The sequence below is a fragment of the Papaver somniferum genome, chromosome 5, assembly GCF_003573695.1.
Source record: "Papaver somniferum cultivar HN1 chromosome 5, ASM357369v1, whole genome shotgun sequence".
In the NCBI taxonomy this organism is placed as follows: Eukaryota; Viridiplantae; Streptophyta; class Magnoliopsida; order Ranunculales; family Papaveraceae; genus Papaver; species Papaver somniferum.
The window spans coordinates 62,035,791-62,107,879 of record NC_039362.1 but is presented as its reverse complement, the minus strand read 5'-3'; the positions used below and the strand labels follow the sequence as shown (position 1 = coordinate 62,107,879).

General features: G+C 37.9%; 2 protein-coding genes and 2 pseudogenes across 2 annotated transcripts; 3 read left to right on the top strand and 1 right to left on the bottom strand.

Annotated features, from left to right (window-relative positions):
- The first annotated feature begins 38,991 nt into the window (after positions 1–38,991).
- On the top strand, positions 38,992–43,767 carry LOC113281707 (LON peptidase N-terminal domain and RING finger protein 1). Its single transcript, XM_026530512.1, has 18 exons — positions 38,992–39,236; positions 39,325–39,420; positions 40,069–40,151; positions 40,288–40,372; positions 40,459–40,545; positions 40,706–40,767; positions 40,895–41,088; positions 41,200–41,260; positions 41,382–41,559; positions 41,716–41,754; positions 41,873–41,934; positions 42,024–42,060; positions 42,404–42,453; positions 42,564–42,633; positions 42,905–42,980; positions 43,164–43,243; positions 43,334–43,402; positions 43,513–43,767. Exons 1-18 carry the CDS (start codon positions 39,168–39,170, stop codon positions 43,570–43,572), a joined length of 1,458 nt encoding a protein of 485 aa, XP_026386297.1. The 5' UTR covers positions 38,992–39,167; the 3' UTR covers positions 43,573–43,767.
- Positions 43,768–43,935: 168 nt separating this feature from the next.
- On the top strand, positions 43,936–51,365 carry LOC113279112 (annotated as a pseudogene).
- A 1,422-nt stretch (positions 51,366–52,787) lies between these two features.
- On the top strand, positions 52,788–55,869 carry LOC113281705 (probable receptor-like protein kinase At5g61350). The gene has a single exon (XM_026530511.1). It carries the CDS (start codon positions 52,962–52,964, stop codon positions 55,566–55,568), a length of 2,607 nt encoding a protein of 868 aa, XP_026386296.1. The 5' UTR covers positions 52,788–52,961; the 3' UTR covers positions 55,569–55,869.
- A 218-nt stretch (positions 55,870–56,087) lies between these two features.
- On the bottom strand, positions 56,088–59,000 carry LOC113281706 (annotated as a pseudogene).
- Between the last annotated feature and the right edge of the window lie 13,089 nt (positions 59,001–72,089).

The window sequence follows — 72,089 nt, the reverse complement described above, 5'->3', positions numbered from 1 at the left end:
TCTCAAGGAGTTAATATCTCTCTCTTGTTTTGATTTAATCAAGCTAATAGAAATCAGCGAGTCCTAATCAAACACAAGGAATAACTTGGACGGTACCAAAGACCAATGTCCAAGGATCAATGAATGATAATTAACAACCAAAGGTTGGATTAATCTAATTGATGATCTAAACGCACAACCTGTATTATTTCAATTATAAAGATAAACAATATAATGCGGAAACTAAAATAACATAGACACCATAAATTTTGTTAACGTGGAAACCGCAAATGCAGAAAAAACCCGGGACCAGTCCAGATTGAATACACACAGTATTAAGCCGCTACAGACACTAGCCTACTCCAAGCAAACTTCAGACTGGACTATAGTTGAACCCCAATCAGTCTCCCACTGATCCAAAATACAGTTGTACTCCTACGCCTCTGATCCCAGCAGGATACTGCGCACTTGATTCCCTTAGCTGATCTCACCCACAACTAAGAGTTGCTACGACCCAGAATCGCAGGCTTTAATAATAAACAAATCTGTCTCACACAGAAAAGTCTATTAAAGGATCAATCTGTCTCCCACAAAAAAATACTAAAGTTTTTGTTTCGTCTTTTGATAATAATCGAACAAGAACCAATTGATAATCCGGTCTTATATTCCCGAAGAACAGCCTAGATTAATCAATCACCTCACAATAATCTTAATCGTATGGTAGCGAAATAAGATGTTGCGGAATCACAAACAATGGGACGAAGATGTTTGTGATTACTTTTTATATCTTGCCTATCAGAGAAATCAAACAATCTCAAGCCAATCAATATGATTGTACTGTTATGATAGAAGATGCAAGATCAGATCACACAACTACGATAAAAGTAGTATCGGTCTGGCTTCATAATCCCAATGAAGTCTTTAAGTCGTTAACCTGGTTTTAGAAGAAGAAAACCAAAGGTTAAAGAAGAATCGACTCTAGCACGCAAACTAGTATCATACATAAGGTGTGGGGTAGTTTTGCAGAGTTGCTAGACGTCCCCTTATATAGCCTTTCAAATCAGGGTTGTTCCTTAGTTACAAAGCAATCAATATTCACTGTTAGATGAAAACCTAATTTAGATTCAAGCTAATATTTCTCAACCGTTAGATCGAAAACTTAGCTTGTTATACACAAATGAACTGCACGCTTCTAGGTTTGTTAACCGTACCCAAACGTGTGCATTGTTGGTTCAACAATAGTTTAATAGAAAGGTTAACCATATGAGCATTGCATACCAACCATGTTCTTATTCACCATAACTAGATCAAATGACACAAATGAACTAGTTAAGAGAGTTGTTCAATTGCAAGTAAATCTTATATAACTACACAAGACACAATTGAAGCAAAGATGATTTGATTCACTCGAATCGGTTCATAAACTTTAATAGCCACGGTTTGTGAAAGCATTCCATAGTATTTTAAGATTAAGTTCAGAAATCATCTTTATATATATAACCTTCTCAAGTTCGCAAACTAGGTTCGCGTACTTAAGACACCGGACAAAGTTTACAAACTCCAGCAGAAAATCTCGGGATGAGAACTTTGCCGGTTCGCGGATTTGGCTCACGCAAGTAGTTTGTCAACTCCAGCAGAAATTCTCGGGTTTGAGAACTTCAGCAGTTCGCGGACTGAGTTCGCGGACGTGGCACTTGCCATACTTCCGGTTCTCTTGATCAACAAAGTTCGAGAACTTCGGATCAAGGAATCCAATGGTTATGTAATCTAAACTCTCATTCCAATCATTGAAACATTCTTATAGGACGTTACATAGTTGTTAAACCATTTCTCGTCAAAGCAATTTCCATGGTGATTGAAACATTCATGACTTTCGTCACTAGGTAAAGATAAACTTGGTCGAAGCGAAAAGCTTACCAACACATATTTCGAGATATAGATAGGCGAGGTATACTCGGCTCGAAATACCAAATGTGTATAATCTAGTATATTTATATATATAACATACGACTTTTGTCTCAAAAAGTAAGAGATAGAATAGATATACTTTTGAGTGACAGATAAGTTCAAGTCTTCACATACCTTTTTGTCGAGAAGTTCCACCGGTTCCTTGAGTAGTTCTTCTTCTTGTATGATGAATCGCCATGAAGTCCTTGAGCTCAACTACACTTTCTATCCTAGTCCGAGACTTAGCTATAGTAGACTAGAAATCAAGACTTATAGTTTTGATCACTAACATTGGCAAACATGCTCGAGATAGCAACGCATGCGAGTTCGACCGAGTAATGCTCTAACAATCTCCCCCTTTGTCAATTTTAGTGACAAAATTATCAATACATATGGAATAGAAAAAAGATAATGAAAACTTTAGTAGCTCCTATTCCACATGTCCATTCTTCAACGTTCCTCGAAATCTTCGTCATTTCCAAGTACTCCAATGATCCCAAAGGTTGTAAGTTTAGCATCACCGTTGTTGAAGATCCGTAGCTATAACAATGAGAAAACATAATTCTCGATCATTTTTATACAGTGTCATAGTATTATTTCACAGTGTCAAAGTTCAATTGTATCACAACTTCAACAATAATATTATGGTGATATGTATCACTCCCCCTTAGTCAATACTCCATCTCACATGAAAACCACTCCCCCTTACACAATGATCCGAAAACCATATGTATTTGTAGTCTGAACTACATATTAATTCTCCCCCTTTTTGTCAATAAAATTGGCAAAGGTACAAGAACGGGATCATAATGAAATTTCCGTAAGAAACATTTCATGACTGAGAGAAAGAAACACACATCATCTTATTTAGATGCAATAATATAGCCGAAGCTAACAACATTCATCAAGGAGTTTAAAGATACAAGATATGACCATTAAGCACAAGTTCAAAAGAACTCTCCCCCATTTGATGTCATTCCCGAAAGAACAACAACGAGCGACCTTAATTTCAAGAGAAAAGAAGGATTTTTATTGGACGCCAAAACCATGAGAATGATTTTTATATCCAAAACTCAATCGAATTATTCATAAGAAAACCCATGAATAATTTAATCGGAATACATAATCAAATTAAGCACAAAAGTGATCAATTTAATTCATTGTGCTCAACATAAGTAAACTTACGGAGTGACGACTAAGATAACCATACAAGAGAGTGATTGGATTAATCGTTCATATACTCAACACAAGAGAACTTGTGGAGTAATAACTAAATAATCAAGAGAATGATTAATTTAGTTTTAAATGCTCAACATAAAGTAACTCACGGAACAACCAACAAAGCTAATAAAAAATAATCAACTTGGTTGTATCGTGATCAACATAAGATACATTACGGAGCCTCACGGTAATACAAAAAAGATGGATCAATGAAGATCAATACCGTGGAGTACACAAGGATTCATTCTTTTGCACAAGCATATACAATAGCAATAATCCTTGGATACAAAAGATTTTAACCTATCTTCCGTGAAAGATTGAAAATATAGGCTTAACTTTTGTATATGTCAAAAGTCTATTCATCCTTAAATCAATAAACAAATACCAATCATGAACGACTTTACTTTTGACAAAATATGGGACAACATATTTCACGGACGTAAACACCAATATCTCATAACAAGTTGCAATATAACAAATCATAAAGATTAAATACTGCAAAACACATCATCCTCCAAATAGATTTAGAATTTAAACCAAAAACCTAAAAACAAGAAGATGAAAATAATAGCTATGTGTAGTCACAATCATCGCTATTCAAAGCACTAGTTATTATTCCTACTACGACAAGAGACAAGATTCTCATTTGAAGACTTACTAGGCATTGTAGATCTTCCTCAAAGCATCTACAGAAAACTCCTTCTCATTATTGAAAAACCCATTGATTATGGGATCGTTCAATTCCTCTAGATCTTCAGAAATATCAGTCAACTTACTAAGTTCTCTTTTTAGATTACGCAGAGTATTCTTGGTTAGAGTCAACCTTCGTTCATAGTGAGTTATCTCTTCCAAAGAGGAAATGATTCGAGATTTTAAATCATTTCGCTTGTTGATGAAAGCTTCCACCATATCTCTAAAAAGATTATTATGATATACAGAAAAGAGATAGTTAGAGGAAGAACCTTCTTCAATGGTTGTTGATAGACACATTTTTGTGTCTAACTTGTCCTCAATGTCTGTATTGTTGGAACTCTATTTTTGTACTAATATTGTGTTTTTATGTATTTTTAGGAAATAAACATTTTTGGAAAATTCGGCTCGAAAAGATGATTTTGTCACCTGGAGGACAAGTGTTATTCGGACTCCCAAGTTTGGATAAGGGGTAACCTAATTACTAAGGGGCACCCCTAGGTCACCCAAGGCATCTGCTATTCGGACACATATACAGGATAGGGGGAGGTCATCTTCTCAAAATTCAAAATCAATTTTTGGCGGGAAAAGAAAGTTATTCTCTGGCAGATTTTTGGTTCGTGATTTGGAAGTGTTTTAGCGAGATTAAATCGCTGTAATTCTTCGGAAAGGTTTATTTGGGCTTAACAGGCGTCATATGGGTGTTGGTTTCGATCCAAATTGGCTAGTTAATCCAAGAGAAGAAAAACAGGGAAAGCACGTCACATGGAAGATATTCTCGGGATTTTTAGATATCTTTGGAATGATTTCGTGTGTATACAGCGTGCGTTACTTCATCAGAGACGCGTAATAAACATAGTGGTAGAATGTCAACACCATGCAGATGCGTGAACAAGGTAAAGAAGGAAATAATTACGTAACTCTGGTAGAAAATATTTTCCGAGAATAAAACTCATTAGTGGAAGATTATTCGAATTGATGGCGGAGATTTGTAGGTGCTGTGACTATATAAATGCTTCTGGGATGTCATAGAACGGGTGGTCGAGAGTTTGGGGGCTTGAGGAGAGCTGAGGAGCGAGAAATCAAGAGTTGATGAAACTCTGTTTCTGCTGCTGATGAAGAACACCAAGAACACGAAGAACAGACATACAAGAACCGTCGTTTATTAGCAGTCGTAGTTACTACGGTTGTGGGTCTTAAAACGCGACAACAACACTTTACATATATCGTTCTTCTTGTAACATCTGAACAGCACCTTTGCAACAATTATTTCTGTTGCAATTTTTCTGTTCAATTGTTTTACTCCCTTTTAATCAACTTTTGAGATTTATACATGTATTTTGAGATCATGATTAATATGAGGAGCTAAACCCCAACACTGGGGCGATGGAGGAAGCCTTATTTCACACTTGGGTAATTTAGTTTATTCTTTTTATTACTTTTGCATTGATTTAAAATTGATTTATGATTCGAATTAATTTGTTGTGATTCAATTAGATAGGTTATGCTTTGGTTAGATAATCTATGCTTATGGGATACAATTAGTGTTTTGAGGATCTACTTTGGCAAAACAAGAGTCGGTGTTTTATTTATCTATTGAGCGATAATTGTTGAGAATAAACAATTGAACCTAGTGTTGTGAAAAACGGCTAAATCCCTTAGTCCCAGTACTCTTGCCCATATTGTTAATATTTTTTGTATATATTTTTATTTTTTGAATCTTTACAAGTCCGAGCAACGAACTTTTACTACCACTTTCAAAACTACAACAAAATGGCGCCGCCGACGCGGACTTGTATATAGATTTATTTTTATTTATTTTTAGGTTTATTTTTTTTAATTATTTGTTCCTTTTTACTTTGTATTTTTTTCTTTGATTTACAGGTTCGAAGTGGAGCACTAAGGACTTGGAGAGGAAAAAGCTTAAAGCGAAAAGCGAAAAGAGAAGAAAAAAGGACAACTTTAGGATTTAATTTTTAATTTTTAATTTTTTTAGAGTGTGTGAGGAAGACTGTAATTTTTTTTTTTTTAAATTTATTGTGGACTTTGGACTTTAAACAATTGGACTTTATTTTTTTAACCCTACGGAAGGGTATTATTAAACAAAAAAAAATATTATATAAACTGTGTGCAGGGAAGGACGACGATTACTATATCGTCTCGGCCCCTCGGGTTCGTACATGACATAGGAGTCGTGGCCCGAGTCGACTTCAACGGTTCATCCCCCGTCTGGTACGGGAGGTAAGTCCATCGAAACACTCGCGAATCTCCTGTAAGCGAGTTACTGTATTCCTTAAGGTGATTCATTGATTGAGGACGAATTTGGACTGTTTTTAAATTCCTAGTAAAGGGCAAGGCCTGGCCAATACAAGATAAGGGTTTGGATTTCATCACCGCTCCCTTCTTGCCCGCCTTAGGAAAACGAAACCTAACGCGAACCCAAGCTTAAAATTTGGAATAGAACGAGACCGATAGGGTAACGAGCTTAATAGGAAAATCGTTCGAAAAATATTGGTTGCTCTTTAAGCACACTCCAAAGTTCATGATGGTTTCTGTGAGTTGAATGCGTGACCGCGCCGCATTGTGATAGCGGTGAGGCCTTGGGTATCAAAGCTCCACTGAGCTTCCCTCGCCTCAGTTCAACTTACTTTGACTCGGATTGATTCCAGAGGGGTTTGCTCAAATTGCAACGAATTCCCTTTCGAAAGATAGAAGTTGGTCTAGAAACAATCTAAGTGGAGCCATCATGCTTTTTGTTTGCTAGAAATCTTTAGGTTTGTTTTGGTGGAGTCGAGTCGGCCTTGTTTGTGGTTGTGTAGAATTCCCTTGCAATTAAGAATGTCGAACTGGTATGATAGAAGCCAATACAATGAGTATCGATCTGAATTTGAATATGGACATCATCATTTTTATGACCATGGTGGGAATAGTAGTTGGGAACGCCAACCTTTTCAAGGTTATGGTTCATACCATGGTGAGCCCAATTACTATCCACACATGCATCAGTCTTACGAGCAAGAAGATTATAGTACTAGTTCTTCGTCTCTAGAGGATACAATCAAACTATTGAAAAGTAGTCCTTTTTATGATCCTTCTGATAATTCCTCTTTACTAGAGTCAACACGTAAGTTAGCTGAGTCGACGCGTAAGTTAGCTGATATGAATAGTATAATTATAGACGAAAGAACTACAATAATGAGTGAACCTTCTTTGGAAGACCACCTCAAGTGGATAGCTGAGACGAACGAAAGAATTGCTCGAAATTACTTGAATTGCCAATATAGTGTATCCAATAATACCCTTGAGAATGAAGATAGTTATTTACACAATCAAGAGAACGAGGTTATAATTGGTAACACTACTTATTTAGATAAGGTTCAATCATCTTCGTACTATTATGATGATGAGGATAGTAGTGATGAAGAATCTGAAATATGTAGGCATAGTGATCAGGAATCTAGTAATCCAATTGAGCTTTATAGTGATTATATTATTTCTACTTCAAATCCAAATAATTTTTATGATTATTCACCTATTCAAGAGGACGAGGATTTGATTAGGAATACCACCGTTTTAGACGATGTAGTATTTCCTTTTGATTACGAAGCCGATAGTGGTTTAGAGGAACGGGTTTATTCTGAAAATGTTGTTTTAGAGTCTAGCGACTCAGAAACAATAATATTGAATGAAGAACATAGACTCGTAGAGATGAATAAAGATGCACTACCTGATAAAAACTTAGAAGAATCAATTGACCACTTCCAAGAATCTGATGATCTAGAAATTAGGGAGATTGTGACTAGTCTATCTAGAGACACTGAAAACTCTAAGTTTGGGGGTGATTATCACTTTCCTAGTGCTTTACCTTTAACTCTCAGAAAGTCCCCTCACATAGGACTTAATATCCATGCCTCAACCATCTTACAAGATTATCTTCATACTAGGTTTCCCGAACCTAATGATGTCCTGAAAAAAGTTCAGTCGTTAGAAACCCATCCTCTGGTTGATGTGGTTTGCCCAGGCTATGATACCCAGATTGACTTTGTTTTCCCAACAAATAGTTTTCTTCCAATTGTGGGAACGTATAGATTTCAAATGTGTCACTTATTAAGTTCTGAGACTAAGCCTAAGTACTTTAGGAAATTAGAATCGACACATTTGCTTCAGAATGACCACTACTCTGACTGTGGTCAACTTTGTAAGTCATACCTAATTGACTTAGAGGATCCTAAATTATTTAGGTTATTTTGTGACTCCAGGTTCTTATCTGAGTTTTTCCAGACTCTAGGACCTAATAATTTGGATCCTACCTATGAGGAAATGCATCCGAGGAAAATAGTCTATTTAGACCCCTTCATAGAACCTGAACCTGAACCGCAATTAGCGATAGTTATCCAGAAACTAGATAAGGGCATGCTAGTCTTGTACATTTTCTTGGTTCACTGCAGTTTCCTTTTGTCAGCTCTTTTTGGTTTTAAAGACCCACAATTATTCCGGCTACTGTTATACGGTTCGAGTTGACTAATCCTTGCTTAGTCTGGCTGAAGACTTTAAACTTAGCACTTCTTGGGAGGTAACCCAATATTCATGCGACACGGTAATATCTTTCCTTAACTCTTTTGCTTCAAATGGTAATAGTTTCTCCTTCTTCATATGGTTTTAATTTTATCTTTAGAACATTGAGGACAATGTTAGATTTAAGTTTGGGGGTATGGGAGAAACATTTTAGTCGCATTTTTGAAAATTCTAGTGTCACATAGTACCCGATTAGCTAAGTTTACATACTGTTTCTCACCGAAAATATAGAAATTGGAATGCTAGAGATAACAACCTATTGAGACATTAGAGAAAAAGACATTGAGATCCTTGAAATTCAGGAGAGAACTTGTTCCTTTTAGAGGGTAACCGTGATGGACCTAACCATCCATGATGGAAAGGCAAGTAGGTCAGAAGGAAATGCCAGAAAGACAGAGCAACCTCACAATGTAGTCTTAGTTACTGGATTACGACTCTCTCTCAGTAGAAACTTATCATCATCAACAAGCGGAGTGACATCAAAATTTATGAAAAAGTTGAAGACGTTTAAGGTTTAGAAGCAACAATAGAAAAGAATAATTCAAAAATCAAAGTTGAAGACTTAGTTACAAGAAGTCACAAGAGCAAATGATATAAGTTGTTGAAGTTCATGATACCAAGACATCACAAGTTGTGAAGATCCAAGTTCTAAAGTCCTTCTCTCATGGCCATGTAAATTTTTGTCTTGTAAAAAAACAAAAAAAATGAAAAATGAAATGAAAAATGAAAAAAAAAAAAAAACATCATTACGTTCTTTTGTTCAATAAGGCCATAGGGAAGAAGAAATTTATAAGTCAAGCAAGAAATCGAAGAGAAGAGTTAATTGTCAAGGTTCTATGAGGTTCGAGAGTTTATCATCAACAGTTGAAGACCGAAGAAGACGTTATTTCTACTGAGCACTGTGAGAGAGTCGAAGAAAGATGCATTTTGGTTGCTTTGTTAGTCTGCTTTCAATCTGGCACAAGATCTTTCTAGCACTGGTTTAACTCATCACACGTAATTAGTCCAGCTGTGTAGCAGATGTCCCTCTCATCTTTATCTCTCTCCTAATCTTATCCAGCTGTAAAGCAGCGGACGCATCTTACAATGTTTATCTAGCTGTGTAGCGGATATCTCTTTATCTAGCAGTCGTGCGGATGTGTCTCCCCTTTTCTTCAGTCAGCTTTAGAGCTGACACCTTTAATTTCTCTGGCATTCTAGTTACTTGGAGATAGGTTGAGAATATGTATGTCCTCATAGCTCTTTGGATACTTGTGACCAATTAGAAGTCATGGTTTTTGTGGGTACACCTCTGTTAAACCCACCCGAGATTAACTCGGTTTTATTTTTCAGTTTTGCTCGAGGACTAGCAAATAATAAGTTTGGGGGTATTTGATAGACACATTTTTGTGTCTAATTTGTCCTCAATGTCTGTATTGTTGGAACTCTATTTTTGTACTAATATTGTGTTTTTATGTATTTTTAGGAAATAAACATTTTTGGAAAATTCGGCTCGAAAAGATGATTTTGTCACCCGGAGGACAAGTGTTATTCGGACTCCCAAGTTTGGATAAGGGGTAACCTAATTACTAAGGGGCACCCCCAGGTCACCCAAGGCATCTGCTATTCGGACACATATACAGGATAGGGGGAGGTCATCTTTTCAAAATTCAAAATCAATTTTTGGCGGGAAAAGAAAGTTATTCTCTGGCAGATTTTTGGTTCGTGATTTGGAAGTGTTTTAGCGAGATTAAATCGCTGTAATTCTTCGGAAAGGTTTATTTGGGCTTAACAGGCGTCATATGGGTGTTGGTTTCGATCCAAATTTGCTAGTTAATCCAAGAGAAGAAAAACAGGGAAAGCACGTCACATGGAAGATATTCTCGGGATTTTTAGCTATCTTTGGAATGATTTCGTGTGTATACAGCGTGCGTTACTTCATCAGAGACGCGTAATAAACATGGTGGTAGAACGTCAACACCATGCAGACGCGTGAACAAGGTAAAGAAGGAAATAATTACGTAACTCTGGTAGAAAATATTTTCCGAGAATAAAACTCATTAGTGGAAGATTATTCGAATTGATGGCGGAGATTTGGAGGTGATGTGACTATATAAATGCTTCTGGGATGTCATAGAACGGGTGGTCGAGAGTTTGGGGGCTTGAGGAGAGCTGAGGAGCGAGAAATCAAGAGTTGATGAAACTCTGTTTCTGCTGCTGATGAAGAACACCAAGAACACGAAGAACAGACATGCAAGAACCGTCGTTTATTAGCAGTCGTAGTTACTACGGCTGTGGGTCTTAAAACGCGACATCACTTTACATATATCGTTCTTCTTGTAACATCTGAACAGCACCTTTGCAACAGTTATTTCTGTTGCAATTTTTCTGTTCAATTGTTTTACTCCCTTTTAATCAACTTTTGAGATTTATACATGTATTTTGAGATCATGATTAATATGAGGAGCTAAACCCCAACACTGGGGCGATGGAGGAAGCCTTATTTCACACTTGGGTAATTTAGTTTATTCTTTTTATGACTTTTGCATTGATTTAAAATTGATTTATGATTCGAATTAATTTGTTGTGATTCAATTAGATAGGTTATGCTTTGGTTAGATAATCTATGTTTAGGGGATACAATTAATGTTTTGAGGATCTACTTTGGAAAAACAAGAGTCGGTGTTTTATTTATCTATTGAGCGATAATTTTTGAGAATAAACAATTGAACCTAGTGTTGTGAAAAACGGCTAAATCCTTAGTCCCAGTACTCTTTCCCATATTGTTAATATTTTTTGTATATATTTTTATTTTTTAAATCTTTACAAGTCCGAGCAACGAACTTTTACTACCACTTTCAAAACTACAACAGTTGTTGACTTCTTTTTTATCATCTGGGAGGAAGTGATTCCTTTGCACAGATGTACATTGACTGTTTCTACATCATATCTTTTGGACGTACCTCTAGTTACAGGAGCCATGAGAATCGTGAAACAAGAAGGGAGAAGGAAAGCAGTACCATGATATTTATAAGTGACAAACCCTAGATATTCTTGACATGGTCTTCCAAACAGAAAGGACTACACAAATAAAGATGAAAACATATGAACATTGACTTGAGACACTTCTAGACGCTTCTCATCTTTCCCAAGTTAAGGATGAGAAGGTAAACGTTACCATTCAGTTGGTGAACGGACGGGCCAAATGCCCACTTCCCTTGTTTTTTCGTGGCTTGTCACCAGTGGTTGAGCTAACAAATTTCTTTCTTCTTCTAGAGAATTTACTCTGTTTGTTTTCATCCAGACTCACTCTTTGCATGTTCTTTTAAAATTTGGTGACTCTCTTGTTGTTTTTCTTGAATCTCCAATAGGTATCTTTAACATGTCTTGAGTGTCCACAGAAGGAGCAGATCAATGTGGATTTTTCGTCTTCATGTACTTCCTCCTTTTTATCACAATACTCAACCATTGTTTCCTGATTTGCAAAACCCGTCACTTTTGCTATTTTGCTACTGAATCCTAAACCATGATAGTTTCCAAAGGATCTCTGACCAAACAACATTGCTGGAACCTTGTCAGAGCTTCCAAACAGCCTTTTCAGGTCATCTCTGAGACAATTAATCTTTTTTTTCCTTTAGAGACATGGTTTTGACGAACTTAGTATTAAGATGCTCTATCTCAATATTTTTCTTCTGGAGTGATGATTCAACATACCTCAATGAGGTTTTGAGATGAAGGTTCTCTTGAAGAATATCTTTATTCAGGAGATCAACCAACTCAGTGTCAAATTCAAGTTCTGAATCAGATTTTGAAGTTGAAAGAGAATCTGAAGTACGGGCAGTAAACCCATTGCACCAGTTAGTCTCATCTAAGTTATATTGAGAAGTATTATCTTCTGTTGAATTATCTTCAGCAGGCAGAGTAGATGGAGAGCAAGCAAATCTATTCTTCCTTTTTATTAAATTCTTGACCTCATTGACTATTAGTGAATGATCACATTCATCAGCCCAGGATAGGTGAGAGAAAGACATTTTAGTTTTGTTCACATAGTTGAGTGCGAACGTTCTCCCTATCTCTTGATCAAGAATTCTTAACTTTCCAATAAGTGTCGTCCTGGAAAGTGTATCGGGGTTATTTACCTCAATGATGACATGCTTCTTAGACTCATATCTAGATGGCAGCGATCTGAGAATTTTCATCACAATGTCCTTTTCAGGAACAGTCTTACCCAATGCAAAAAATGCATTAACAATTTCAGACACTCTGTGATTAAACTCATCAAATGTATCTTCATCTGCCATACAAAGGTTCTCCCAATCGGAATCAAGGTTTTGAATCCTAGCTTCCTTTTCACTGGAGTTTCCTTCGAATATGGTTTCTAAGATATCCCAAGCATCTTTAGACCGAGTGCAATTAGACACATGGTGCTGAAGATTTGGGGTAATGGCATGTATGATTGCATTCAAACCATCGGAATTTTGCTTTGCAGCATTTATCTCAGCAGGGGTGTATTCACCAATAGGTTTATGAACGTTTACAACTCCAACTGCCACAACGGGAGCATCATAGCCATTAACAACATATACCCATGATTGAAAATCACGTGCTTGAAGAAAATATCGCATAACAATATTCCACCATATGTAATTGGAGCCATCGAAGATTGGTGGTACGTTAATAGAGATGACACCTCTGTCCATAGAGTCAGATCGCTACAAACACAGACTTGTAAGGTCTTAAACGTGTTTGCCTGCTCTGATACCAATTGAAAAAGCGGGGGTCTAACGACACCACCCAATATTTCGCTTAACAATATGTATGGACTAACTCCGAAACACTTTCTAGAGAATCAACTATACAGTCAGACTCAATCTAGGTAAAAGTACCTCAAGGAGTTAATATCTCTCTCTTTTTTTGATTTACTCAAGCTAATAGAAATCAACGAGTCCTAATCAAACACAAGGAATAACTTGGACGGTACCAAAGACCAATGTCCAAGGATCAATCAATGATAATCAACAACCAAAGGTTGGATTAATGTAATTGATGATCTAAACACACAACCTGTATTATTTCAATTATAAAGATAAACAATATAATGCAGAAACTGAAATAACACAGACACCAGAAATTTTGTTAACGAGGAAACCGCAAATGCAGAAAAACCCCGGGACCTAGTCCAGATTGAATACACACAGTATTAAGCCGCTACAGACACTAGCCAACTCCAAGCTAACTTCAGACTGGACTATAGTTGAACCCCAATCAGTCTCCCACTGATCCAAGGTACAGTTGTACTCCTACGCCTCTGATCCCAGCAGGATACTGCGCACTTGATTCCCTTAGCTGATCTCACCCACAACTAAGAGTTGCTACGACCAAAAATCGCAGGCTTTAACAATAAACAAATATGTCTCACACAGACAAGTCTATCAAAGGATCAATCTGTCTCCCACAGAAAAACCCTAGAGCTTTTGTTCCGTCTTTTGATAATAATCAAGGCGAACAGGAACCAATTGATAATCCAGTCTTATATTCCCGAAGAACAACCTAGATTAATCAATCACCTCACAACAATCTTAATCATATGGTAGTGAAACAAGATGTTGTGGAATCACAAACAATGAGACGAAGATGTTTGTGATTACTTTTTATATCTTGCCTATCGGAGAAATCAAACAATCTCAAGCCAATCAATATGATTATACTGTTACGATAGAAGATGCAAGATCAGATCATACAACTACAATAAAAGTGATATCGGTCTGGCTTCACAATCCCAATAAAGTCTTTAAGTCGTTAACCTGGTTTTAGAAGAAGAAAACCAAAGGTTAAAGGAGAATCGAATCTAGCACGCAAACTAGTATCACACGTAAGGTGTGGGGATTAGTTTTGCATAGTTGCTAGATGTACCCTTATATAACCTTTCAAATCAGGGTTTTTCCTTAGTTACAAAGCAATCAATATTCACCGTTAGATGAAAACCTGATTTAGATTCAAGCTAATATTTCTCAACCTTTAGATCGAAAACTTAGCTTGTTATACACAAATGAACTGTACACTTCTAGGTTTGTTAATCGTACCCAAACGTGTGCATTGTTGGTTCAACAATAGTTTAACCGAAAGGTTAACCATATGAGCATTTCATACCAACCATGTTCTTCTTCACCATAACTAGCTCAAATGACCAAATGAACTAGTTAAGAGAGTTGTTCAATTGCAAGAAAATCTTATGTAACTACACAAGACACAATTGAAGCAAAGATGATTTGATTCACTCGAATCGGTTCATGAACTTTAATAGCCACGGTTTTCAAAAGCATTCCTTAGTCTTTTAATATTAAGTTCAGAAATCATCTTTAGATATATAACCTCTCAAGTTCGCAGACTAGGTTCGCGGACTTAAGACACCGGACAGAGTTTACAAACTCCAGCAGAAATTCTCGGGATGAGAACTTCGCCGGTTCGCGGAATGGGTTCGTGGACTTGGCTCACGCAAGTAATTTGTCAACTCCAGCAGAAATTCTCGGGTTTGAGAACTTCGGCAGTTCGCGGACTGAGTTCGCGGACTTGGCTCACGCCATTCTTCCGGTTCTCTTGATCAACAAAGTTCGCAAACTTTGGTTCAAGTAATAGGACTTATACATAAATGTGTTTCCACAACAATGCTTATGTCCACCATTGGTTATGTAATCTAAACTCTCATTCCAATCATTGAACATTCTTCGTCAAAGCAATTTTCAAAGTGATTGAAACATATCATGACTTTCGTCACTAGGTAAAGATAAACTTGGTCGAAGCGAAATGCTTACCAACACATATTTCGAGATATAAATAGGCGAGGTATACTCGGCTCGAAATACCAACTGTGTATAATCAAAGTCAATATATAGCATACGACTTTCTGTCTCAAGAAGTAGGAGATAGAATAGATAGACTTTTGAGTGATAGATAAGTTCAAGTCTTCACATACCTTTTTGTCGAGAAGTTCCACCGGTTCCTTGAGTAGTTCTTTTTCTTGTATGATGAGTCGCCATGAAGTCCTTGAGCTCAACTACACTTTCTATCCTAGTCCGAGACTTAGCTATAGTATACTAGAAATCAAGACTTATAGTTTTGATCAGTAACATTGATAAACATGCTTGAGATAGCAACGCATGCGAGTTCGACCGATCAATGCTCTAACAAGAATGGTAAATGTCGTGAGTAAATAGGATAGGTCAGTCTTCACATACCTTTTATTGATGAAGTTCTCGCAAATGTCTTCATTCGTTCTTCAGTCTTCAATCTTCAAGGGTTATTCAATGATGTCTGATAATCAACTACCATACTTTAATCCTAGTCCGAGACTTTACCTTAGTAGACTAGAAATCAAAATATATTTTTGTACATTTTGCATTTCCAACAAGCTTGAGATATCAAAACTTGCGAGTTCGACCAGGCGATGCTCTAATACTTTCTGTGTCCATCATTGAAGATAAGTCACTACCTTCTTCATTATTAATGCAGGGGTCATTATTTATCGGTGATCCGTTATGATTTTAACTCAGCATTAGAGTAGCTAAATTCGCTCCCCAGTACCTATTTTTTGGAGAGTACTCGTTGCTTGGTAGTTTGGCGATTCCTCATAGATTCCAAGTTTTGGCGAGTTACAAGTCTGATTTTCCGAGTTTTGAGTAAAATATTCGATTTTACTAGTTTTGATGTTTCTGAGCTATATATGGTCAGCCAACTCTAAGTTTCTAGTAAGTATATCCGAATATTAAGCCGAGTTTTGGCGAGTTTCAAGTCCAAACTTATTGCTCCTCGCTCACCAACCGAGTAGGATCTTAGTAGCGAACTAAACTACTTCGCTCCGCATATGATCACCAAAATCGTTTGGTTATGAATGAAGGATTTTCTTAAATATATACCACACTTTTATTAACCATAGACCATTTTAACCATAACCCACAATATTTTTCAATTTGTTAACCATAACCCAAATCATATCCCAAACCGAGTTAGCATAAATCAGTTTCTAGTTAGAGGTGAGTTGAGTTCAGTTGTCATATAACCGATCCAACTGAGTTGATTCAGTTATTAAAACTAAATTCTAAATACGATATTCACAAACATTCTTCTTCTAAACCGGCCAACCATAACCTCTTATAACCGATCCATCTCTTTTGGTGTCAACCTCCCTGGGTAAGGATGACCAGTAAGGTTTTCATACGCCGGAGGATTATGTGTTCCATTTTTTACACGCACAATCCATTTAACTCCATCCGCACAAGTACCTCTCAATTCAAAAGGACATCGACATTTTTTTTGATCCCGCAACTCTTGTTTTTCTTTTCCCATGTTGATCGGTCCCTTTGGAATTGTTTTGTTTTTTCTCCACGTGCTCCCTGAACCTTTCGCATGCGAAAATGGTGAAAGACTCTTTGCCATTCGGGTTTTGTTGTGATTTTCTAATAAGCACAATTGTATGTTTCTTCTTTCCAACTGATTGACACAAATAAATCATGTCTTGACGACTTTCAAATAACTACAATGAATAGCCAATAAATATTTAAAGTTAAATATACTAACTATCAAATAAATACGTTTTCAAGATAAATGAGTATGCAAAATTTCATACCTGATCGGTTGTAAAAAAACATTTGTTACATCAAGAAAACCAGTGTCAAGAGGTTGGATTGATGCTGGCTCTAACCTTATTAGTTGTTGTTCATGATTTGATATATCATTTTCATTTGGTATATGCATGACTTTAATTACGTAGATCAAGATATAATCGTAATAAAATAGTACAATCAATTTTTATAAATACAACATGTAGTTAAATAATAAGATAAAAGATTTGTAGTATTACCTCATTATAAAAATTAAAAGTATTAGTAGAATTGTTAGTACCAACATGATCTTCCAGTAAGTTTCCAATTGATTTTTCTATGGTTTCAGATGGTGTAGATAGAGAACTTGATGAATTTTCTTCCAGTTTAGTAACAAATATTAAATAATAATAATTATATAAACTTTGTATCTAGTAACAACTAGGGTTATAAAATTAAAAGTTTTCTCATGTATATAAACTCTCGTATGAAAAAAAAAACCAAGAAAAAGGAAAAAAACAAACAAACCTAAAACGTTATTGATAATCTAGTAACCAAAATGAACACTGCACTCACTATCCCTGAGGATCCATTTCTTAAAGTCTTCATTAACCCTGAAAAGGTCAGAACAAAACAACCTCTAGACTGGAAATGGTGCTTCATTGGAAAGCTCTGCAGTAATATTTTCTTCCAAACCTCTAGAGTGAGCAGTTTCATAAATGCTTACTGGGAACTTCAAAGTAGAGTTGAAGTGGAGATCTGGAACAGGAGAAAAAATTACTACGTACTTAGACTCACTCATGAAGAAGACTATTCCACTTTGAGAAATGGAGGAACAAGAGGAATCTTTGACAAACTCATGATTTTGGTAGGTGATAGGTGTCTAAAACACCATAATATTTATCTATTGTTTATGCTTTCTTTACTAAGTTTCTTGTAAAATATGTATCTTATGTTTGCTTTTGAGTTTATTAGGTATTTTGGAGTCATTTGGAACAAAAGAAGGAGAAAACGTCAATTTGGAGCGTAAAAGGCAAAAAGGTCAATGCGCATGCGAGTAATACTTGGAGCCAGTTGAGGTTATGGTGGAGCAAAAGAGATGAAGAATGAACTGTCAGTTCCGCGCAACTGACAGTTGAGCTAGAAAACAGAATGGCAGTCAGTTCCCTGAAACCGGCTGGGCAAATATCACTTTGGTGTCCCTTATCCTTTTAGTGGGTGCCTATATAAATATTCATTCCTACACTTACCCCAAATCGTACCTACTCTCGATCATTATTTTCCCTGAACCAGAAATTGAGAAAGAGAACAGAAAAATGGTTGCGGCTGCTGAAATTGAGAGAATCAGTGGGATGAGTTGATGACAAAGATCGATTGAGAGAAGAAATGAGATGAATCCATTGCTACTGGTAAATTAGGTTAAGGAAATGGAGGAAGTAACGAAGAGGAAAGGGTTAATTCTGATGCAAGACGGAGAGGTTAAGAATGGGTTTGATTATGCTGCTGATGGAGGAATTTATGTTGTTCTGCGTATGAAATTGAGTCCGAGAAGAATGGGTTGATTTCATATTTCAGTTTGAGTTCGAATTAATGAAGATAATCAAGGGAAATTGGAGTTGTTTCTGTGAAGAAATTAGAAGTTAGGGTTAGCAGAACTGAAATGGGGATCTAGTGAAATTATATTTGCTGTTGAAGAAATTGGATGAATGGGTTTGTGTTGGAATCATGTCTGGATCGATTAATAGGGAATATTGTAAGATGGAATTGCAGGTTAAGGGTGTTTGCCGAGACGATGATATTGTGCTTAAAGGGTTTTGACAGGATTATATTGCTGTGAGATCAAGAGAGGAGCAGAAGGGTTTGAACTGAGAATTACATCGCAGCTGCTGACTAGAATGGCTTGAAGCAAAGCTGGAGAGAATCTGTTGCTGCTCCAAGGAGATTTGGGTGATGTTGTTTTGAGCTGAGGAGTTCGCTGAGAAGAGTTAAATATAGAAGATGGTGACTGATTTTGAGCTCGAGTATGAGATGTAAACAGGAATGAAGAAGTTGTTGCCTTGAGGAGGTTAAGCAAGAAGAAGATGGATTGTAGTGGTGGATGAAGCGCAGGTACTGGAGACATTAGAGCTACAGTTAGAGAAACTGATGAGAGCTGGGTACTGAGACTGAAATGGAGTGAATGAGACTGATTGTTCATGCTGTTAACTAGAATGAGTTACAGTTGGAGCTGTTGCTGTTGCTAACAAGGGTTGGAGTCTGTAATGGTTTTGAATGGTGTTTGATGCTGCAGTTGGTCGTATGCCAGAGAAGTGGTGGTTGTTGCAGGTTATGCTAGGAGTGTACAAGTTGCATTCAATGATGGGATTGATCAGATTGAACTGAAACTGCAATGGATTGATGGTCCCAGGGAACTGGTGCTTGTGGTGTATGGAGCATCTGGAGCCGATGATGAATAGGTTGGAGGTATGTTGTACCTGCAATGAAGTTGACATGAGACTGGTGGATCTGATGCCGCAGAATTAATGGGATTGTTGAGCTGGTGAAAGAAGAAGATGGTGGTTATGTTGGTCTCATGCAGGAGAGGGATATGGCGCAACTGGAAGGACTCGATTGAGTATCATGTTGAACTGAGCTGGGAAGAGTACCGTGAGTGGTTGCAGGCAGCTGTGATAAAGGTTGTGCAGGCATGAAATGGAGAGATGGTTGGTGCCGAGATGCAGTACAAGGAAATGATGGAGATTGTTGCTGCTGAATTGAATGGAGCAGAGAAGTAGCAGGGAATGATAGAATGGATTATGTGAATAAATAGATGTATGTTAGGCTCTGCAGGGATGAATTATTGAAAGGCCTGAATGCAGCCTGGATTGATTAGAAAACAGTCAAAACTCGGCCGGAATCAGTTATGGCCGAGTTGACTCAGTGAATTAGCCCGAACCTGATTAATAGAGAAGAATTTGGATCTGTTTTTAGTGGGCTTCACTCATGGGCTGGCTCAACGACAGAGTTGGAACGTGAAGGCACATAAAGTATATAAAAGAAGGGTTCTATTTCCATATGATCTTCTCTTCTTATTTTTTTTTTGCCTAGGGTTTAGAAACATGATAGGTTTTCTTTTCCTTCTTGTTATGAACTCCACTCACATGTTTAGATAATTCTCTTTTGGTTAAGGAATAAGTTGGAGTTCCAACCATGATATTTATGCAATGAATTAGTTTTGTCTCCATATTTTGTTGCTTATGATTCACTTTAAATATTGTTATATGATTTGAATGCATGTTTAGTCGAGTCGCGAATCGATTGAATTAGTTTTCATCTCTATTGCTAGATTAGGGTTATTATACGCAAAAGTGATAATTCCTGATTGCAAGTAGCATAATTGTGAGCATTGCTTGTAGTGATACATCCTAATAGTCACAAGTGGATCATAACTTTTGTTAAAACGGATTAGTGATTTTACACGTTCGTTTGCATTGATTAGTCTTATTTCATAGAACTTAGTGCTCTTAGGGAGTTAAACTTAATTGTGCTTTTACACTTTAGGTTGCTTTCTAGGTAGAATTCACATTCGCATCTTTTAATGTGTTTGTTGATGATAAGAGGAAATTAGCGGGATATTCTTGCGATCAAGGTATCCTAGGACTTTTAACAAATTGAGATTAAATATCAATTCTAGTTATTGTTACAAATTCATGTTTGTGAATGAAAACTAATCCTTAACCAATATCTTCATCTTATTGATTTGCTTGTTTATTTCATTATTTGCTTTTAGTTTATTTTCCTTTACATAAAAATCAGAAATCCCCCTTGTTTATTTAAGAAACCGAAACATATCGACAACCTAGACCTCTCTGTGGGAACGATCCTTTCTTACCCTTGCTATATTATATATTTTGAGTAGTGAGAAAGTGTAATTTATTTTTGACGCATACGACAGCGATCAAATTTTGGCGCCGCTGCCGGAGAGGCAGCGGTTGTCACTTTTTTTTGGTTTCTTATCTTTGGTTGTGTTTTTAGTTTTATCTTCTGGTTGTTAACCTTGTTTTGAAGATCGTGTTTCAGGTACCAATTTCTATGGACGGAGCATATTGGAACAATGGATACGGTTTTCAACAACCTCAACAATATGGAAACTACCAATCATCCCAGGGTTATAGTCAACACCAATTCATTGGTTATGATCAATATCCTACGGAATATTATGGTCCTTTTACATATCAACAACCTTATGGCGGGTATGTGTGTGAACAACCACAAGGATTGGAGGATTCTTATGCTCGTGAACAACAAGTCTCTAACTTGTTAGACAACTTTTCCAACTTTTTGCGACAAGAGTTTCAAAAAGATAAAGAGGCTACAAACGAGCAACTCCAAGAACTTCGTAAAGGTATGACTATCTTACGAAGAAGCATTGATGAATACAAGGAAGAAAGGTATGAAGAAGAATTTTGTTTTCAAAGCAATAATTATTCTAATGTGCCTGTGGTGTGTGATGAATATTTGATTGATGCTAATGTTGAAAAAGGCCAACCTTTGGGGACTTTCGTTGATAATTGTGTAGCTAACTCAACTCTTGATCTTAATAATGATCATTCGCCTATTCAAAAGGATGAGTTTGAGGTTAGCAACACTAAATTCAGCGACAACCAATCTTATGTTAGCTATGAAATTGACGATGATTATGAAGATACGTCGTTTGAAACAACTCATGGTGACATTACCCAAAGGTGTACAATGGAATTCTGGGATCAAGATGAAGATGAAAAGGACTATGATGACACTTGTGTAGATTACTCAAGCATTGATCTTAATAATGATCAAGAGCCTATTCAAAGGGTGGAGCTTGAGGATATTTTTAAGTGTTCTAAAAAAGTTTCTTATAATAAAATTTGGATCCGCAAAAGAGTATGTGCCTTACAACGAAGAGGAGTGTGTTGAGAATGAAACTGATATGACCAATATTGTGGAAGACCCAATTGAGCTTGCAAAGGATTGTAATGAAGATGTTGATGTCGAGATTTTGGTTAAGGCAGAAACGGACGAAGAATAGTTGCAAGGTTTGATAGAGGACCATGATATGCAAGAGGTGAATAGTTCACTTGAATTTTTCAAGGATGAAGAGGATTTCGTGCTACAAGAGATTGTGCAAGGTTTGTCTAACCCTTTGCCTATTGTTTCTTCTCCTTTACCTCTTATTGGTTTGAATGTATGTGCTTCGAGAATATTGTTGAATGACTTTGTTTCTCGATTTTCGCCATTAGAGATACTTGATTCTCATACTATGCAGGTCTTGGAACAAGAAACCGTGGAAGTACCCGATTTCTATATTCATTATACACTCCCAAGTGTGGACAAGAATAAGTGTGGGGGAAACTTTTATCGGTTAATAGCTTCGTTTCTGTTTTATATTACTAATATTTGTGCGAAGCTAGTGTTTGCAAAACAGGTTCTATGGGTGGATCCCCAACTTTTCAGATTGTTGGTGTATGAGGAATTTATCTTGCAAGTCGGGCTGACGACTTTAAACCAAGCGCTAAACGGGAGGCAACCCACTGGTTTTATGTATCTATCTCTATCATTTTATTTTTCAAGTCTTTTATCTTTATTTTCTTATTTTGGATATTTGCATATCAAAACTCCAATTTTTAGAGATTTTTGAACAATTTAGAATAAACACTAACCTTTCTAAGTAGATGGAATTTTTTCTTGACGATGAGGTATATATATTGGCTGAGTTGAGATTAGATGCCAACTAAATAGCTTGTTTAGTGTTTATCCTCTATTGTTCAGAAATAGCTATGAGTTGGAGTATCATTTTTTTTATGCATTTTATTTTCTTATTGTGTATATATATCATGTTATAAGATTTCCCACCTTGACTTTCTTTGGACGATTCAATTTACATTGAGGACAATGTAAAGTTTAAGTGTGGGGGAGTGTTCTCATATAGAGTTTTTTTTAGCCTTGTTAGTTTTACCTTGTGTTGATAAAAAAAAAAAAAAATGATAAACTCCTAAGTCTAGCAACTTGTACCTTACACTAATGGAAACATCGTGGTTGTAGGAGTTGAGGAACCCATTAGTAGAGTCTATTCATATGAAAACGAACAAAATATAAGAATAAATAACATGTTAGTTGTCACCATATCTCGGAGTCGTCACCATATCACGTTCTATTTTTATTTTTTCATATTTATCTATTGTTTCTCTAAGTGAATTGGTGGGGAACGAACATCGAATTGTTGTCACTGCTAGGATGAAATAGAGTGATTGAGTTACTACAAAAAAAAAAAAAAGAGACCGACCAATTGACCAAAAGGAATAAATGTGACACTTGGATAAAGCAATATGTGTGTGTTCTTCCTGTCTCCGTCGCTTAAGCAAGCGTGGAGTGTAGGATCCAAGGGAACTTTCATGTAATCTGCTGACAAGAAACATGCGCTTGGATCCACAAGATCCAATCATGATATCAAAAAAAAGAAAAAAATATTATTGAATAATATCGATTACTAGTTCCCTTGTATATGCCAATGAATTGATCTAGAATTAAGTTTGTCGACCGCTGGTTCCCTTGTATATGCCACCTGTGTTGATATTAGAATTCAGACTAGTAGCTCAATCCAATAGGATTTTTAGGTTTGTTTTGGCAGTGACCTTAAGACAGATATGGGAAACATCGTTCACCTTCGTCAACAGTTCGCCGCCATCTATTTTCTATATCCATCTTCTTAATCTTTTCATGTGATTGTGGTTGATTAGATTCCGAGTATTGTGGTTGTGTTCAACTTTCCGAATAAAGCTATATTACTAATTTATTTATGAATTGGATTTGAAAGTGGGTACTTCCTCTTGTAATCATTGATAGTATGCCAATTAATAAAAATATTTAGTGCTATTCTTAAATTTTCACAGGTGGCTGGAGTTAGAAATATAGGTTTTGTAGGTATACCTCTTATAAACCTTCACGAGACTAATACTCGTCCACTAGAGACACCTAGGGGTTTAAAGGTCTGTTATTCATGCTAAGAGTAACCGTAGCCTCGACGACACGAAGTTGTATGTATGTTTTATAATTATTTTGTTTGATTTGCTCGAGGACTAGCAAAGTCTAAGTGTGGGGGAATTTGATAGGTGTCTAAAACACCATAATATCTATCTATTGTTTATGCTTTCTTTACTAAGTTTCTTGTAAAATATGTATCTTATGTTTACTTTTGAGTTTATTAGGTATTTTGGAGTCATTTGGAACAAAAGAAGGAGAAAACGTCAATTTGGAGCGTAAAAGGCAAAAAGGTCAATGCGCATGCGAGTAATACTTGGAGCCAGTTGAGGTTATGGTGGAGCAAAAGAGATGAAGAATGAACTGTCAGTTCCGCGCAACTGACAGTTGAGCTAGAAAACAGAATGGCAGTCAGTTCCCTGAAACCGGCTGGGCAAATATCACTTTGGTGTCCCTTATCCTTTTAGTGGGTGCCTATATCAATATTCATTCCTACACTTACCCCAAATCGTACCTACTCTCGATCATTATTTTCCCTGAACCAGAAATTGAGAAAGAGAACAGAAAAATGGTTGCGGCTGCTGAAATTGAGAGAATCAGTGGGATGAGTTGATGACAAAGATCGATTGAGAGAAGAAATGAGATGAATCCATTGCTACTGGTAAATTAGGTTAAGGAAATGGAGGAAGTAACGAAGAGGAAAGGGTTAATTCTGATGCAAGAGGGTTAATTCTGATGGAGGAATTTATGTTGTTCTGCGTATGAAATTGAGGCCGAGAAGAATGGGTTGATTTCATATTTCAGTTTGAGTTCGAATTAATGAAGAGATTCAAGGGAAATTGGAGTTGTTTCTGTGAAGAAATTAGAAGTTAGGGTTAGCAGAACTGAAATGGGGATCTAGTGAAATTATATTTGCTGTTGAAGAAATTGGATGAATGGGTTTGTGTTGGAATCATGTCTGGATCGATTAACAGGGAATATTGTAAGATGGAATTGCAGGTTAATGGTGTTTGCCGAGAAGATGATATTGTGCTTAAAGGGTTTTGACAGGATTATATTGCTGTGAGATCAAGAGAGGAGCAGAAGGGTTTGATCTGAGAATTACATCGCAGCTGCTGACTAGAATGGCTTGAAGCAAAGCTGGAGAGAATCTGTTGCTGCTCCAAGGAGATTTGGGTGATGTTGTTTTGAGCTGAGGAGTTCGCTGAGAAGAGTTAAATATAGAAGATGGTGACTGATTTTGAGCTCGAGTATGAGATGTAAACAGGAATGAAGAAGCTGCTGGCTTGAGGAGGTTAAGCAAGAAGAAGATGGATTTTAGTGGTGGATGAAGCGCAGGTACTGGAGACAGTAGAGCTACAGTTAGAGAAACTGATGAGAGCTGGGTACTGAGACTGAAATGGAGTGAATGAGACTGATTGTTCATGTTGTTAACTAGAATGAGTTACAGTTGGAGTTGTTGCTGTTGCTAACAAGGGTTGGAGTCTGTAATGGTTTTGAATGGTGTTTGATGTTGCAGTTTGTCGTATGCCAGAGAAGTGGTGGTTGTTGCAGGTTATGCTAGGAGTGTACAAGTTGCATTCACTGATGGAATTGATCAGATTGAACTGAAACTGCAATGGATTGATGGTCCCAGGGAACTGGTGCTTGTGGTGTATGGAGCATCTGGAGCCGATGATGAATATGTTGGAGGTATGCTGTACCTGCAATGAAGTTGACATGAGACTAGTGGATCTGATGCCGCAGAATTAATGGGGTTGTTGAGCTGGTGAAAGAAGAAGATGGTGGTTATGTTGGTCTCAGGCAGGAGAGGGATATGGCGCAGCTGGAAGGGCTCGATTGAGTATCATGTTGAACTGAGCTGGGAAGAGTATGGTGAGTGGTTGCAGGAAGCTATGATAAAGGTTGTGCATGCATGAAATGGAGAGATGGCTGGTGCCGAGATGCAGTACAAGGAAATGATGGAGATTGTTGCTGCTGAATTGAATGGAGCAGAGAAGCAACATGGAATGATTGAATGGATTATGTGAATAAATAGATGTATGTTAGGCTCTGCAGGGATGAATTATTGAAAGGCCTGAATGCAGCCTGGATTGATTAGAAAACAGTCAAAACTCGGCCGGAATCAGTTATGGCCGAGTTGACTCAGTGAGTTAGCCCGAACCTGATTAATAGAGAAGAATTTGGACCTGTTTTTAGTGGGCTTCACTCATGGGCTGGCTCAACGACAGAGTTGGAACGTGAAGGCACATAAAGTATATAAAAAAAGGGTTCTATTTCCATATGATCTTCTCTTCTTATTTTATTTTTTTTCCTAGGGTTTAGAAATATGATAGGTTTTCTTTTCCTTCTTGTTATGAACTCCACTCACATGTTTAGATAATTCTCTTTTGGTTAAGGAATAAGTTGGAGTTCCAACCATGATATTTATGCAATGAATTAGTTTTGTTTCCATATTTTGTTGTTTATGATTCACTTTTAATATTGTTATATGATTTGAATGCATGTTTAGTCGAGTCGCGAATCGCTTGAATTAGTTTTCATCTTTATTGCTAGATTAGAGTTATTATACGCAAAAGTGATAATTCCTGATTGCAAGTAGCATAATTGTGAGTATTGCTTGTAGTGATACATCCTAGTAGTCACAAGTGGATCATAACCTTTGTTAAAACGGATTAGTGCTTTTACACGTTCGTTTGCATTGATTAGTCTTATTTCATAGAACTTAGTGCTCTTAGGGAGTTAAACTTAATTGTGCTTTTACACTTTAGGTTGCTTTCTTGGTAGAATTCACATTCGCATCTTTTAATGTGTTTGTTGATGATAAGAGGAAATTAGCGGGATATTCTTGCGATCAAGGTATCCTAGGACTTTTAATAAATTGAGATTAAATATCAATTCTAGTTATTGTTACAAATTCATGTTTGTGAATGAAAACTAATCCTTGACCAATATCTTCATCTTATTGATTTGCTTGTTTATTTCATTATTTGCTTTTAGTTTATTTTCCTTTACATAGAAATCAGAAATCCCCCTTGTTTATTTAAGAAACGGAAACACATCGACAACCTAGACCTCTCTGTGGGAACGATCCTTTCTTACCCTTGCTATATTATATATTTTGAGTAGTGAGAAAGTGTAATTTATTTTTGACGCATACGACAGCGATCGGTAGGTGTTCCTGCTGGAGGCCCTGACTTGATAGATGAAGAACAATTCAAAAAGGTGATGATTTGGTTGCTCATCAAAAGAATACCAACACACATTATCCCTGACATTCAAGGCATTGTCAGAGCAATTGGGGTATACCAAACTGCTAAAAAGGCTTATGGGAGAGACAGATTTGAAAAAAATATGGAGGTAAATCTTACCATTGATGTTACTAGACCTCTTAAATTTGGTAGTGAAGCTTTTGAAACTACAACTACTTCCCACTGGCTTGAGTTTGCCTATGCTTTGAATGGCATAAAGTTTTGCAAAGTCTGTAGGATTCTGGATCATCCAAACCCCCATTGTCCCATCCCACCAAATCACTCTCAATCTCATTACAACAACCTCCCAACCCCTCAACCATCTCCCCCACTAATAACACAACAACAAAAAACTGTTCAAGCTGGGAATTATTTACAGGCCTTACTCTGATACTGATGCTGCAGCTGAATTTGAAATCAAAATGAAAATTGCAAGGAAATTGGAACTAGAAAAAGCAATTGCAAACCATGCCCCTTCTTCAAAAGCTCCGTCACCTTTGGAGCACAACCTTCAACTATTGTAGAAACCGATACCCCTCATACATATGTCTTAGCATGCTAAATCAGAAACAAGAAATTGGAGCTTTCTGATAAATGCATAATTCATATGATTTTAGTGTCCATTCCATACTTGTTTTAGCTATTATTCTTGCATATTTTCGTAATACTACTCTTGTTTTCTCTTGTTTGCCTCTAATAGGTGAATCATCCACAAAGGAGCCATAAAGTGATGAAAACATCTAGGAAGAGAAGTATTTCAAGTATCCAAGCGCCCAAATCCAAGAGAAGTGGAAGAAAAGCGACGAAAAGGAGCAAAACGCTCAAAATCAAGAGAAGGGCCAGAGACAGATATTAACTCATTCAAATTAATGATTTCTCATAATCATCTTGAAGATAATTGAAAGATAAAAATAATGCAAAAAGAATGAGGTCATTCCGAGTTCGGATGAAGAAGATGTGGCCAAAACAGTTTTTATTGAATACTGAAGACAGTGAAGTCCGCGAACTGGGTTCGCATGCCGGGTTCGCAGACTTAATTCCGAAAATTTATGTTGGATTTTGAAGTTTGCGGACTGGGTTCGCGAACTTAGGTAGTAGGAAACGTGTATTTACACTTTGGAAGGCCTAAAGGCACGTTTGGAGTCGTTAGGTCATATTTTTGGGTCGGGTTCCTAAACCAAACTAAATACGTGAAGGCCAAGCAATGTAAACCTATAAAAAGGTATTAGGTTATGTAAAATTATATCACATCATTAGGTCACGAAATTGTAAGTCTTGGAGAGGATAAATATCAAAGCTAGGGTTTCAGAGCGATTCTCAATCGTAACGTTATCTCTTAACTTTTCTATCATGTATATCATGGATGTTTCTACATCCATGAGTAGCTAAACACCTATTGATTGAGGATGAATTCTAAGTTGTAAAGATTTGAGTTATTATATTAATCTACTTTGAAGTTCTTCATATGATTATCGTTTGTTTATACTAATTAATATTTATGATTGATTGATAGATTGTTTAGGTGGCCAACTAAATTGATTTGTTGATTCAATCTATTGCTAGTATTGAGTTAGGAGATAAGTAATCGTCGAATAACTTGTACACAAGTAGAGCACACAAAACCTTGCAGAGGGATTCTGTGGAGCGATTGTGTGTATAAACAACACTAAAAAGTGGACCTTGATCTAAGAGTCTAACTATTAGGATCAACCTATAAATTCACAAAAGATAAAGCATTCGATTGGATTACACCTTGAGTGATCTACTACTTGGTGGTTCGTTAAATATAATCTGGTAGGCGAGAACTTCCGTATCCAGTGATATAAGGAGTTTAGGGGATAGCACTGATCTAGCAGTTATTCTATGGTTGGTGATAGTCTGTGATTAACGACGAGTAGGCAATTATAATAACTCATTGACGGTTTATGTACGAAGAAGGATTCCTCGATCATATCTCTCTACTGATTACAATACAACATTTATTTGCTTTGATTATTTATTTTGTTTACAATCTAAAACAAAACCCCCCTTTGTGAAACTTTGACAACTAAAACTCATTGCTCTTCGTGGGAACGATCCGTACTTCCATTATATTACCAGTTAATTGTGTAGAAATAAGATAATTAATTTGATCGCACTTACGACAGCCATCAAATTTTGGCGCCACTGCCGGGGAGCAGTCGGTAGCTTTAGTTGCTATTTTTCTTAGTTTTATTCTTGTTTTTAGACTTTCTTTTTAGTTTTTAATTTCGTTTTTCTAGATTTTATTTTCAGGTACTTAATCTCTGGCACCTAAAGACTGGGAATACCAGAGGTGTGGAATCCAAACTCGTAAAGGAACGGTACTTCAAGAACGTCCACAGTTGCAAGAAGAACCTTCTACATCAACAATGGTAGGCGGTACAAATAATCCACCACCTCCACCTGCGGAGAGGAAGTTAGGAGAGTTGACATTTCCATACTTAGATTCGCAACCACTATGCATTACAATCACTAACCCAGTGGAGCTGAAGTTGATCTTACTTCATCATCTGCCAAAGTTCAAGGGACTTCCAGGTGAAGATCTGAATCGTCATCTTCGAAAATTTCAACAGAAGATGACAAGTCTTAGGCAAAGTACCGAAGACAGTGATACAACATTGCTGCAAGCCTTCCAATTCTCTTTAATAGATTCAGTGGAAGAATGGTTGTATTACCTTCCTCCAGGGAGTATTACAACATGGAGTGAGATGAAAAAGCTATTTTTAGAGAAGTATTTTCCTGCTTCTAAGGCAGCATCCGTTCGTAAAGAGATTAGCGGTGTTCTCCAGATTACTGGGGAGTCTCTCTATGAATACTGAGATAGGTACAAAAAGTTAGTGGCAAGCTGTCCTCACCACAACATATCTCCAACACTCATCATTCAATATTTCTACGAAGGATTACTTCCAGAGCAAAGAAATTTGAATGATGCAGCTGGTGGTGGTTCACTTACTGAGAAGACAATTTCGCAAGAAACTAGTCTGATTGAGAGTATGGCCTCAAATGCACAACAATTTTATACAAGGCACGACTCAAATGTTAGAAGAGTTTGCGAGATGGGAGAATCTCCAAATACAGAGCACCGGTTAAGCACCATTGAAAAGGCGATTCATCGTATAGCTTCGGTAGTTGCTCCATCATACGAAGAGGGGGCCGAGGTTAATGCTTTATTCCCTAATCAAAGGCAAAGGTATGATCCATATTCTAATACTTATAACCCTGGTTGGAAAGATCATCCTAATTTCAGTTATGTCAACAAGCAAGCGGCGGCTCCTATGCCAGCTTTTGGGCGACAAAATGCTTTTCAACCTCAGCAACAGAACCAGAGCTCCGGTCTAGAAGAGATGATGAAAGCTATGATGCAAAAGCAAGATCAAGCTTCCCAAGAACAAAAGGCGATATACCAACAAAATCTGCAATATCAACAAAAGAATGACAATGCTATTGAAGACTTGCAGACTCAGATGGGGCAATTGGCTACAACAGTGAGTAAGTTAGAAGCACAAGCATCAACAAAGTTGCCATCACAACATTTTGTGAACCCAATAGAGCACGTTAATGCAGTGACTCTAAGAAGTGGGAGAAAAACTGAAGAGCCACATCAACAAAAAGAGGTTAGTAACGACATCGAAAAGGAAGTAGAAGAGGAAACCATCCCAAAGGAAAAGCCAACCTAAAACGACCAACCTAAGGACACGGTTCCCACTTTAATCATACCACCTCCTTTCCCTAGTCGTTTTGCCAAGTCAAAGAAGCAAGCTCAAGACAAGGAGATCATGGATATTTTCAGCAAGATACACATCAACATTCCATTTATTGAGGCCATCAAAACCGTACCCAGGTATGCCAAGGTTTTGAAGGATTTGTGTACAAGGAAGGATAGGTTGATTGCTAATGAGATTACTCAAGTGGGCGAAAGTGCTACAACTATGTTACTGAAGAATATGCCTACAAAATGTGAAGATCCTGGTGGATTCATAGTTCTCGTTACCATTGGTAACCGATGATTCGAGCGTGCTTTGCTTGATTTGGGAGCTTCCATAAGTCTTATCTCAGTCGATGTTTATGATTCTTTGAATCTCGGACCTTTAAAAGAAGCAAAGATCACTATTCAATTGGCTAACAAGTCCAATATATATCCTAAGGGAGTCGTGGAGGACGTGTTAGTTCAAGTGAATCAGTTAATCTTTCCGGTTGATTTCTACATTTTGGATATGCACAATGGAGATAATTGTTCATCTACTTCGTTACTTCTTAGGAGACCGTTCATGAAGACTGCAAAAACGAAGATTGATGTCGATAGTGGTGCACTCACCATGGAATTTGATAAAGAGATCATACGGTTCAATATTTTTGAAACCATGCGTTATCCTAGTGATGTTCACTCTGCTTTCTCTATTGATGTTATTGGTTCGTTAGCGCAACAAATGTTTGATTTGAATGCTGAAGATGAGCTTGGAGTTGTGCTACGGAACAACATTGATTTGGACGTTCATGGGAAACCGACCTTGGACGTTAAATTAGCCAAAGAGCTAGTGGAGTTGTGTGGTGCTTTAACAACACTACAAGAAGCTAAACCGGGTAATATTTCTTATATTTATTTACCCGTAACTAATGAGGTTCCTTTACCCTCTATTGTGCAGGCACCGAAACTAGAACTGAAGCCGCTTCCAGACCACCTAAAGTACGCGTACTTGGGTGATAAAGAAGAACTTCCGGTGATTATTGCAAAGAACCTCAACCCAATACAAGAAGAACGTCTACTTAGGATTCTGAAAGATCACAAAACGGCTATTGGTTGGACAATTGCTGATAGCAAAGGCATTATTCCATCCATGTGCATGCATAGAATCCTAATGGAAGATGATTTTAAGCTTGTACGTGATGCTCAGCGTAGGCTTAACCCCCCAATGATGGAGGTCGTGAAGAAAGAGATCCTCAAATTGCTAAGTGTGGGGGTGATTTACCCAATTTCTGACAGCAAATGGGTTAGTCCGGTTCAAGTGGTGCCTAAGAAATCAGGTGTCACTGTTGTTAGAAATCAAGACGATGAACTCGTTCCTACAAGAGTTCAAACTGGTTGGAGAGTGTGCATAGACTACAGAAAGCTTAATGCCGCAACCTGAAAGGATCACTTTCCTTTGCCTTTCATTGATCATATGTTAGAGAGGTTAGCGGGACACTCATATTATTGCTTTTTGGACGGTTATTCGGGGTACAATCAGATTGTTATTGCATCATAAGATCAAGATAAGACTGCATTCACTTGTCCTTTTGGTACGTTTGCTTATAGACGAATGCCGTTTGGTCTTTGCAATGCGCCTACTACGTTTCAGAGGTGTATGGTTAGTATGTTTTCTGACTATGTGGAACACATAATTGAGGTATTTATGGATGATTTTAGTGTTTATGGTGATTCATTTGATATTTGTTTACAAAATGTTTAACTTGTGCTTAAAAGATGCATAGACACTAACCTTGTTCTAAATTGGGAGAAATTCCACTTTATGGTAAACCATGGCATAGTGCTCGGTCACATTGTGTCCTCTCGAGGGCTCGAAGTTGACAAAGAAAAGATAGACTTGATAAGAAACTCACAATACCCCACTTCGGTGAGGGAAATTCGTTCTTTTCTTGGTCATGCAGGTTTTTACAGGCGGTTTATCAAGGATTTCTCCAAAATCTCAATGTCGATGTGCAAATTATTGCAAAAAGAGGTTATTTTTGACTTCACAAGGAGTGCAAGGATGCCTTTGATAAATTGAAAGAATTGTTGACAACTGCACCAATTATAAAGTCACCGGACTGGAGTTTGCCATTTGAATTAATGTGTGATGCAAGTGACTATGCAATTGGAGCTGTTTTGGGTCTAAGAGTAGATAACCTGTCTCATGTGATTTACTATGCATCTAGGACCCTAAACGATGCACAAATCAACTATTCTACCATCGAGAAAGAATTTTTGGCTATAGTGTTTGCACTAGAAAAATTTAGATCCTATTTGGTGGGTTCAAAAGTGGTTGTGTATTCTGATCATGCAGCACTTAGGTACCTACTAAAGAAGAAAGAAGCTAAGCCAAGACTTATACTGCGGATTCTACTATTGTAAGAATTTGATTATGAAATCAAGGATAAAAGAGGTGTTGAAAATACTGTTGTTGATCACCTTAGTCGACTTGTTTTTTCCGAAGAAGGACTTCCTTTACAAGATCGTTTTTCAGATGAACAACTTTTCTCAATTGAAGATTCAACACCTTGGTACGCGGATATAGTGAACTACTTGGTTATAAGACAAGTACCTAGTACAATGTCTAATTTTCAAAAGCTTAAGCTTAAGAAAATAGCCAAGCAGTATGTGTGGGATGAGCCTTACTTGTGGAAATACGGTTCTGATCAAATCATCTGCAGGTGCGTACCTAATTCTGAATTTCAGTATATTCTTACTTTTTGTCATACGTATGCATGTCGTGGTCACTTTGGTTCTAAACGTACCGCTTTCAAAGTACCTGAAAGTGGATTTTATTGGCCTACCCTATTTGAGGATGCATACATTTTTTGCAAATCTTGTGATAGATGTCAAAGAACGGGCAATCTAGGTGCTCGAAATCAAATGCCACTCACACCAATTCTTGCTGTTGAAGTATTTGATGTGTGGGGAGTTGATTTTATGGGTCCTTTTGTCAATTCTAATGGAAAATTTTATAAACTTCTTGTTGTGGATTATGTTTCTAAATGGGTGGAAGCTAAAGCCACCCCTACTAATGATTCTCAAGTTGTTCGTGAGTTTGTGAAGGAATATATTTTCTCTAAGCATGGTACACCAAGAGTGGTTATAAGTGATGGAGGCTCGCATTTTCAGAAATCCTTCCATGCTCTACTCAAGAAGTACAACATAACACACAAGGTTGGTACACCGTATCACCCACAAACTAGTAGGCAAGCTGAAATCTCAAACCGTGAGATAAAATCATTTCTTGAGAAAACTGTAAACACTACACGGAAATATTGGAGTTATAAGCTTAATGATGCATTATGGGCATATAGAACGGCGTACAAAACACCGATTGGTATGTCTCCATATCGATTGGTTTATGGAAAAACTTGTCATCTTCCGGTTGAACTTGAACACAAGGCATATTGGGCGATAAAGATGTGCAACATGGATTATGACAATGCGGGGAAACAAAGGAAGTTACAACTCAATGAGCTAGAGGAGATACACAATGATGCTTACGAGAGTTCTCGTATTTACAAGGAAAAGACGAAACTTTTCCATCACAAGATGATTTCTCGAAATAATTTTATTGTGGGGCAAAAAGTTCTTTTATTTTATTCTCGTCTTAAATTATATCCCGGTAAGCTAAGGTCCAGATGGATTGGACCGTATGTTGTTACTAATGTTTATTCTCATGGCGCAGTTGAAATCTCTAGTCTTAGAGATGGAACAAAGTTAAAGGTGAACGGCCATAGATTGAAGCCATATTATGAAAGCATTGCTTATGTGGATATGGATGTGCAAGGATTTCATGATTATCTCCCTCTGGAGGAGTAATTGACGGAATGCCAAGTCGGACTGAGGAAATTAAACTAAGTGCTAAATGAGAGGCAACCCATCGGTTTTGTATCTCTATCCTTTTGTTTTTAGTTTTATTAGTTTTTCATATCATATCTTGCATTCACATCTTACATTTTACAAGTCCTATGTCTATAATGAAAGTTTTGACGAATTCTCGTCAGAAAATTCTGATTGCACACCTGTCACGAAAATAGCTCTCGAGAATTCATACGGAGTTCGATTTGAGTGGTTGACCACAAATTTTAAAGAGGACAGACTCACCTTTATTTTACAAAAAGAAAATCTGAATTCGGAGTCTGTTAAGTTGGACCGATTGGCCTGGACATTTTGAGTTTCGGTATTTTTTCCAGAACTTTTTCAGATTGCATGTCAGTCAGTCCGGAGGCCATAAAAGTCAGAACATTTATCGAAACATTATTCCCTTTTGACAAGTTATATAAAAGATGTAGGTGAACAACTTTTATTTAGGATGTTTTTCCTAGTTCCCTACGCATTGGTACAGGTTTTGAGTTTTTCAGGGTTTTTATGTCAGAAATCAGAATTTTCGGTTTTGAACATTGAGGACAATGTTGAGTGTGGGGGAGCATTTAGTGTTATACTTTATGCATATACACATAATAATAATAGTCTTTGATTTGTTGCATTCTTGAGACTTCATCTTTCGGAGTTAATTATGAGCTATTTAGGATGACACTCTAAACCCTTTTAAGGTTGAAATAGTTCTTACGGCTATAGATTAAGTTCCATTTATTTCAATCCTTAAATATACACATTCATAATTGAATGTGAAACTAAGCTATGGTAGTCATTTGAAAGAGTCATCCTCGCAATTAATCATTACTGAATCACTTTCTTTTTATTTTTGCAGTTTTATGTTTCTCTAAAGTGATTTGGTGGGATCCTGATACTGCCACAAATGTTGTAGCAAGGTAATCATTGGTTGAGTTTATATAAAAGCCCCATAAGACAATTGTATTACACTCGTAAAGAGTAAAGAGTGAGCCGGAAAAAAAAATAGAAAAAAGAAAACAAAAGAAAATTATATATAAGGCTCCTCTTCATTTATCGACACTAATAAATGATAGGTCCTGAATCGCGGATAATCATAGTCGATGAAAACAAAAACCATATCATCATTATATAGCAAGTCAAAGAGACTTGATAGCAGTATGTGTGAAACGTTGTCCATGTCTCCGTCGCCTAAGTAAGCGTGGAACGCAGGATCCAAGCCAACTATCATGTACTTGCTGAAAAGGAACATGCGCTTAGAGTATATAATCATGTGGTCGAGTTAAATGGGTGCTTCTCTCAACTAGTGCGCTATAAATATATATCCTTTGAAGACATTAATACAAGTATTGTGGGTACCATCTTTCACTTAAGTCAACATTTGCACACTTCACTTTTCCATTTCCATTTTCTTATCTATCCACGTGATTCCAGTATGCGAGTGTTGTGACAAAAAGTTGCAACAAGTACGATGACTATCTTAGTGGAGTTTTGCAAACAGGTTGAATGTCACAAGTAAGTAATTGCTTGCGTGTGATGATTGGAATGTATGTGGGATGTTTACAGCTAAAGAACATACGCAAGCTAATTATTTGGCTTTTTGATTTGTGTCTACCTTAGTTGTTCTTCCAAGGCGAGAAATTGGAGTAGGTTTTGTAGGTATACCTCTTGTAAACCCTCACGAGACTATAACTCGTCCACTAGGGACACCTAGGGGTTTAAATGCTTGTTATTCATGCTAAGAGTAACCGTATCCTCAATGAGATGGAGTTGTTGTATTTAGGATTAATTTTATTTAGTTTTCTCGAGGACTAGCAAAAGCTAAGTGTGGGGGAATTTGATAAGTGCATAATTCATATGATTTTAGTGTCCGTTCCATACTTGTTTTAGCTATTATTCTTGCATATTTTCGTATTATTACTCTTGTTTTCTCTTGTTTTCCTCTAATAGGTGAATCATCCACAAAGGAGATACAAAGTGATGAAAATATCTATGAAGATAAGTATTCCAAGTATCCAAGCGCCCAAATCCAAGAGAAGTGGAAGAAAAGCGACGAAAAGGAGCAAAACGCTCAAAATCAATAGAAGGGCCAAAGACAGATCTTAACTCATTCAAATTAAGGATTTTTCATCATCATATTGAAGATAATTGAAATATAAAAAGAATGCAAAAAGAATGAGGTCATTCCGAATTCGGATGAAGAAGTTGTGGCCAAAACAATTTTTATTGAATACCGAAGACAGTGAAGTCCGCGAACTGGGTTCGCATACCGGGTTCGCATGCTTAATTCCGAAAATTTCTTCTGGATTTTGAAGTTTGCGGACTAGGTTCGCGAACTTAGGTAGTAGGAAACGTGTATTTACACTTTGGAAGGCCTAAGGGCACGTTTGGAGTCGTTAGGTCATATTTTTGGGTCGGGTTCCTAAACCAAACTAAATACGTGAAGGCCAAGCAATGTAAACCTATAAAAAGGTATTAGGTTATGTAAAATTATATCACATCATTAGGTCACAAAATTGTAAGTCTTGGAGAGGAGAAATATCAAAGCTAGGGTTTCGGAGCGATTCTCAATCGTAACGTTATCTCTTAACTTTTCTATCATGTATATCATGGATGTTTCTACATCCATGAGTAGCTAAACACCTATTGATTGATGATGAATTCTAAGTTGTAAACAAGATTTGAGTTATTATATTAATCTACTTTAAAGTTCTTCATATGATTATCGTTTGTTTATACTAATTAATATTTATGATTGATTGATAGATTGTTTAGGTGGCCAACTAAATTGATTTGTTGATTCAATCTATTGATAGTATTTAGTTAGGAGATAAGTAATCGTCGAATAACTTGTACACAAGTAGAGAACACAAAACCTTGCAGAGGTATTCTGTGGAGCGATTGTGTGTATAAACAACAATAAAAAGTGGACCTTGATGTAAGAGTCTAACTATTAGGATCAACCTATAAATTCACAAAAGATAAAGCATTCGATTGGATTACACCTTGAGTGATCTACTACTTGGTGGTTCGTTGAATATAATCTGGTAGGCGAGAACTTCCGTATCCAGTGATATAAGGAGTTTAGGAGATATCACTAATCTAGCTGTTATTCTACTGTTGGTGATAATATATGATTAACGACGAGTAGGCAATTATAATAACTCATTGACGGTTTATATACGAAGAAGGATTCCTCGATCATATCTCTCTCTATTGGTTACAATACAACATTTATTTGCGTTGATTATTTATTTTGTTTACAATCTAAAACAAAACCCTCCTTTGTGACACTTTGACAACTAAAACTCACAAATCTTCGTGGGAACGATCCGTACTTCCATTATATTACCAATTAATTGTGTGGAAATAAGATTATTAATTTGATAGCACTTACGACAACCATCACTTTCCAAGAAAATTGCTAGCAATTACAAGAAAAACCTCCCAAAGATGAAGGGTGCTGCAAGAACCAAAAATGCAAGTACTTCTAAAAATGATCAATATCAAGATGTGGACCCTAATGGCATCTTTCCAATCTCCCCTCCACCAAAACCTTTTCCCTTCAACACCCTCCCAACTATATCTCAAATTAAGGAAAGAATGGAGGCTGAAATGGCTATGAAGAAGAAGGAAGTCTGGAAGGCAAAAAGAAAGCACATGTCTTTGAGCAAACTACTCCACCTACTCTGATGCTTACCATGTTGGAAATCATCCATAGACTTCAAAATTTAGATACTCTTAATATTGCTATTTTTTGTAAGAACAATATAAACAGGCTTGGCATAAGCATTGCTGACACTATGACGGTGTCTTACACTTTTGTCTAAGTTTTTCTTAAAAAAAAAAAGTTCTTGATAAAAAGGTCACTGATTTTTCAACTCTCGGATGACACTCATCCAACATGTTGTGCAACCATCCCAACAAAGGGCCAACGGACCTTGGTAGGTTTGACCAAAGACCTTCTAGAAAACCAAAAATTTATGGTGGTAGTTCCGCATGCCAAACAGATGGTGTGAGTTGGCTAGTGTGTCGCTGTTGTTTTCATCTCATCTCACATTGCCACTCGCACAAACCCTGTAGAAAAAAGAAAACGGAGAACAACAACGAAAAACCAAAGAAATAAAGACACATTCCACGTCTTTGAATTTGGTCCGTGTAAAAATACAGGACACACAAAAGAACACGAACCCTGAACAGTTTCTACTACTAGTATACTCTATATACATTTCTCAAAACGAATACAGATTCTAGTTTTCCTTTTTTCCCAAATTAGGGTTTTTTATTCTCTTTTTGAGATACTACAGTTTTTTTTTTATTTAAAAAATGGCTAATACTTATACTGCTGAAACTTCCTCTAATGGAGAATTCGATGATGTCGAAGATTTTGTCTTGGTGAGCTGTTATTTGAATTTGAGCTTGAATCCCAATTTTGTTTTGGTTTCTAAATAGTAATAATTGAGAAAGTTTTGTTGAATTGCAGGAAGATGATGATAATACTTCGCGAGAACGAATCAATCAGATTAATGATTTAATGCAGAAGGGTAATAAAGCTTTTCGTGATAATCGTCTTGAAGATGTGAGCTTTTTTTTTCTGAAGAAGCTTGTTGATTTAGTTGCCTTTCTGTGAATTACATTACATTTAAATTTTGGTTCTTTTGTGCTTAAGTGCGATTCTGTGGCTAATTCGGAGCCGGTCTTTTGTAAATTTGGTTGAATATGGTGTGTGTATTAACATGCATTTTTGAAATATGAATGTAATGAGCAGATGATATTCTGAAAACTTATATTACTCTTACTGATTGCACCAAAACACCTAGCACACTTGAGCAAATTTTGACTGTGAACTTTAGCGACGATTCAAAGTGTAGTCCGTGTAATTTTTGTATTCCAAAATCAATTTTTGATTTTATCCAGTTTTATCATAGGAGGGTAAAAAGTTTGTTCTTTTGGAAATAAGCACCTTATATCTAGTAATTTAAATGGTGCTACTGCATAAGGTATATCTTGCATTTGGTAACTTGTATCTCGGAGAGGTTTGTTTGTAGTTACGTTGACTGTATAGACTGTAAGAGGGTACTTGCGAATCAGGAATGAAAGTACTTACTTACACACCTATCACGCTCCTCATTTTAATGCTGAAGTTTTGGAAATGCATTCTCATATTGTGGTAATAAACCTCTCAAAGTAGATATACGTTGGCTAACGAATTGAAGTTTGTATACAGTCAATCACTTGTTACTCTAAAGCTCTCAGTCTCAAGCCTGGTGATCCAATTATTCTAAGCAATAGAAGTGCTGCTTTTACCAGGTGAACTTTCGTATCTCTCTTTACCAGTTCTATGCGGATTCTTTGTATGCTAAGAAATGAAGACAAAATTTGCTAGAATACAGATTTTTGGAGCAATATAACGCATTTACCAACCAACATATCTCTGATTTATCAGGATTAGCACATTTTTGAAACATAGATCTGCTGCTGACTCTGAATACCGACCAGTGAATGGGCTAGATCCTACAACACATGCTGAAGTAAGCTCCAGCTACTCTCTTTCTTGCTTATATTATACTCATTATGGGAAGCTAAGTTTTGTATTCTTTTTCAACTACTGTATTAGCTTGCATTAAAGGATGCGGAGAAGGCTATAAACATACGAAGTAATTCAGCAAAATCATATTTTCTGAAGGCCAGTGCTCTCATATTGGTGAGAACTTAATGATTTTTGTTTTTCTCTTTCTTGCTTCTAGAACTCAACAAACCAGTATCATTGTACGGCTGTCAATCTTTTCTAAGTTGTTATTGCCTTCAACAAGGTGAACGTGATCTTACTTTACATAATACGGACTTCTTATATTAAATTGCAGCTAGAACGATATGATGATGCACATGAAACTCTGCTTTCCGGGCTTCATATTGATCCTCTCAGGTAAATCTTGGTTTCGTCTCTCTCTCACTCCGTCTTTTCTATTACTTGATATGGGATATATGTCATTTGAATCAACGTATCCCCAGTTAGTTATTTGGATTTAACGGCGATTTTTTGCATTGTGCAGCAACCACCTTCAGGTATCCCTCCGTAACTTGGAGGCGATTTCGGGCGGTTCAACGAAGAGGATAAAACATGGGAAACCCCAACGTACCGACGATTTCGATTGCACAGTTTGCTTAAAGTTGTTATATGAGCCGATAACAACTCCTTGTGGGCATTCTTTTTGCCGAGGTTGTCTGTTTCAGTCTATGGATCATGGTCAGTGTTACTCAATATTTGTGACTTCGAAACAGTTATTTTGCTATCTTTTTTGCTCTTTCTTTATCTAAATAATGTTATTTATCTTTATCTAAATATTGTGATTTATAGGTAATAAATGTCCTATGTGCCGGACAGTACTTTTCATTAGTCCTCGTACATGTTCGATCAGGTAAAACTCGTTCCTTTTCATCTCTTCTTTTAATTTCTAATGTCTATCATAATTAAATTTAAGATTTTGACAGACCAATCGAAGTATTTGACCTTTTTTTCCGTTTTTTTGGTTCTATCAGTGTGACACTCAATAACATAATACAGAAGAACTTCCCAGATGAATATGCAGAGAGAAAATCAGAAAACGAGACTTTGTCAAACATGGGCGTTCATCTGTTACCTCTTTTTGTCATGGACGTAGTCCTGCCATGCCAGAAGTTATCACTAAATATATTTGAACCCCGGTATAGACTGATGGTTGGTGCATTACTACTTCTTTTCTCTTTCTTTTTCTTAATGATTGTCTTTGTCAAATTGTCTTAGAAGGCATACATTTCACGTGACAATAAATTTTGACATCGTTTGTATTTGTTATATGTGTCATTTATTTTTTTATTGTACTTATTTTGGCAGGTGAGAAGGATAATGGAAGGAAATCATCGGATGGGAATGGTAGAATATTAATGATTGGTCTTTTCTTATCTCCTTTTATTATTCTAAAAGTCTATTTTTGTTTATTATCATTACTTTCGTTGAGTTTCTTAATCTTTGTTTTGTTTTTGTTTTGTAGGTTGTCATTGATTCAGCAACAGGTTCTATAGCTGATTTTGCTTGTGAAGTGGAAATAACTGAGTGGGTGTTGATTGTGTCTTTCCTTATAATTTTTCATGGTTATGTTTCCACATTTGTAACCTGACACTTTCTTTGCCTCTTCACTGTAGGTGTGAGCCACTTCCAGATGGACGTTTTTATTTAGAGGTAAAATACTGTTAGTTATCTTGGTTAATTGCTGTTGTACATTGGCAAGGAAATAGCAGAGTTAGCTTAGATCATCTAGTTGTCACTACTGATGTTCTTTATTATTAAGAATATCAATAATGATGTATTAGAAATTGTTGGACCAGATATAACCTATGATAGAGTGAGCTTCAATAACTTTCCACTAACAAAATATATATTCGTAGGTTGGGCCTGGAATAGTAACATGAGCAAAATCTTTGCTGTTGTCGTGCATGGCTAAATATAAGCTTTACATGCATGAATGATACCTTCCCTTTCTGCTATTTTGCATGTGATAAAACCTAATAGTAACTTACTGCAGGTTGAAGGACGCCGAAGATGTCGTATACTCCGGTCTTGGGATCAAGACGGGTTAGTTCCTTCTCTATTTAATCATTTCTGTTGCCAATTTTCTGGTACTTTTATGATTCACCATCGATGCAGTTTTTTGAATTTATTTCTATCTCTTCTTATACATAAAGGTATCGTGTTGCCGAGGTTGAGTGGGTTCAGGATATCGGTCCACCGCAAGGGACAAGAGAATGGGAAGATGTAAGTTCATTGATCTTTCTGGATTCTTCCCCTTTTTTTTAAAAAATGATTGAACCTTTTGAATCACATTGTGGAGAACCCAAAAATTGCTACTGGCGCATGTTCTTTTTTTACCCCTTGACCAGATTGTTTCATTTGATTTCTACTTGTGTGTTCAGTTGATCAGTTTCTCAACTGTTTAGTTCAAGTAGACATAGTCGGAGAAAATTGTTTAATAGACAATATTGTGTGGAAATCTGACAATTATTCACATTTTATCACACTCCCTCAGTTGCAGGCAACTACTAGTGATGCTGCAGATCTTGCTTGTTCATTGATAAGGTGTGCGAAAGAAGCAGCACGGGGAGGTATGAGTTTATGATCTTTTAGAAAGGAATAATTTATGATAACTGTTTCTTACAGCAATTTTACTTTCACGACATATCTGCCAAACTTCATTGCAAATTCAAAATCAATCTGGCCTAATGATCTCGCAGATTTGGGTTGTCTTTATGCTTAAAAGAGGATTATAACGCAAACTTAATATGCAGATAGGAGATCAAGGCGTTCAGCAATTTTACAAGCCGAAAGAATGCCTGGACCACAAGATCCTGAGCTTTTCAGTTTCTGGGTATCTATTATATTATGCGCAACAAACTTTGTTGTTGTTTTTTTTTTTCTTCTTTGGATAATTAGATTTCTGATGCTTGCGTTTCTTCAGCTTGTTAATTTAGTGAACCTGAGGCCATCAGAGAGACTGGATCTTTTGCGGCTAAGAGATAGTCGACAGGTATTCACAATTAACTTTTTGAGAAAGTGAAGGGAGTCGGCAGTAATTTTCCGTTCCTTGATTGTACAATTTTTACAAATTTTGTTTTGTGATTTTTTATCTATTTACAGAGGATACAGCGAGGACTTGTACATTTGAAAGCTCAAGAACAAGGCTGCAGTGTTCAATAACAAATTGGCAGCCAACATGCTTCAATTTGTTTGCCATATAAATATATATGACAGCATAAGTTTATATATATATAAAAGAAAAATTCATATTCTTTGGATCCACTAAATTTATTGTGGAATGTGGATATTGGTCTTTATTGTAACAAATTTAAATCTCAACTCAACCACCTTTGTAATACATATTATCCTTTTCCATTTGGTTTCTCTTACAGTCTTGTAATTTCATACGCTTATCTTGCTCTCCGTTTATATGTAAGCAGGTCTCGCCGAAATCATGACCTTCTTGGAAATGATTAATAGTGCTTCTGCAGGCATCAGAAGTTCTGGGTCTCTAGATAGCAGTTTACGGCTCAGAACCTGTAATTATTGCCAAATCTTCTGGTATAAAATCCCAAAATATTTCATAGGATTATCTTGATGTTGGATACCTCAGAGACATAGCAAAGGTAGGGAATAGCTCCCTCCATTTTAACTAAAAATAGTAGGTAACCCAAGGAACCAACTTTCTAGACTCTCTCTCATTTGAAGAATCTATCCCGAGAAATTCGTTTATACACCAGTTTTTCCTGAATCGCTGCAAAAAAAAAAATGTTGCTGCAGTCTACCGAAACATTGATCTTCCTGTGATTTTCTGGAGAAATTGCTGTTGTCAAGGCAATGTGCAACGGTGCTATCACCAACATCAACAGCTAAAGATGCCACATTGATACCTCAATGAATATGCTCCCTCTTACAGTAAAGCTCGTATCAAAACGTTAACACCTGATTAATAAAAACAAGATTTGATGATGGGAGGAGAGAAAAATGGAGCCGGACAATGCCATCATCAACACATTTCCTCTCTCTCCTTTCTCCTCCTCAGTTTTCTGCATTTACAGTTTCTTCCAAAACTAATGGCGGCCAAAGGTGGCGGTTCTTCTTCTCCTTCTCCTTCATCTTACACACCTGGGGACAATTATCTGATTGATTGTGGATCACCCCAGCCTACAAAAATCGAAGATCGGACATTCAAGTCAGATAAGCAATCTGCTTCTTTACTCTCAACCGAAGAAGATATACAGGTCTCCGTTCCGGTTTCAAATGTTAACATTACCAGTTCCACTTCTTCTTCTTCTTTATTACCTTTATATCTTACAGAAAGGGTGTTTAGCGGTGAACCAATGTACAGTTTCTTCATCTCCCACATGGGTCGACATTGGCTACGTCTATACTTCTGCCCGCTTCCGCAACCCTCATATAATCTAACAAAAGCTGTGTTTATTGTTACCACCGATGAATTTGTCCTACTGCATGATTTCAATGTACCCTATCAGAATACATCAGTGTTCAAGGAGTATCTGATTAACATCAACTCAGATAAATTCTCACTTAAATTCTCACCGAAGAAGAACTCCTATGCGTTTATCAATGCTGTTGAGCTTGTTTCTGTCCCTGACACACTGATCTCTGACTCCGCCACTGCCGTGTATCCGCTTGCTGAATTTAGGGGCTTGTCTAATTATGCACTCGAAGTATGCTACCGGTTGAACGTTGGCGGTGCAACGATAACACCCATGAATGACACATTGGGGAGGGTATGGTAACCTGATGAAGGGTTTCTGAAGCTTCCTGAATCGTCGAAGAGTGTCTCTGTTGCTCCAAGTGCTGTTAAATACCTACGTACTGGTGCAAGTCCATTAATTGCACCAAATATCGTTTACGCGACTGCAAAGGAGATGGGAGATTCAGCAACTGTAGACCAAAATTTCAATCTCACATAGGAAATGAAGGTCGATTCCACATTTTCCTACTTAATCCGTTTGCACTTTTGCGATATCGTAAGCGAGAATATGAATGACTTGTATTTTAATGTCTATGTCAATGGATTAATGGGTGTTCAAAGTCTTGATCTTTCAAGACTTACATCAGCCCTTTCCACCGCTTACTACAATGATTTTGTGGCAAACGCGTCATCAATCTCTAATGGAACTATCCGGATACAAGTAGGTCCTCCGAATACGGACTCAGGAACCATAAATGCAATTCTTAATGGTCTTGAAGTCATGAAGATGAGCAATGAGGCAGGGAGTTTGGATGGTTTGTTCAATGTTCAAGGAACATATGTAGATCCAAGTAAAGGACTTAGTCCAATGAAGATAGTCTGCATCGTTGGTCTAGTCATAGGTGTTATTACATTGGCTTTCATTGTGATGGTTTTTTGTCTCTGGCAAAAGAAGCCTCCAGACTGGCGCAAGTCTCTCAGCTTCTCTTCATGGCTTCTTCCTCTCCATGCAGGCCAATCCACCTTCATGAACTGCAAAAGTGGATCTCGTGGGGCTTACCCGGCGGGATCAAACAAGAGCAAGAGCAAGAGCGGTCACTCAAACTTCTACCCTCCAACACTTGGATTAGGCAGGGTCTTCAGCTTGGCTGAGCTGCAAGAAGCAACACAAAATTTCGATGAGAAAGCTGTGATTGGTGTTGGTGGCTTTGGTAAAGTGTACATTGGCGAGCAAGCGGACGGAACTAAACTTGCTATAAAACGAGGTAATGCCAGTTCCGATCAGGGAATTAATGAGTTCCAGACTGAAATACAGATGCTTTCAAAGCTGCGACATCGCCACCTTGTATCACTTATTGGATACTGTGATGAACAGTCAGAAATGATACTTGTTTATGAGTACATGGCGAGCGGTGCACTTCGCGATCATCTTTATCAACATAGAAGTCACTAACAAGCTGGTTAGGACAAGATTAGGAAATTGATGTAATCCTAAGGGAATTAGAAGTCATCTAGTTCTAAGAAAAGGAAAGACATGTAATAAGGTAATAGGACTAGGAAAAGGAATTCATAGTTCTATATATATATGATCACCAAAGTTGCGGTTGATCATATGAGCAAGATTAGAGCTTGTGTTTAGTTTTGAGAGATTTTCTAAACATTAATAAAGAGAGTTGTCTTTATATAAGCTAAGTTTCATCTCGCAGTTGCCATTAATTGGTATCAGAGCTTGTTTCTGAGCCATGGAAAACGAAACCACCATTGTGGGTGCAAAACAGTTCACGCCACCATCAATACAAGTTCCAATCCTCAACGCCACAAACTACACAGTATGGGCCATGAGAATGAAGGTACTGATGAAAATCTACAAAGTTTGAGAAACAATTGATCCTGGTACATTGGACCCAGACAAAAACAATGTTGTCATTGGATTACTCTTTCAAGCAATACCAGAATGTCTTGTTCTATAAGTTGGTGAACAGAAAACTTCAAAGAAAATTTGGGATGCAATAAAGGCACGTAATCTCGGAGTTGATCGAGTTAAAGAAGCCCGTCTGCAAACCTTAATGTCTGAATTTGAAAGAGTGAAAATGAAAGACACTGATACTATTGATAGCTTTGCAGGAAAGCTATCAGAGATAGCCTCAAAAGTTACGTCACTTGGACAATCCATTGATGAAGATAAACTGGTAAAGAAGTTTCTCAATAGTTTACCAAGATCCAAGTATATTCATATCATAGCTTCTCTCGAACAAGTCTTAGATTTAAAGAAGACTAGCCATGAAGATATAACTGGAAGATTGAAAGCATATGAAGAAAGAATCCTTGATGAAGAAAACAATGGAGAAACTCAAGGAAAACTCTTGTACACAAACTCTTACCAACAAAACTCTGCGACAAGAGGAAGAGGTCGTGGAAGAGGTGGTAGAGGAAACAGAGGCCGAGGAAGGGGAGGAAGGTTTAACTCACAAGATAGAACAACAAGTCAGAATGATCAAAACCAAGGGAAAGAAAAGAAGGATAGATCAAATATTATTTGTTACAGATGTGATAAACCAGGACACTTCTCCTCTGTATGCCCTGAAAGAATACAAAAGATGGAAGAAACAAACAAGAATGAAACAAGGGAAGCAGATACAGCTCTTTTCATGCACGAAGTTGTATTCTTAAACGAAGGGAAACTAATACCGAAGAACTACGAATCAAAGGATGGAGAAGGAGGAATCTGGTATTTAGATAATGGAGCCAGCAATCACATGACTGGTAAGAGACACTACTTTTCTGAACTCAATGAGAAAATCAAAGGACAAGTGAAGTTTGGGGATGGATATTCTGTAGAAATTGAAGGGAAAGGATCAATTCTATTTCAGAGCAAGACCGGAGAACATAAGCTTGTCACAAAATCTACTTCATCCCAAACTTACAAAGCAACATTCTAAGTTTAGGACAAGCTACAGAAGTTGGATGTGATGTTAGAATGCGACAAGATTATCTAACAATTCATGACCCAAGTGGAAGACTTTTAGTTAGAGTCTCACGCTCACAGAATAGACTCTACAAGATAAGTCTCATGATTGGAAGGTCATTGTGTATTAATATGAGACTGGAAGATCAGACATGGAAGTGGCATGCAAGATTAGGACACATAAGTTTCAGAACCTTAAAAACTATGTCTCAGAACAAGATGGTTCGAGGGATACCACAACAAAACGGAGTAATGGAGAGGAGAAACATGACTCTAATGGAGATGACAAGAAGTTCTTTAAAGGCTATGCAGGTACCTAATTATCTATGTGGAGAAGTTGTACGACACTCCACATACCTAATAAACAGGATACATACGAAAGCTCTGAAAGACATGACTCCATATGAAAGTTTGCAAAAGAGAAAACCAAACATAGATCATTTAATAGTGTTTGGTTGCAAAGCATAAGCAAAAGTTGATTCTGCAACTCTTAAGAAACTGGATGATCGATCTCAGACTCTTGTGCATCTAGGAATTGAGCCTGGATCCAAAGCTTACAAATTATTCAATCCAAAAACGAAAAGAGTAATAGTGAGTCGAGATGTGGTATTCGATGAAAAAGCAAACTGGAACTGGAAAGAAACTAATGATGGACCAAGTAGGGATCCAAGAATGTTTCACATGAGATGGGGTCAAGTAATTGATGAAGGCGAAGGACCCATAATCATCAATACCAATGGAAACAATGATGTTAATCAAGAAGAAGAAGAGAATAATGAAAACACTGAGAATAACGAAGAAGAAGAAGAAGAAGAAGAGGAGGAGATCGATGAAATAACTCAACCCATTCCACTGCGAAAATCAACAAGACAGATACAAAATCCACAGTATCTGGAGGATTATGTTCTTCAAGCTGCAGAAGAATGTGAGATTATGCTACTTTCTGTTAATGATGAACCAATGAATTTTTAGGAAGCAAAGGTCTCGACTAAATGGACACAAGCATGTAGAGAAGAAATTATTTCAATGAACAGAAACAAGACTTGGTTTCTAGTTGATAATCCAGGTGGGGTAAAAGTGACTGGTCTTAAGTGGATCTTCAAAATAAAACGGAATGCTGATGGTACTGTCAACAAATATAAGGCAAGACTTGTAGCTAAGGGATACGTTCAAGAATCAGGCATAAACTTTGATGAAGTTTTCACACCAGTTGCTATACTAGAGACAATTCGTCTCTTAATAGCAGAAGCAGCATCAAACTCATGGGAAATTCACCACTTAGACGTTAAGACAGCATTCTTACATGGTGAATTGCGAGAAGATGTGTATGTTGAACAACCAGAAGGTTTTGAAGTAAAAGGACAAGAGCATAAGGTTTACAAGTTGTCAAAAGCTCTCTATGGTCTAAGACAAGCCCCTCGAGCCTGGAGTACAAATTTAGATCAAATCTTAAAGGGAATGAGATTCATAAAGTGTTCTAAAGAAACATCAGTATACAGAAGAGAAGAAAAGGGAACGCTTCTTGTGATTGCAGTCTATGTAGATGATCTATTTTTGACTGGCAACTCCATTAAGGTGATCAATGAGTTCAAGAGAGAAATGTCATCAAAGTTTGAGATGTCAGACCTCGGAAAACTCACTTATTACCTTGGCATAGAAGTCCATCAAGGAGTAGATGGGATTCAGATTAAATAAGAAGCTTATGCAAGGAGAATTCTGAAAGAATCAGGACTTGAAACTTGTAATCCAACTAAGATACCAATGGAGTTTGGACTTAAAGTTTCAAAGGCACAAGAAGAAGCTGAGATTGATCCAACGAGTTATAGAAGAAATGTTGGATGCCTAAGATAGTTATTACACACAAGACCAGACTTGGATTTCTCTGTGGGAGTAGCAAGCCGTTATATTCAGAGTCCACGCAAGTCTCATGGTGATGTAATAAAGCAGATATTGAGATATCTAAGAGGAACAATCAGCTATGGATTGAAGTATGGTCGAGGAGGATCAAAAGGAATTGTTGGGTATAGTGACAGCAGTCATAATATTGACCAAGATGATGGAAAAAGTACAACTGGTCATATATTTTATCTAGGAGAAGCACCTATTACATGGTGTTCACAGAAGCAAGACACTGTAACCCTCTCATCCTGTGAAGCTGAGTTTATGGCTGCAACAGAAGCAGCTAAGCAATCAATATGGCTTCAAGAACTGTTGGGTGAAATCAAAGGAAGAGAACCTGAAAAAGTTCTTATCAAGATTGATAATAAGTCTACAATTGCACTCACTAAAAATCCAGTGTTTCATGGGAAGACGAAACACATTCACAAAAGGTATCATTTCATACGAGAATGCATCGAGAAGGAGGTCATTAACGTAGAACACATACCTGGAACTGAGCAGAAGGCAGATATATTAACAAAGGCATTGGCTCGGATCAAGTTTGAAGAGATGAGGAAATTAATAGGAGTACAAGATTTTTCACAAGCACAGTTGAAGCTTAAGGGGGAGAATGTTGGATTAACTTCAACATAGAAGTCACTAACAAGCTGGTTAAGACAAGATTAGGAAATTGATGTAATCCTAAGGGAATTAGAAGTCATCTAGTTCTAAGAAAAGGAAAGACATGTAATAAGGTAATAGGACTAGGAAAAGGAATTCATAGTTCTATATATATATGATCACCAAAGTTGTGGTTGATCGTATGAGCAAGATTAGAGCTTGTGTGTAGTTTTGAGAGATTTTCTAAACATTAATAAAGAGAGTTGTCTTTATATAAGCTAAGTTTCATCTTGCAGTTGCCATTACTTTATGGCTCCAATCTTCCTCTTTTATCCTGGAAGCAGCGTCTTGAGATTTGCATTGGTGCAGCTCGTGGACTACATTACCTTCATACTGGTGCTGCTCAAGGAATCATCCACCGAGATGTTAAAACCACCAATATTCTTCTTGATGAGAATTTCGTTGCGAAGGTGTCAGATTTCGGACTCTCTAAAGCTGCACCCACTTTGGAGCAAACGCATGTCAGCACTGCAGTTGAAGGTAGTTTTGGGTACCTTGATCCAGAGTACTTTAGGTCCCAAAAGCTGACAGAAAAATCTGATGTTTATTCATTCGGGGTAGTTCTATTAGAGGTTTTATGTGTAAGACCTGCAATAAACCCTGCATTGCCAAGAGAACAGGTTAACTTGGCAGAATGGGCAATGCAATGGCACCGGAGAGGTCTGATAGCAAAAATAGTCGACCCCTTAATTGCTGAAAGTATCCATACAGCTTCCCTGAAGAAATACATTGAAGCTGCGGGAAAAATGCTTAGAAGATTATGGCGTGGATAGACCTACAATGGGAGATGTGCTGTGGAATTTGGAGTATGCCCTACAACTTCAAGAGTCATCATCAAGACCCAGTCATGCGGTACCGGAAGAGAACATCTCCAAGGTCATCGTAGTGGAAGAAGATTCAAGTAAGGAGGACACTAATACACCTCCTGTCCCTGCTGATACCGGTGACATAGAACTGACAGCTGATCCTCCTGTGTTCTCTCAAATTTCTAACTTTCAGGGAAGGTAGCAACCAGAGATAGTATAAAGAACCAAATACGAAACCGAATAGGCAGTAATACTACACACTAGAAAAACAAAACTACCGCGCGGTAGATAAGTTAGTTTTCATCTCTTTGTACTCAAATTACTGTGGATATATAGGAGCTACAGTTTTGTATCTCATCTTCTTTTTGACCAAAATGTAGTAAAATCAAAAGGGTGATTTGGTCTTCCAGAACAGCACAGAATGAACTAACATGTTAACATGTTTTTGAACCTAACCCATGACTTGTTGTTCACCAGTTATCATGGCTTCCATTTTCCTCTACAACCAATTGTCATATTATCTACCAAAAAGAAAAGAAAAAATGATTTTCAATCATTATCCTAAGTACAATGGATTTGAAAGACATGGGTTATGTCTTAAATATTCAAAATTGTCAGCAACAGAAGAAGAAGAAGTAGAAGAAAATTTGATTCTATATTGTAAGCAAAACAAAACATTATACAATCAATATCTCTGAAAATTTAGATACATAGATTTATTCTTTTATACAGATATTGGGATAGGTCAAAGGTCACTCTAGCTTGAGACTTTTTCTAGTACTATGTTAAACAGTTCATTTATTTATTTATTTTTGAAGATATGGTTTGATAACTATTATTTTTTTTTTTATCGATAAAGAAATTTGATGCTCACAAATTTCGAATTTATGAACTCCAGTTCGAACTCAGGTCATTGGTATCATCATCTAATAAGTTTACCAATGTACTACAATAATATCGCCATGGTCCGGTCGGATCCTGCTCTCTCAACTACAACTACATTGGTGGAGAAATGAAGAATCTAATTCTGGATACTCTAATTTTGGGGATGCATAGGAGAATAAGTACTACTCCCTCCGTTCTTTTTTAATAGGCCAGTTTCTATAAATAAAAATTTCAAAAAAATAGGCCAGTTTCCTAATTGGGAAAGTCAAATGTTATTTTAATTTTTTGGGACCACTTTTCTCTTAACTTCTTTTGATGACAAGTGTCATGTGGACCACTTCACTTTACTTTTTTTGCTAACAAGTGTCATGGGGACCATTTCACTTCACTTCTTTTATTGACAAGTGTCATGAGACCACTTTCAATGATTAGTTCTCTTAATTTCCTTAAATTTCGCTAAAAACAAAACTGGCCTATTAAAAAAGAACGGAGGGAGTAGAATTTAGTAAGACTTGGTCTCTACAATAGAATTCAACGCAATCATCAAAACGTGATATCGATAATGTATGAAGACAATGGTGCACGTTCATTCCTTACTTCCATCCAACTAACTCTTTTTTTGTCTTCTTTCTTTCATTATGTCATAACCACATAACTAATTAACTAACTTTTTTTTTTTCTTCTTCTCTATTTTCTTTTTCATTTTTCTCCTAAAAACTTGCTTCAACACAAATTCTTCCTAAAACAAAGGTTTTCACATTTTGTGTTGGAGGCCATTCCATTATTCCATTTTCCAAACAACAAACTTCCTTCATTGATTCTCTCTTTGTTGGATTTCCTCTATGGAGGAAGTTTGAAGTTCATCAATGGCATCATCATAGCAAGTATTGATTGATCAAAACAAGTTTCAATAATGGGAGGAGAGAAAAATGGGGTGGTATCACCTCTACCCATCTCTATCTCTCTCCTCCTCTTTCTTCTAATCCTTTCCTTTGCAAATCCTTCGTCTTCACAACCGCATTCAACACCATCTCTTTCTTTCAATCCTGCTGACAATTATCTCGTGGATTGTGGCTCAGCTCAACCTACTAAGCTCGAGGATGGACGTACGTTTAAGTCCGATTCGCAGACCGCTTCGCTTCTTTCTACGGATGAAGATATTCAAACTTCAGTTTCTTCAATTAACAATAAAGATGCTGCTAGTTCTTCTGTGTCACCTTTGTATCTTACAGCTAGGATTTTTTGTGAAGAATCCACGTACACGTTCTTTGTTTCTCGTCCAGGGCGACACTGGGTTCGTCTCTACTTTTTTCCTGTTTTTCATCCTAAGTATAATCTAACCACAGCTTCATTTTCCGTGGTTACGGATAAAGTCGTTCTCCTTCATGATTTTACTATACCCAGTGCTGATACTCCGGTGTTTAAAGAGTACTTGGTTAATGTTGCTTCTGATAGATTCTCCCTTAAGTTCTCGCCCAAGAAGAATTCGTTTGCGTTCATTAACGGGATCGAACTCGTTTCAGCCCCGGACGCATTGGTATCTGACTCTGCCACTGTTTTACCTGCTTCTGATTTTAAAGGTTTATCTGAATATGCACTTGAAGTTTCTTACAGATTGAATGTTGGTGGTCCTCTTATAAGTCCTGCGAATGACACATTGAAAAGATTATGGCTACCTGACGACGGATTTATGAAGCACCCCGAAGCAGCAACAAATGCTTCTGTTACTCCAACTGCGGTTAAATATCCAGAAGATGGTGCAACCCCATTAATTGCACCAAACTGGGTTTATTCTACCGCGAAACAGATGGGAGATTCAGCAACTGTGAACCCAAATTTCAATCTCACATGGGAAATGGGTGTTGATCCAACATTCTCATATCTGATAAGATTGCATTTCTGCGATATCGTCAGCAAGACCTTAAATGATTTATACTTCAATGTTTATGTCAATGGAATTATGGGTTCTTCAGGGCTCGATCTTTCAGGGAAAACAGGAGGCCTTTCTACAGCCTATTACTTAGATTTTGTGCTCAATGCCTCAAGCATCACTAATGGAACCGTCAGAGTGCAAGTAGGTCCTGGAAGGGTTGAGTCTGGAAATCCTAATGCGATACTCAATGGCCTAGAAGTCATGAAAATAAGCAACGAAGCTGGAAGCTTGGACGGGTTATTTGCTGTAGACGGGACCTTCGTTGGACCAAGTAGAGGAGTTACTACAATGAAGATTATCGCGGGTGTCGGTCTTCTCATGGGAGTAACAGCAATGTTATTGCTTGCCTCAGTTTTTGTACGTTGGCATAAAAGGCCGAATGATTGGGAGAAATGCAACAGTTTCTCATCATGGCTTCTTCCTCTCCATGCCAGTCATTCCAGTTTCATGTCGAGCAAAAGCGGGTCTCACCAATTTGGTTCCAACAAAAGTAAGAGCGGCTACTCGAGTTTCTTCTCCTCAGCACTTGGATTAGGCCGATACTTCACCTTTGCAGAAATCCAAGAAGCCACAAAGAATTTCGACGAGAACGCTGTGGTGGGTGTTGGTGGATTTGGTAAAGTCTACCTCGGTGAACAAGAAGATGGAACTAAACTCGCTATCAAACGTGGTAGTGCGAGTAACGAACAGGGAATCAATGAATTCCAAACTGAAATCCAAATGCTTTCGAAACTTCGTCATCGCCATCTCGTATCTTTGATTGGTTACTGTGACGAGAATTCAGAAATGATACTTGTGTACGAGTACATGGCCAACGGTCCACTTCGTGATCATCTTTACGGATCGAATCTCCCTCATTTAACTTGGAAACAGCGGCTGGAAATCTGCATAGGTTCAGCTCGAGGACTGCATTACCTTCACACAGGTACTGCACAGGGAATCATTCATCGTGACGTTAAGACCACGAACATCCTTCTTGATGAGAATTTAGTTGCTAAAGTCTCTGATTTCGGGTTATCTAAAGCTGCACAAATGGGTACTGCTGTAAGTACTGCAGTAAAAGGTAGTTTCGGGTATTTGGATCCTGAATATTTTAGACGTCAACAGCTAACTGAGAAGTCAGATGTTTACTCATTTGGAGTAGTACTTTTCGAGGTTTTATGCGCAAGACCTGCACTGAACCCAGCATTACCAAGAGAACAAGTTAACCTGGCTGAATGGGCAATGCAATGGCACAAGAAGGGTCTACTCGAGAAAATAATTGACCCTAAATTAGCAGGCACTATCAATTCTGGCTCTCTAAAGAAGTTTGCTGAAGCAGCTGAGAAGTGTTTAGCAGATTATGGTGTTGATAGACCTTCAATGGGAGATGTCCTATGGAACTTGGAGTATGCTTTACAGCTTCAAGAAGCTTCAACATCAACACCTGAACCAGTCGATGATATGCCCAAAATCAAGGCTCCGGATCAACCGAAGGAAAAGGATGATGACGACAGCGATGAGGCTCCAATCATTACTATTACTGACAACTCCACTATAGCAGATTCACCTTTGTTTTCACAACTTGCTGGCTTTCAAGGAAGGTAAACAAAAAGATTGCAGTCATAATAAAGATTAAGAGAAAGTTTAGCCTTGTTCGATCTTTCCTCGGGTTGATTCTGAAACTGTTCTTAAGACGACCATCTATCTTTTTTATGTATTCGAGTGGGTGCAGAACGCATTGTGCAGCAACTCCATTGAGTTTCATTTCTTTCTCTATTTTTTTTCCTTGGTTTTCTTTTGTACTTATTGTTTTTACTTTGTTCTTTTATTCATTAAAGTTTACCTGTTAATGATATAAACTTCAGCATACTGACCTTGGCAAGGTTCCTTGGAACTTTATCATGCATCAAGAAGATTGTTGTAATGTATTTGTTTTTCTTTTTAGGTTGTATTATCAGCTGAAAACAAGTTTGGTTTAATCCTAAACCTTGTTCAAATTTTGAACTTCCTTTTGACTGTATTTGTATGCATAAAACTCATCTTTCAAAAATGACTGAACTTGGAAGGTTTTCATTTCATCCATTGATAATAATCCTATGAAATCATTGTCCACTGATAATCCTATGAAATCATACGTACCTTTTGTTACATCTTACATGAAACTTAAGTATCTATAAAGATATGAATCAATCCTAGTACAATCCCCTCTTGTTGGAGTCACCTAAGGCTAGCCAAAGACATAGCTAGACATGAAAAGTCTCCCAAAAACTGAAAAAGTATGGCACATTTCAGTAACTTACATAGTGTTTAGAACCACCTCCTTCTCTGGTAGCCATACTCGAACAAGTCGATCATAAAATGAACATGTAGCCGCCACAGGCCTTTCTATTCCATCTTTCTTGCTTAATGGTCCTCTTTGCCAATCGGCCCCATAAGCCAGAGATTTGTGGTTACTGCAAGTCTCCAAGACTTCAGCTTTCTCCCCTTCAACTCTAACAACTGCGAATCCATTATGCATGCATGCTGCCAGAACCAGACTTGGTATTGACGGATGTTGCTTAAGTCTCCATACTCCCCCTCCTAAACATATGGAGCTCTCATTTACTGGCTTTGATATTGATCTCACATCCCATATCCTTAAATGCTCGTCATAGCTCCCGGTCAATAGTACATTTGGATCTGTTCTGTCCTTTGTAATGCAACACACACCCATTTGGTGAGTCTTCGTGTTTTGGAAGGCCAAGTTTGAAGGATTCTCTCGCAGATCCCAACAACAAAACTTGCAGTCATCTGAGCCAGTATACACTAAATTTGGTTGTTGGGTGTCAAAACTGGCAGCCCAGACCTCATACTCATGTGCTTCCCATGATTGTTGAATCTTAGTTGAGACTCCGCAAGAGTAAGCACAGATATGGAACCATCTGAAAGCCCGACAGTAATGGATGTAGCTGATGGGTTCCAATCAAGGCACAGACACATGGAGGAACTAACCATTTCTCCACAAATTTCTTTCAGCACTTCAACTGCATCATAATGTTAAACAAGCTAACAAAACAAAACTATAACTTCCACCTACCTACAATAAGCTTGTATTCCCTATTCATTAGAATTTAACATAAAAACTGATATTTGACAGTTTTTGGTTGGTATATATTTTGCTAATACAACCACAACAGTCGCAATTCACAATTCGGCAATTCAATTGATTAATAATATAAAAATAGCAGTGAATGGAATTTTGGAAACCTATTACACTTTTGAACTATAAAAAAGGAAATAACAATTGAACTGATTATAGTGGTACTTTGCAGTATTAAGTTTCCAACTTCCAAGTATTTAGTACATGAGCAACCCAAGTTCTTCTGAGTCCTAGGTCTTACAATTGGACTACAAGTACTCACTACATGCTTACGAGATCGTATATATTTATATGATTTTTCTTTTCTCTCACTGAATAAGCATTTGATACTCAGTGTCTTTCTTAGGCATTGTGGCTGGATATTTAAGACTTCATTTGTGCAGAGTCAAGTTCAAGGACAGAGCCTGGTAAAACAACAGGGTTATCGTACACAATACAATTTCCAACTCTGAACAAGAGGATCCCCTTTGCAAGTCAAATTCAAATGAACTTATCACAAGTAGCAGTTGCTATGTTGAAGAAAGTGTCTTACAGAGGTACAGATGATCGCATTTCTTATGAGAGTAAGAATGAATCTTAGTTTACTTTGACGTGTTTTGGTTTGTGTCACAAGGCGAACCTAACATATAGTGATATATCATGTTAATAGATACCAATGCAACCAAACATGAAAGCTTTATACAAGATAAGACTGAGTAGAAAGAGAATTTACAGTCAGATGTACCTCCATTTTCTGATCCGTTTGAACCGCTTCCTAAACTGTGTAACTTCACGTAACCACTGGCATCGGCTTGTGCGAGCAATGGACTGGCTCCAACGGAAGTCCATTTTATATCAAAAATTCCAGATGTCTCAACTTGATGAAACGTATCAAGTTGGTTTGAATCAGCATCAACCGAGAAAAGTGATATACTTCCACATCGATTCGGCTGATCACCCTCCTGTAATGTGTACGTCGAAACAGCTAAAACTTGATGAAACAATTCATGTGGACAAAACTCTACCGCATCAACATTGCCTTCAAGATAACAATGCGCAATTTCCATTCTTAACAACTGTCAAGAAAAAACGGGTTTTGTACATTTGTAAGATTACTTTGAAAAACACAAGTACAACCATTAGACATGATAAATCTAAGACTAGTAAACCAATTCAGGTGCTTATCCACATGTTATTGCAGTTATGATGGGTCGTAACTAGGTAATATTTGTTTCTCAAAAACGTGTAACATCACTAGTAATGAGAATAAATATAATCAATGAATCCAAACTCTGAAAAATAATGGGTATTGTTCTGACTTGAAGACATCTAATAGACCAACACAGATTGATGGACTGGGGCGGGACATAAAAAAGATTAGGCTTCATTCTTAAAGTGAGCTGGCCGCTCCCTAACGCTCAAAATATTGAAATGGATAGGATCGGAAGTAAATGTTTTAGGCATTTTATCAAACATATGTACTGCGAATCAACTCAGTTCACCTAAATAAAACTAATATCAAAAGTAAATCCTTAAGGATATGTATTATGAAATGAGCAAGCAAATTCGTAGAAATCAAATGAAAACATTACTGTGATCGATATAAGACACATATTACCTCTTAACCAGATATCGAGACCGCTCAGGAGAAGCTTTTCCAACAGAAGAAACTGACCTCACGGCCGACGCTGATGGTTATAATAGTGCGTTATAGTGGTTGCTTTTTTGTTTTTTCCGTTTTTCGATTAATATAGTCTGCATGCCATACTGTGGTTCATTTTCATTTATGTCGTGGGTTCGAAACTCACTGGTCCATTCATTCAGGAGAATATTGTGCAAGTTTTTTGTTTCGTTTTTTCTTTTATACAACAAAGAATTTGTTACTTATATGGGAAATTAATACGAGTTTAGATCCTCCAAATTGCATCTCCCCCTTGAATGAGAGCAACAGATTCTTAAGCTTCACTCTTTATAGGTGTCAGATTTCCTGTGGTATAAATTCAGCCGTCAGATCTGAGCTCATTCCGAAAAATATTTCCGTGTGAACTATTCAGGTTAGCCGTTAGATATCGTTCGTTTTTATATCTCATCCGTTAGATTGGAAAGGGCATCTGTTAGATATGCCAATTATTTTAGGGGTGTATTTGAAATCATAAACATGTATAGGGACATTAACATAAAACTGCCCTACTCCTTCATCGTTTTTCCTGCAATTCTCGCTTTTCTAAATCGTCTTCACGGTTGGCTGACCTGAAATTGGACGACGTGCATTGCACGTGCACTCTCCTTGTCAGTAATAAAGTTCGGAAGATATGAGTTCAATACTTTCGATATATCAAATTTTCTAATATGCCTAATTATTTTATCAGCCGACTTATTGCATAATCTATTTATGAAGCTATTAGAAGGATGTTGTGCCATAAGTGCATGCCTCCATTAAGCCGGTAATGGTAAAAGTTAGGAAGCTATTAGGGCGACCAAATGTAGATCACCATGTGTACACAATCCAAATGGGTCATTTGTACACAGTCTCAATCCCGAATATATTTGAAGGGTAAATTCTTTTGAAAATATGAGTCCCATATTAAAGTCATGTACTGGCTAAATGCCCTCTTGTATTGAACCACATTCAGACTCTAATAAGTATTTTCAAAAAATTTATAGGGATTAGATTTTTTTTCTTTAAAAGGAAACTAATAAGAAAACATTCATTCAAAACTCAATAGCTTCGGGGAATAAGAGTTGGATGGTACCTGGTTCGCAATTGATCATGTCTCGTGTTGAGATGCTGGATTAATCCACTTTACTATTTATCGACGCAACTGTTGTTGGTGGTAGATATATTTGTCGCTGGTAAATTATCAAGTTTACTAAGTTAAAACACAAAAGTTAACGAGTTTGTATTATGTTGTTCCAAAAAAAAATCATGTTATTTTTTATTCATTTATTTTTGCAGTCATATACATACCAATAAGCAACCGAAGAGTATGTTCAACATCGCCTTCAGCTCTGGTGCCTATTGGAAAGCAGCTTCTGCACCATTTAGCTCGAGATGTTCTATGGAGTTTTAACCATAAGATTGCCCTCATACTTCTTTATGGATTCTTGCATCAATCATTGATTATAACTAGACCTATAACAAAGTCACAAGTATACATCGGGGAGCAAGGATAACACAATATTTATTCAATATCCCATGAAGCGAGATACTGCTAAGTGTTAGAGTACCGGTCGGTCAAACTCACATGTTTTAGTATATCAAGCTTGTTGTCATATTTAGTTGATCAAAATTATATCTTGATTTGTAGTATATTAGAGTCACTCTCGGATTTTGAATAAAGTATGGTAATTGAATATCAAAATTCACCAATCGACCTTGAAGATTGAAGGATGAATATTAACAATGTCAACAGAAACTTTATCAAAAAAGGTGTGTGAAGACTGACTATCATATTTACTCATATTATCTACCATTCTATCTACTAAGACATTCGTATGATTCTAGTATTATGATGAAAATTTCAAAGAAGAAATTCAAGCAATAAGGAGTAGTCAAGTTAGTTCTTAAAGTCACTAATTGTTTTACTCAGTTCATGAACTTCATCACTTATAAAGATAAAGACTTGATTAATAAATCTCAATCAACTAGCGCACACGAACTGATTAGCTCAGTTCGAGAACTAGTCGATTTTGAGATAGTCCTATAAACTATTTAATTTAATAGTACAATGCATGATTTATGTAGTTCGCGAACTAGATGACTCTGAATATTTCCAGTACACCTTTTGTTTTCAAGTGTAACAACTGTTTTGACGGTTCACAAACTTGTCAATTTCAAAAGGTTCCTGAGATACGAGACGACTTTGAGTTCACAAATTGTTGTTACAGTTCACAAACTGATTTGGTCTTGTGATGATTAAACTCCAAATTAAGCTTGTCAGTTCCGGAACTACTTAATCAATGTTCTTAGTTAACCACTTAGTGCATAACGTCTACTTATTTGTCAAGTTTAGTTGCCAAACCTATAAGTCTTGATTTCTAGTCTAGTTATAGCTAAGTCTCGGATTAACAAATAAGCTAAAACTTGTTCAAAAATCATCAGAGGTATGTAAATGCATCTCTTATGCAAAGAAGTTAGTTTCCAAAGAAAAGACTAGATCATTAGAAAGATATTTATGGTCTAAACACTATGGGAAACAGGATTCTATGAATTCCTTTCGAAAAGGATATGGTGGACAGATTATTGTTCACCCTAGCACAACTTAAATTGTGTTGGTTATTGCATCTTGTCTCATATGCCTGATCAAAAGAGACAAGATTTTGCACACCTCTGGCATTAGGAAAAGAAAAGTCTTCTAGATTGTTTTGATTTTCTTTTTTTTCTTCGTGTTTTTGCTCTGTGAGCATTGTAAAGTCTGGAATTCATGCCGCTTTTCATATCTAATTGATATTGGAAAGGACTTCCCTGTTTAATCAATAAAATAGGGTTAAAATAGATAACTCTACCTTTTTTAGGGTAGGAGTTGTGCGTACGTGAATCCTTTAAGTGTATAAAGGTTTCGCAACCCTACATTCTTTTTTTCCTTCTCTAACAAACTCATTTTATCATAAGACTGCTTGTTGAGATTATCTTAAGATTCCCTCTCACAATTCCGCTTATATGGATACTCCAAGCATTATGTCGACTGATGGAAAAGATGTTAATATGATTGTTAAGCCATCAATCATGAAGGAAAAAGATAAATCTCCATTAACTCCAACTTTAAAAAGAAAAAGAAGGAATGTGAGGAAGCCAAGAATTGTTCCTTTAAATTCTCAGAAGTTTTCTAATGTTCTTGAAGAGTTGAAGGAAACAAGGAAGGAGATTCAGCAAATAAAGGCTTTTGTGTTTAAGACTCTTGAAATTCAGAAGGCCCTGGTTCGACATTAGTCAAGAAGGTTTGTTGATATCAACTCCTTTCTTCATGAACCTTATGTCTCAATGGTTGTTGACGACAAGGAGTTCGGGGACGATAAAGAATTTTTCAAAGGTCTTAATGTCTAGGAAACTTCTTATGATAATTTATTCTTATGTTTTTAAGAAGGATAACTAGGGTTTGGAATAGTCATTATTGTGAGTACACATAGCTATTTTCGACGATTTTCATCTTGCAATGTTTTTAGATTTATTTATTTAGATTCTAAAGTTTATTTGCAAGATGATTTTGTAGTATTAATCTTTATGGTTTTATATATTGCAAACTTGTCATTGGATATGTGTGTTTGCGTCCGTGAAATTTGATTGTCCCATACTTGGTCAAAAGTTAAGTCTTTCATATGTCGGTATGCAAGTATTGATAAAAGATCGAATGAACTTTTGACAAACAAAAGTTAAGCCTATTATGTCATTGTACAAATATTGATAGAAGATAGGATGAACTTTTTTTTACAAAGATGAAAGTCTATTATATGTCATTGTGCAAATAGTGATGAAAAATAGAATGAATCTTTGTTTATTCCGCAGTATTGATCTTCCTTGATCCATATCTTTATGTAAATACTGTGCGGCTCCGTAAGTTCTCTTATGTGAGCATTTCTGATTAAATTAATCATTTGTTCTCTTGTGGTTAATTTAATTGAGATTTTTGGATACAAATTCATATTCTTATGAGATTTGTTAATGTCCAAAGAAATCCTTCTTTTCTTGTGAAAGTAAGGTCCCTCTAGTTGTTCTTTCGGGAATGACATTTTATGGGGGAAAGTTCTTAATTGAACTTGTGATTAATTGCCAAATCTTTGTGGGGAGTGCGGTTATGGAATATTATAGGGGTTATCTTGTATCTTTATAAACTCCTTGATGAATGCATTTAGTTTCGGCTATATGATTTCATCTAAAAAGTTGATATGTGATTTTCTTTTGGTTATGAAGTATCTCTATGGAAATTTCATTAGGATCCCACTAATTTTTGTACCTTTGCCAATTTTATTGACAAAAAGGGGGAGAATTAATGTGTAGGTCACACTACAAATACATATGGTTTTCGGATCATTATGTAAGGGGGAGTGGTTTTCATGTGAGATGAAGTATTGACTAAGGGGGAGTGATACATATCACCATAGTATTGTTGTCGAAGTTGTGATATAATTGAATTTTGATGTTGTGTAATAATACTATGACACTGTATAACAATGGTTGAAGCTATTGTTTTCTCATTGTTATGGCTACGGATCTTCAACAACGATGATGCTGAACTGAACATCTTTAGAATCATTGGAGTACTTGGAAGTGACGAATATTTCGAGTAATGTTGAAGAACCAAGGAGATCAAGCATTTGGATGAGAATCTGCAAAGTTTATTTATTTTGTATTCCATATGTATTGATAGTTTTGTCACTAAAATTGACAAAGGGGGAGATTGTTAGAGCACCGCTCGGTCGAACTCGCAAGAGTTGTTATCTCAAGCTTGTTTGTCAAGTTTAGTTGCCAAAACTATAAGTCTTGATTTCTAGTCTACTTATAGCTAAGTCTCGGATTAGGATAGTAAGTGTAGTTGAGCCTTAGACTCCACGGCGTTCATCGATTGAAGACGAAGAACTACTAAAGGGAACTTTTGGAACTTGATCAACAAAAGATATGTGGAGACTTGAACTCATCTATCACTCAAAAGTCTATCTACTCTATCTCCTATTTGAGACAAAAGTCGTATTGCTATATAGACTTCAATTATACACATTTGCTATTTCGAGCCGAGTTTATCTCGCCTATCTATTTCTCGAAATATGTGTTGGTAAGCTTTCGCTTTAGCCAAGTTCATCTTTACTCATGACGAAAGTCATGTTGATTATTTTAATAACTTGAAAATCGCTTTGATGAAAGTAGTTTGTGAATAACAACTATTTTAATATCCTCTAAGAAAGATTCAATGATTGAAATGAGACTTTAGAACAAGTAACCATCTATGGATATAAACATAGTGTGTTGTCACATTTGTGTAAAAGTCTAAAACCGGGAACCCAAAGTACGCGTACCCGTACGCGTACTGGCGGTTGTTGGAAATCCGGGTAAGTATGCGTACCCGTACGCATACTGGTGGAAGTTTCATGTTCGTGAATTTCTGCTGGAGTTTGGAAGTGAAAAAAAAACTCATTAAGGTTACTTAATTACGCGTACCCGTTTGCATACTTAAGTAGGTTACTTTCTAAAATCGGTTTTTTCATGAACTAAAACATTTATATAATAAGGAATGCATTCTTTGCAAACCGTGGCTATAATGTTCGTGAATTGATTCGAGTGAATCAAAATCGATTTTTCTTCGTTTATGTCTTGTATACTTCTATGCGATCTAAGCAATTGAACAACTCTCTAACTAGTTCATTTGAGTCATTTGAACTAGTTATGGTAAAGATGAATAAGGTTGATATGAAAGTGCGCATATGGCTAACCATTGGTTAACTATTGTTGAACCAACTAAGTGTACACGTTTAAGTACGGTTACTCAAACCTAAATAAGTTACATTTCATTTGTGTATAAAAAGCTAAGTTCGATCCAACGGTTGAAAGATATTAGCTTGAATCTAATCAGGTTTTCATCTAACGGTGAATATTGAATGCTTTGTTACCAAGATAACTTAGATTGCAAACCCTGATTTGCAATCTATATAAAGGAGAACTCTAGCAACTGGGAAACCTAATCCCCACACCTCATGTGTGATACTAGTTGTATAAGCTAGAGTCGATTCTCCTTTAACCTTAGGTTTTTCACGAAACCATGTAGGCTAACGACTTAAAAACTTCATTGGGATTGTGAAGCCAGACCCAACTATTTTCTCTGTAGTTGCGTGATCTGATCTTGATGTTTCTATCGTGATTGAGTACAATCATAAGATTGGCTTGAGATTTATATCTCCGATAGGCAAGATAGAAAAGTAGTCACAAACACCTTAGTCTCATCGTTTGTGATTCCACAATATCTTGTTTCGTTAATCGATTAAGATTATTGTGAGGTGATTGATAATACTAGGATGTTCTTCGGGAATATAAGTGCGGGTTATCAATTGGTTCATGTTCACCTTGATTTATCAAAATACGGAACAAAAACTCGTAGGTATATCTATGGGAGACAGATTTATCTATTCAGTAGAATTTTCTGCGTGATACAACTTTGTTTATCAAGTCTTCGACCTTGAGTCGTAGCAACTCTTAGTTGTGGGTGAGATCATCTAAGAGAATCAAGTGCGTAGTATCCTGCTGGGATCAGAGACGTAGGGAGCACGACTGTACCTTGCATCAGTGTGAGATTGATTAGGGTTCAACTACATTCCAGACCGAAGTTATCTTTGTAGTAGGCTAGTGTGTGTAGAGACTTAATACAGTGTGGTGTTCAAATCTGGACTATGTCCCGGGGTTTTTCTGCATTTGCGATTTCCTCTTTAACAAAACTTCTGGTGTCTGTGTGTTGATGGTGGTTTTAGGACAAGGGGTAAAACCGTAAAACCTCACGTATAGCATGACGTCACCGGTGACACTAGCACATTTATTAGAGCATTTAACGCGCTTATGTAAAAATCACCAGGGTACCCTTTTTCAAATACTAAATTAGGGTTTCGATGCGCGAAACCCTAAATTCACACATACCGCGCAACCATTACGCAAAAAGCATGGCAAACATGCCAAATGCACCCACCGTGCAATCATCGCGCAGAACATAGCAATTGCACCCGACGTGTAACCCAGGGCCGAGGCATGCCACACATGCCATTGTCACATGCCGTGCAACCCTTGCACTTTGGCATGCCGCGCCTACATCAAAGGCCACGATTCCTCTTATACAAAACCTCGACCGTCGAAGGTCGCCACTGAGACGGAAAGTCTCTCAAGCTCAACTTATCAAACACCAGCGACATGCTACATGTTTTCCACGAAAACACTCGAGACATCAAAACGTATGTCACAAACTGGGGGATGCTCATTAGGGTTTTGGTTTGGCGGTCTACAGCGTGCGGCATACACAAATGCCCGTTTCAAGAAGGTGTAATAAGAATAAAACGGTTAGTAAATGCATGAAGTAATGGTGAAGCACTCTTTCATTATGGAATATGAATTCCATCAAATTCCATCAATACCAGACGTTACCACCTCTTCCCATTTAACTCATCCGTTTCTTTTCTTACGAGGCCAGAGTACGTTTCACTTGGACTTGTATAAATAGGTTTTACCTATTTCCACCAAAACACAAGTTTTTGATCAGGGAGAAATACAACACTCAGAAAGGAAACTCTTGCTAGCTTTCTCAAAGATTTCATCTTCTGATACAAGTCAAGTACTACTCTTCCAGAACTGCTCTGGTCTCAACGCTCTCTTCGTTTGCCTCCCTAAACCAGCCCTTCTCCTCCTCTTTGTGACCGAAGCAAATCCGGAACGACCATTTCTTGGTTTAGGCCAGATTTGTATAGATTGATCTCTTGAATCTAAAGTACTCCCGTGCAGTACATTTGTTTAGGGTTTAGATTTGTTTCTCATTCACTCACCGAAATTACCAAATCAGCAGAAACGGTTTTTGCCTATAAACAATTGGCGACCACAGTGGGAGATTGATCTTTCAGTTACAATGTCAGTTTTCAATCCTCGATCTCATACTTCGATCCAGACATCAGGACGGCAGAGGCGAGCGATCTGTTCAGGGATCCACAACTCGACTACTAGAAAACCTAGTTACCAGTCACAAACCGCAAGAGACGGCTGGGGACTTCACAGAAACCCAAAACAAACGATCCAGTCATCAAGTGACTCAAAATGACTGAGGACTTTCCACAATCGCGGCGGTGCTTCCCACAAAACTCGATCTTACACACGGAGGATCCCTTTTTCATCAGGAGATCCGCGAAACCGAGTAAGTCTTGCCTAGACAGAATATGTGGTTTATAATTTCAAGTTTTCACGGGAATGATAAAACCAATAGCCATGTTATGTTTCATCCCATGTCATCTACCAACACGCAACGTTCACGGTTCCATATCTTCCCTGGGATGTCCGTATCACTTACAATCATAACCAAAAAATGGCATCATCCTAAAACGGTTTATCCCGAATAATAACCCAAAACCCTCATAGGTAACACTTGTCTATCAACCCATAAATCCAGAAAATCAAAACCATAAGCCATGTGTTTCATTTTCCTTTCGAAAAAAAAACAAAAGAATTTCAGAAGACAGAAGTGCATCCAAAGGAAGCCATTCAACAGTGGTTTGCTCTTCTCGAAAAAGACGTCCTTCGTCATTTGGAGGACCGCCTGTTTCGGCTCCAACTCTTTGAACAACCTTCCAACCTCCGCCTCTTGTTGTTTGCCCACGTCCGCAGAAGGACCTTCGGTCACCTTGGCCTGCAACCTTGGATCTCAGAGAAACCCTAACGCCCAGTCTTCGTGGAATCAGTTGCATGCCCATGTGTAGCTACTTTGCATCATAACGATTACCAGTTACTATTCATGAGGTAGCTGACGCTAGTACGGTAATATTCGAAGAGAAGAACAATATTTCTACAGATTTATGGGAGGCATACCTATGGATAGGGTTTGCACCAACACAAGAAACGTTGGAGTACATACCTGGAATATGTTGGCTCACTTTATTGCTACCACGCCACGCCAAGACATCTCTCACGCCGGAACCAGCGCCCACGCCAAGCCAGCGCCGTACCAAGCCAGCGCCTTGCCAAGCCAACGTCCATGCCAAGACGGCGCTCGTTCCAACAAGATCCAGCGCTAACAACTTGCGTCTTTCCAGGGCCAGCAGCTTGCATCTTTTCCAGCACACTGACAACCTGCGTCCTTCCGATACCGGCAGCTTACATCTTTCCAGCGCCGGTAGCTTGCATCTTTTCCACAACTTGCATCCTTCTAGCGTCACACTTGCACTTCCAGCTTGCATCTTTACAGAAGCTTGGATCTTTACAGCAACTTGCATCTTTACAGCAGCTTGCATCTTCCCAGCGCTAGCAGCTTGCATCATTCTAGCGTTGCACTTGAACGCCCCGTAGGGAATCAGCAATCCGATTTCATCACACGTAAAGATCAGGAACGACTTCTCTAAAATCGAAGAAAAGAAAATCAGCAAACCCCCTGAGTTCACAAAGACTCTCTTCCTGTCAAGAGACGTATGATTTATGGGGACTTCGCCCACAAAACTGTGCAGTTCATGATGAAACATTTATGTGAGATTTTATGTTTCCCCAAGGCACAACGTCAAGACATATTTGCAACCCTCAACCGCACCGCATCAGGGAAACAACCTTTTCCAACCAGAGAAATCGTTCCCCGTCGAAATCCGAGTTCGTATGAGAATTATGCATCTATTATACTAAAGGGCGCTAATTAGGGTTTCGGAATGCCAAACCCTAATTCAGACAAATTTTCCATCATCCCACGGAACCGAAGCCAGTCGACATCCTTCCAAGGAACTCAAGCTATCTCCACTCCAAGCCGAGCAACGCAAGTAGCTCCGTTTCAAGACGACCTAGTGTTAACGGCTCCAGGTCCAATCCCACCAATGCTGACGGCTAATCCCAAGCTGACCCAATGCAAGCGGCTTCCCTTCACGCCAAGTCTATGCTATCAGCTCCGCTCCTCGTTCCAAAGCCTAGCCCAGAAGACGCGCGACCATTCCAGGTCGAGGCCTACAACTTTCATCTCAACCGACCTCTACCACTCCGCATCCTGACCTGTGGTACCACGAGCAAAATCCACGCAAGGCTTCCAAACACAAGGATCACAGATTCTCCTTGCTTACCGAAAAAGACAAGATGGGCCTACATTACAGCCGGGGACTCAGCGTCAGCAAGATCTCCCGTCAAAATCTCTAATCAGGAGTAAGGAAGGTGAAGATATGTACCAGGAACGCGCTTATCAATGTTTCACCACCTGCACCGAGGGAGGAAAGCAAAACCGGCAACATGACGTGGAGGGAGGAGTGACGCCCCCTTTTCATAGATATGGCACTTTTAAGATTTTGGATAAGGAAAGGATTCCCTATTGAAGTCGTGAATGAAGAAAGAGAATTGGACCCGCAAGGAAAAGCCTTACCACGCCCAAGCAGTCCGGCCCTTTCCCGCGCCAGCATCATGCCAACGCTATGATCAACCTGCACGTTGCCAAAATTCCGCGCTTTCCTTGCCAACGCCATGCTTTGCCAAGCGATCCCCACCTCTGCACTAGGGAATAGGAAGACGGTACAATTTCACCAACAATATATGTCGCACCAACACTAAAAGAAAAAGGAGGAAAGAGAGAAGCATATTTTAAGCAGACAAGATAGGCTTACGTTACAGTCGGAAGTTTAGCCTCAGCAAAAGTTTCTCTCGGATTCTAAACAGGAAATAAAGAAAAGAAACGTAAATCCCGGGAATGTACCTACTGGCGTTACTATTTCCTGTCCCTACCAGCATCAAGACTCGGACACAAATCCGGTGGCGCATCATGAGAAAAGAAGTAATCCCCTTTTTGGGTGTAACGCTTCCTGATTTTTGAATAAGGAAAATAAATCGGGCCCACAAGAGCAAGCCTTGCCGCGACCCCAGCAATCCACGCTTTCCTTTTGCGCCGGCGCTAAAGCAACCCGTGTTTTCCTTCCTATGCCACGCCGTGTCTTTCCAAAGCGACCCGCGCTTTCCTTCCTGCGCCAACGTCATGCCTTGCCGAGCAGTCTGCCTACAACATGCTTTGCCAACGTCATGCTCTGCCAAACGGCCCACGCCCATTCTAAGCCCATTTGTGCTGACAAGCCCCATTCGTGACCAGTCTATGCTAGCAGCTCCGCCTCGCGTTCCAAATCCTGGCCCCAAAGACACCTAGTCATACTGGGATTTGTGCAAAGCTACCGGATACAAGGATTGCAGATACCACTTACATCTCGAAAAAGGTCAGACAAATCTCCTCGGCATTTTTTCACGACTTACTGTCTCAGTTTTATCCTCGTCTGTCACCAACTTATGCTTACCTCGCAACAAGGCCCATGTTCCAAGCTAAATAGGGGACTTAATGTTGATGGTGGTTTTAGGACAAGGGGTAAAACCGTAAAACCTCATGTGTAGCATGACGTCACCGGTGACACTAGCACATTTATTAGAGCATTTAACGCGCTTATGTAAAAATCACCAGGGTACCCTTTTTCAAATACTAAATTAGGGTTTCGATGCGCGAAACCCTAAATTCACACATACCGCGCAACCATTACGCAAAAAGCATGGCAAACATGCCAAATGCACCCACCGTGCAATCATCGCCCAGAACATAGCAATTGCACGTACCGTGCAATCACTGCACAAAAGCATGGCAATCATGCCACTCACACATGTCATGCAACATGCCAAATACACGTACCGTGCAAACATCGCGCAAAACATAGCAATTGCACGTACCGTGCAATCATTGCGCAAAAGCATGGCAAACATGCCAAATGCACGCACCGTGCACTCATCACACAAAACATAGCAATTGCATGCACCATGCAATCATTGTGCAAAATATGGCAACCATGCCAAAACTACAAATAACGCGCAACCGTCGCGCTAAATATGGCAACCATGCCAAACCGCAAATAAATACGCAATCATTGCACTAGATGTAACAACCGTGCCAAACCGCAAAGCAACGCGCAATCATCATGTTAACCATGCCAAAAATCCAAAATGCACCACCATTGCACAAAATGGCAACCATGCCAAAAGCGCGCGCCATTGGCACATGCCATGCAACCCTTGCAACCTATCATGCCAAGCCGTGAAACCTAGGGCCAAAGCCGCCATAGGCGCCATTGGCACATGCCATGCAACCCTTGCAACCTATCATGCCAAGCCGTGCAACCTAGGGCCAAAGCCACCACACGCGCCATTGGCACATGCCGTGCAACCCTTGCAACCTGGCATGCTAAGCCGTGCAACCTAGGGAAAAAGCCGCCACACGCGCCATTGGCACATTCCGTGCAACCCTTGCAACCTGGCATGCCAAGCCGTGCAACCTAGGGCAAAAGCCGCCACACGCGCCATTGGCACATGCCGTGCAACCCTTAAAACCTGGCATGCCAAGCCGTGCAACCTAGGGCCAAAGCCGCCAAACGCGCCATTGGTACATGTCGTGCAACCCTTGCAACCTGGCATGCCAAGCCGTGCAACCCTTGCAACCTGGCATGCCAAGCCGTGCAACTTAGGGCCAAAGCCGCCACACGCGCCATTGGCACATTCCATGCAACCCTTGCAACCTGGCGTGCCAAGCCGTGCAACCTAGGGCCAAGGCATACCACACATGCCACTGGCACATGCCGTGCAACACTTGCACTTTGGCACTTCCACTTGCACCCGACGTGCAACCCAGGGCCGAGGCATGCCACAAATGTCGTGCAACCCTTGCACTTTGGCATGTTGCGCCTACATCAAAGGCCACGATTCCTCTTATACAAAACCTCGACCGTCGAAGGTCGCCAATGATCCGACAAGTCTCTCAAGCTCAACTTATCAAACACCAGCGACATGCTACATGTTTTCCACGAAAACACTCGAGACATCAAAACGCATGTCACAAACTGGGGGATGCTCATTAGGGTTTTGCTTTGGCGGTCTACAGCGTGCGGCATACACAAATGCCCGTTTCAAGAAGGTGTAATAAGAATAAAACGGTTAGTAAATGCAGGAAGTAATGGTGAAACGCTCTTTCATTATGGAACATCAGTTCCATCAAATTCCATCAACACCAGGCGTTACCACCTCTTCCCATTTAACTTATCTGTTTCTTTTCTTACGAGGCCAGAGTACGTTTCACTTGGACTTGTATAAATAGGTTTTACCTATTTCCACCAAAACACAAGTTTTTGGTCAGGGAGAAATACAACACTCAGAAAGGCAACTCTTGCTAGCTTTCTCAAAGCTTTCATCTTCTGATACAAGTCAAGTACTACTCTTCCAGAACTGCTCTGGTCTCAACACTCTTCGCTTCCCTCCCTAAACTAGCCCTTCTCCTCCTCTTTGTGACCGAAGCAAATCC

Bases quoted from the DNA above. Each gene is read 5' to 3' on its own strand.
- LOC113281707 (XM_026530512.1), top strand. From the start codon at position 39,168: ATGGCTAATACTTATACTGCTGAAACTTCCTCTAATGGAGAATTCGAT. The intron at 40,768-40,894 runs GTAAATCTTGGT...TGCATTGTGCAG, and splicing joins CTTCATATTGATCCTCTCAG to CAACCACCTTCAGGTATCCC. The intron at 42,981-43,163 runs GTATGAGTTTAT...CTTAATATGCAG, and splicing joins GAAAGAAGCAGCACGGGGAG to ATAGGAGATCAAGGCGTTCA.
- LOC113281705 (XM_026530511.1), top strand. From the start codon at position 52,962: ATGGGAGGAGAGAAAAATGGGGTGGTATCACCTCTACCCATCTCTATC.